Source organism: Chlorocebus sabaeus, chromosome 8 (genome assembly GCF_047675955.1).
Source record: "Chlorocebus sabaeus isolate Y175 chromosome 8, mChlSab1.0.hap1, whole genome shotgun sequence".
NCBI lineage: Eukaryota > Metazoa > Chordata > Mammalia > Primates > Cercopithecidae > Chlorocebus > Chlorocebus sabaeus.
Window position 1 is genome coordinate 104681737 of NC_132911.1, and position 72089 is coordinate 104753825.

The following is a 72089-nucleotide window of genomic DNA, read 5'->3' on the forward strand; positions in this document are numbered from 1 at the left end:
AAAGACTTAAGTTACAACAAAATCCTGGGACCATGAATATGCCTGTGAAGATAGATGTAACACTCTGATCATGGGCTGGAAAGAGTAAAACAAGCCCCTGTGGAGGTCAGAAAAGGCCAGATCCATGTGATGCCTATGAACAAGCGCCAGCCCAGCAGTTCTCAGAACAGGCATCCAGAAGAAAGCTGGCTGTGCACTGGGACTCTAGAAGCCAGGTACGTTTCTTCCTAAAGTCCCTTTCAAATTAACCAATAACTCCAAGTGATGCTTTTGTTTTTACTTTTATTTTTTGAGACAAGGTCTCGCTCTGTCGCCTAGGCTGGTGTGTAGTGGAGCAATCATGGCTCACTGCAGCCTCAACCTCCTGGGCTCAAGCTATCCTCCCACCTCGGCCCTCTGAGTAACTGTGACTACAAGCGAGTGCCACCATGCCTGGCTAATTTTTATTTTTTTTGTAGAGACAGGGTCTCTCTATGTTGCCCAAACTGGTCTCCAACTCCTGGTCTCAAGCAATCCTCCTGCCTCAGCCTCCCAAAGTGCTAGTATTACAAGCATGAGCCACTGTGCCCAGCTCAATTGGTACTATTATTGATACCCTGTGTCAGACATTGCTTCTTTAAAGAACAATCAGCTGTTAAATACAAAACAAAACTTTATTCTGGAAATAAGGTCTTAAAAGCAAATTTCCCAAGTCAGATCCATTCTCTCCAACCCAACAGTTTTTTGAGTACCTATTCTGTCATCCATTATCTTTGGTTTTTACAAAGGAAGAAAGGTAGACTTTCTGTTAGGAAACACAGGTGCCAGAAGGGGATTCAAGGTTTATTCACAAATGTTTGCTAAGTATCTGCCTTGTGCCAGGTTCTATGCTGAGTGCTGAGAACAGAATGGTAAAGAGGACAGTTTCTGCCCTTCCGAAGCTTAAATTGTGTCTCTGTTGGGTACAGCACTTGGCTGGAGTGTCTCTCCAGAATGCTTGCCCTGGGTAGAGCAGGGTATACTTCTTGCTGATATCCTCTTGTATATGCAGGTTCTAGCTGAGGACAGTTTTGAGTCAGTAAGAGTTCCTGCTGGAGGTCAGTCAGGTAATTGCTGCTGGTAGAAATGATCTCCTGCTAGCAATTATCAACAATGACAATGTTGATTAAATAATGGGTCCTCTAACTTCTTCATCTGAAAAGTGATTTTTCTTTAATGGCATCAGTAAAGGGATAAAGAGTTATCATGTGCCTTTCGTTAGGGTGCCTAAGGACCCAACTGATCTCAAATATCTTTAATGAAACTAACAAGAAAACATTAGAGGAAATAAAAAAAAGAGGGACACTGTAAAAACTTACTGGCTTCTACTCTCCAAAATTGTCAAGGCCATGAAGACAAAACCAAGAAATTGTTTCTGATTAAAGGAGACTAAAGACTAGAGACCTAACAACTAAATGTGATTGGAGATTCTGGATTGGATCCAAGACCTAGACAAAAAATTGTTTCTTTTACTACAAAGGACATTAATGGTACAACTGATAGATTTGAATAAGTTCTGTAGATTACAGTAACATAGCAATGTAAATTTCTGATTTTGATAATTATATAATTTTATATGAAACTAAATTTTCTGATTTTGATTATATAATTTTATATGAGACTAATTATTTTGTATGTCCTTAAGAAAAAAAGAAAACCGAGTCTATGGAAGTAAAGCAGCATCATATCTGCAACTTCCTTTTTTTTTTTTTTTTTTTCGGACAGAGTTTCACTCTTGCTGCCCAGGCTGGAGTGCAATGGCATGATCTTGGCTCACCGCAATCTCTGCCTACCGGGTTCAAGCGATTCTCTTGTTTCAGCTTCCCAAGTAGCTAGGATTACAGGCATGTGCCACCATGCCCTGCTAATTTTGCATTTTGAGTAGAGATAGGGTTTCTCCATGTTGGTCAGGCTGGTCTTGAACTCCTGACCTTAGGTGATCCGCCCACCTTGGCTGGGATTACAGGCATGAGCCACCAAGCCTGGCCATATCTGCAATTTTCAATTAATTTTTTTACAGAGAAAAAATAAATGGAAAAATGTTGACATTTGGGAAGTCTGTGTAAAATAAAAGGGTACCTAAAACTTTGTGTACTCTTTCTGTCACTTTTCTGTAAATTTGAAACTTTTTAAAAATAAAAAAAATGGCAGAATATCTAATGTTCACTCCTATAGTTAAGAATATGTGGCCAGGCATGGTGGCTCACGTCTGTAATCCCAGCACTTTGGGAGGCCAAGGCAGGTGGATGACCTGAGGTCAGCAGTTTGAGACCAGCCTGGCCAACGTGGTGAAGCCCCATCTCTACTAAAAATACAAAAATTAGCCAGGTGTGGCAGGCGCCTGTAATCCCAGCTACTAGGGAGGCTGAGGCAGAGGTTGCAATGAGCTGAGATCACACCATTGCACCCCAGCCTGGGCAACAAGAGCGAAATTCCGTCTCAAAAAAAAAAAAAAAAAAAAAAAAAAAAAAAAAAAAAAAAGCAACCAACAAAAAGATCTTTAACCCCAAATCACCAAAAATTATACAACACTGAACATATTTGAATGTGTAAATGATACAATCGAGATACTGGATTTAAAAAAAATAAGACTAAATAAGACTTTATTCTCAGGAAAAAATAAAGCTGCTGTTTTGTGTTAGAAAGTATTTTATTTCCTGGGAAAAATAAAACTCTTCATGGTTAGTGTTTTGCTTTAAAGGCCCTTGAAAGAAAACAAATCAAGCAGAGGGTGAGAATATGTGTTCTTAGTCTGAGCTGGGTTTTAGTTTTAAATTAGATTAACTGCCATACTGTCTGATTTTTTAAACTTTGGTTTCCATTCTTTCATCTTCTTAATCTTAATATTCATCAGCATATTTGTTTATAGTTTCAGATGGCTCTGTAGATCAAGTTTTGGTGCGCCAATGCTTCCATTCCGTTTGCAGATCCACCTTGTCATTTTTCTCTGTGAGCTGACTGTCTTACATGTGGGGATTAAAGTATCTAGTCCTATGTATTAGTCACAAAGCAGTAGTCCAAACCCCTAACTGCATTTCCCATTCAAGTTCTCCCTTTTGTGGTCCAGGGTATAAAGGATCTGTGGTCAGATTCATCTCTACATCTTTACCTAGCCCACTCCTCCTTCACCCCCTGGCTGCGCTGGCTCCACTGGGGTTGCAGTGAGGTGGAGGCAGAAAAGGTCTCACTTGTCTGGAACTGAGAAAAACTGGGCATTGGTCTCCTTAGACCCTGACAGACATTTAAGCCATCTTTCAAATTAGTCCCTTATGGATTATTTGGAGACCTGTCGCTGATTCTCTCTTGAGAGCCGTCTCCACCAGCTCCTGGTTGACTCTGGTTTCAGTCAGTCCATTCCACATAGACTGCTTCAAAAGCTCAGTTCCTTTTAAGATAGCTATGGACTGTCTTGATCCTGACCTGCCGGGAACACATCCACATTCTTGGCCTCCACAAACCTTGAGGGAATAGGCCATTTCTGACAGCAGTCACTTCTCTCTATTCTGCCATCAGCACAGCCAGCTAGCTAGTATCTCCTGACTTGACACTTCCCCAGAGCCTGGCATCACCCTCTGTGCCACATGGGCTACATTCCAGAAGTTTGTGAAGTGCTCCCAGTAGAGCACCCTCTCTCCCCTCCTCCACTAGGGGGGCACATGATGGGGAGAAATGCCTGGCCCGTGAAAGCTTTCTCCAAAGAAAATCTCTCATTTCCAATTATCTGGGCTCTTCAACTTTGACCCTTTATATAAAGACCCTCTAACAAGGGACTAAGGTCTCCAAAAAGGACTTTCTGGACTCCTCTCTTGCAAATCCTGAGAAAGAAAGAAAAAAAAAAGCCAACAACCATATTTATATTTGATATATACTGTTTATAGACCATAAGTAAATTCTGTACTTCCAATTCTGTTGTCAGTAGACTTTTCCTACAAACAAACCAATTCAGTTAAATACAGAGCCCTTGAAGAATCCCAAAGGAAGATGAGAAAAAATACTACAAAGCGTAAGAGTTGGCCATATATTGGGTGTAATTGGAGGGCCTCATCAATATGGACTGAATCAATATGGACTTAAATGTGACTCATTGTGGGGAAAAGAAAGAGAAATCAGCCTGTTACTGTGTCTATATAGAAAGAAGTAGACATAAGAGACTCCATTTTGTTCTGTATTTGAGATACTGTTAATCTGTGACCCTACCCCCAACCTTGTCCTTGCAAGAGACATGTGCTGAGGTGACTCAAGGTTTAATGGATTTTGGGCTGTGCAGGATGTGTCTTTGTTAAACAAGTGCCTGAAGGCAGCTTGCTGGTTAAAAGTTATCACCATTCTCTTAATTTCAACTATCCAGGGACACATACACGGCCAAAGGTCGCAGGGACCTCTGCCTAGGAAAGCTAGGTATTGTCCAAGGTTTCTCCCCATGTGATAGACTGAAACAATGCTGCTAAAAGGTTTATGGAGATGTTTGCATATGCATCTCAAGGCACAGCATTTTCCTTTAAACTTATTCATGTCACAGAGATTTTTGTTCATATGTCTTACTGCCGATTTCCTCCCTACAATGATCCTATTGTCCTGCCACTCCCTTGTCTTTAAGATGGTAAAGATAATTATCAATAAATACTAAGGGAACTCAGGGCGGGCACGGGTCCCCTGGGCCCGCTTTTTCTTTCTCTATACTTTGTCTCTGTGTCTTATTTCTTTTCTCAAGTCTCTTGTTCCACCTTACGAGAAACACCCACAGGTGTGGAGGGGCAGGCCACCCCTTCACTCATTTCCTCTAAAGCAGTCACCAACATTTTTGACACCAGAGACCAGTTTGGTGGAAGACATATTTTTCCATGGACAGGATGGGGGTTGGTTTCAGGATGATTCAAGCACATTTATTGTGTACTTTATTTCTATTATTATTACATTGTGATATATAATGAAATAACTATACAACTTAATAATTATCCCACTTAAATGGGAGCCCTGAGCTTGTTTTCCTGCAAACTAGATAGTCCCATCTGGAGGTGATGGGAGACAGGGACATATCAGGTATTAGATTCTGTTAAGGAGTGTGCAACTTAAATCCTTTGCATGCACAGTTCACAATAGCATTTGTGCTCCTATGAGAATCTAACGTTGCCACTGATCTGACAGGAGGTGCTCAGGCAGTAATGCAAACAATGGGAAGTGGCTGTAAATACAGACGAAGTTTTGCTCACTCTACTCATGGTAACAATCTTGTTATGTTTGTCTTGTCTCAGCCGTCTTTTCAACCTGTGTCAATTTTTACAGTCAGATTTGTAGCTTTAAGACTCAGAGTTTATATGTGTTTTTCTTTCTGGTTAGTGCTGCGTCCATTTTCAGAGAGCTTTCCTTACATTTAATGGTCAGCGAGTTACTCACTCTAAAGTTTGCTCATTCACCTCAAGTTGACTTCAATATATCGCCTAAGGTAAGAAAAATACAAGTAGCATTCACTAAAAAAATTGACAAAATCACATTTTATAGGTGTGTGGGCAACCTTTCCCTCAACACAGTAAAAGTTATAAATGGCATCTGTTCCTAAACTAAGTCAGGGTAATTAATGTGAAAAAAACTTGTTCTGATAAATAACCTCTATCTTTAATCTCTTATTTTGGGAAACATGATCTGCTAAGCAGATTCAAACTTTTTGTTTTACAAGTAGCCTTTTTGTTTTGGCCAGGTGTGGCACACACCTGTAATCCCAGCTACTTGGGAGATTGAGGCAGGACTGCATGAGGCCAAGGGTTTGAGACTAGACTGGGTAACGTAGTGAGATCCCTCTTAGAAAACAAACAAAAAGCCTTTTTTTGGCTTAAAATGTAGTCTTGCATTTTTCCCATCTGTATTCCTCCTCCCCCTACAGACATCAGCTGTATGGACAACTGTACATCATTAATAACCATGGGAGTCTTGGCTAAGAAAATGCATATTCCTGGGCTCCAACCAACCTAAAGATTCAGAATTTTTGAAACTGAGTGCTGAGAATAGGCAATAAAACAAGTTCCCCTCGGGAGTTTAGACATAGCCTATTTCTTTTTATATTCCCACATAGCCCCCAAACCTACGAGCAACATGTTAAGTTCTTAATTCCCCACATCTTGATCATGCTATATATCCATTTGGGTCCCATTCTGCAAGTCTTGACTCAAACATGAATCTCTAAGCCTTTGTAAGAAAACACACAGAACAGGAACTGGCCAAAGCAAACATCCAATGTTAGAAAATGTAAGCACCAACTGAAGATTCACAGGGTTTTAAATTCTAAAATTCAGAATACTAAGAATTAATCAATTAAGACCAGTTAGGCTTGGGCTTTCAAGGAATGAATTCAAATATGATCAAATATTCACATCTCTGTTATCACCTAGGATTGGTTAATAGTATGCTTAAATATATTAACTTGTAACTGCTTCTACATCCCAGAGACATGTATGCTTGCTTGTCTGGCAAGGTTGGACATCCTGTTAAAATCTATATTCAGGTCTCTCCACTTTGAAAAGGAGCTATAATCAATCGAGGAGATTGTGACTGCTACAAGTCACATAAAAGTATTTAATTAGTTTCACACTTAGCAAAGAATCCAAGTCTATTTTCCAAGTGCCAGTCTCAGCCACCACATTAATACTGTACGTATTTCAGTTCTACCATAGTATTTCCTATATGGTACATGACAGAATACAATAAAGCCAAATTTCTCTCTTGACCTTTCCCCTAGAGGAATGTGTAAGACCGTCACTGAGCATAGAGCACCAGATAGTTTTCAAAGTCACTCAAAGTTTCACTCTCCATTTGAAGTCTGACTACAAATTATCTAAGATAGCAGCTTCCAAATTGGCTTTGACTTATTTTAAAATATGCATTGAAGCATGACAAGACTGGTGACTATTTTGCAGGAAAAACAGAACAAATTGAGCCCTAAAATTAAGCCACTGGACATACTCTCTTACTCCCCCCATCCTCTATGACTTTAACAGCATGAAGTAACAGCTGTTAACTGGAAAAACAAAGACCGTAAGCCAGAGCTGCAGGAAAGCCCATCGTTTTTAATAATCACACTGCTGCTCCACTTTCTGAAGGACAACTCTCAAGTGGCCAATTTAAAAAAAACATACCAGGCTGGGTGCTGTGGCTCACGCCTGTAATCCCACCACTTTGGGAGGCCAAGGTGGGCAGATCATAAGGTCGGGAGATCAAGACCATCATGGTCAACACGGTGAAACCCTGTCTCTACTAGAAATACAAATAATTAGCCAGGCGTGGTGGCACACGCCTGTAGTCCCAGCTACCTGTGAGGCTGAGGCAGGAGAATCACTTGAGCCTGGAAGGCGAAGGTTGCAGTGAGCCGAGATCGCGCCACTGCACCCCAGCCTAAGCAAGAGTTGAGACTCTGTTTTAAACAAATTTCAATACTTTACACACAAAAAAAATCCTTGGATTTTCCAGTTTCCTGGCACTAGGATGTTAAATTGACAAAAGCAGACATAAAGCCTGGATTTGGGACAATCAAGGCGATAGTTACAAACACATTATTCAAATTCCGAGACAAAAAATCTTGGGTTGGAAATTTTCCTTAATCTATTGGGAGCTACTATGTAGAAAACATTAGTTAATACTAATGAAGTGTTTTCATTATTCCAAAATCAACCTAGTTCAGATGACTGATGCACATTAAATAGGCAAATGTGCCAAGTTTCAGGTTTTATTTACTTGAGTAATAGCGCATCTCTGCTGGGCACGGTATCTTATTCCTGTAATCCCAGCACTTTGGGAGGTTGAGGCGGGCCGATTGCCTGAAGCTGGGAAATCAAGACCAGCTGGGACAACATGGTGAAACCCCATCTCTACTAAAAACACAAAAATTAGCCGGGTACAGTGGTGGGCACCTGTATGCCCAGCTACTCAGGAGGCTGAGGCAGGAGAATCACTTGAACCCAGGAGGCGGAGGTTGCACCGAGCCGAGATTGCACCACTTCACTCAAGCCTGGGTGACAGAGCCAGACTGTCTCAAAAAAAAAAAAAAAAAAAACAAAACAAACAAAAAAAAAAACTCTCTTCAGTCTAGCTTGACATCCCTTAGCTATAAAATATGACTTAAAATACATGTATGATTATTTTACCTCCTTGGCTTGGGGGTCAGGAGAAATCAGTGAGTGAGGTAAAGAGCTGTGAGGGAAAAGGATTGTTGCCCTAGATGCAGAAGGTATCTTTTCTCTTGGAAATAAAGACCCCAAGGTCTCCATTGCACTTTTATTTGAATGTAATTTTTGGGACAATTATTCAAAAGGGCCAATATTTCCCAATTTAATCTGAGGTCATAATAAAACAAGCAACAAAACAGTGTTTAGGATTTCAGTTTCTCACCCTTATCATCAAGACTCACTGCCTCCCATCATCAATATTTATTGAGCATTTACAGTGTACTAGGCACAATAGAACATACAGAAAACATTGTCCCTGCTCTTGAGGAGCTTACATTCTAAAAGAAAAAATACACCTCTTTTAAAATGGCATTTTTGTTTGGTGTTTTCTGCAAAGTACTGAGGAAATATTTTGTTAAAGTGAGCTTTGGGTATAACTTAGCCCCATCATTATTTAGAGAAGAGAGGAAGAAGAAAAGAGGAAGGATTTTAAAGGCAGACAATGACAGACCATTCAGGATAGGTAGGGTTTTAAAGGGAGATAAACACAATCTCATCAACTAAGGAGAGATTTGCTGCAGTAAATAGGATGAGGGAAATAGTCTGTGGGGTGCAAGCAAAGGAAGCAGGGTGCCTTAGACATTGAGTGGAGCCAGAAAGATCATGCGGCCTTTTCCCAAGTACATGGCCACCAAGTAGGAATGGTTGGTGACAAGACAGAAGGCTAAAAAAGGAAGGTAATCTTGTGCACCTGACAAATAGAATAAAGGATCAAAATCGAAGGCAGGCTGTAAGAGTATCAAGAAATTCTTTAAAACCAAGTGATTTGGAAGCACAAAACTTAGTTAATGCTACCCAGTGTCATGATGGGCCAAGAACATTGTGGCTTCCTAAGTTAGAAAATGCCATATACCAAAATTTTAAATGGAATTCCAATCAATCTCCCCTTCTCTCAGAAAAAATAGGAACTCATTTTTTTCAGGGTGGAGAGGAAGAGAGGGGATCATGGGACATGGAAACAGCAGTTATATTAGTATTTTTGTTATGATAAATTTCGTGTTTAAACTTGGTAAAAGCCCATTAGCTGCCAAGAGGGAATAAGGAATAAATTTCAAAAAATGTACAATTTCCTTTAGAGAAGTTTCAGAACCAAAAGACTAATTTACATGAAAAGCTGTAGAGAAAGTAGTTGAAAAATCCATTCATAAAACTTTTATTCCACTTACATGAATTTAATACACGTGTTCTTAACAATTATGCTTGGATTGTTCATGAAAATTTCATAAGACATTAAACAAAGCTAGCCATCATCTCAAGTTATTTCCCTGTTAACTATTTTTACAGCACATGCATGTTAGGCAAGTATCAAAAAAAAAAAAAAAAAAATCACGAAAGCAAAAAACCTAAAAAAAAGTTAAATACATGGGTTTTTGTTTTACTGCTGTGCTTGATATACATGAAGTAATGAATACCAAGCAATTCATTTTTACTGCATCTTTACTTTTACATTTGTTCTTAGGTTGCCTAAAACATTTAAATACAAATAAAATGAGTGTAGCAAAAATAATGAAAGCTAACAGCAGGTAACTTTACAAATAATGGAATGTGAACCGTTTCTGCCCTTATCCAGAGTAAAATGGGTCACAACTTTGTCTAAAGGAACACTTCCGCAGCTGTAGTCAAAGATGTGCACGTTGAGACTGGAGTATTCCACAGATACACATGGTTTAACCTGTGGTGTCCATGGGGTATGTTTCTACTACAGCCTTCCAAGTGCTCCAGACCTTAAAGTACCCACAATTACTACACCTGTGACTGGAACCAATGATCCCTTTTATTCCCCACCAGGACAAACCAATATGTAGGCAGTTTTCTTCGCTTAGACATGGAAGCGGTTTTACACTGGCCCTTGTGAAGCCACAATGTACCAAAAGTACTATGCCAAACATTTATAACTTGTATAAAAATTCCACATCCCCATATTGGCCACCTCAAGATGAAAACAGATAACTCCCTAAATGTTAACTGGCTCTACTCCCCTAATATTAAACATAAAAACCACATGGGAAATATAGAAATTCAAATAGAAGTAACATAAACCTGTCATAAATCGTAAACAAAAAACTATTTGTGGGACAGCATGGATGACAAATGGTCTACTGTGTAAATTTTAGAATGAGGCAGACAAAAGTTGGAAGGCCGGTTAATTTTCCCCTCCTTCTCCTGCTTCAGCTTCGTCTCCTTGGGTATCCGATGTCCACAACTGGTAAAAGAAGGAAAGATTTTTCAGCAAGTTTCAGTGGGATTGGGGGGGTGGGGTGGGGGGGCAAAGTTTTCATATATGTATGTATGTTGCCAAGATACCCAAATGTTTTAGTTGGAAAGCATTCTTAAAAAAATAGCAGCATCACTTAGCTTCAAGATACAAAAACATCTCAATACACAAATTTACTTTCTCCGTAACCACTGTATAACCAGGGTAAGTATACCACAGAGTTGCCTTCAAATAATCTTCAGATACAGGAAGAGTTTTGGGTATCCATAGAAGGTGAAGAGAAAGTAGAAGAAATCTTTTTTTTTTTTTTTTTTTTGAGATGGAGTCTTGCTCTGTCACCAGGCTGGAAATGAACCCGTCACCTCCCAGGTTCAAGTGATTCTCCTGCCTCAGCCTCCTGAGTAGCTGGGACTACAGGTGTGTGCCACCATGCCCAGCTAATTTTTGTATTTTTAGGGGAGAGAGGGTTTCACCATGTTGGCCAGGATGGCCTTGATCTGACCTTGTGATCCACCCGCCTCGGCCTCCCAAAGTGGTGGGATTACAGGCGTGAGCCACCGCGCCCGGCCCCTAAATTATTTTTTAAAAACTAAGCATCAATAGGTGTCAGAACCTAAAGAGCCCCAATATGAAAGATGGACATCCAAGGTAAGTCCAACTATACCAGAAGCATCTAATTTGGCCCATGCTGAAGGAGCTAGGGTTGACTACTCTCCCCTGGTAGATCTTAGAATGACTCACACTCCAAACAGAATCCTATAGTCCATGAAATTCAAGGACCAGCCTCAACTCTGAGCTAAACTACAAATCTAGCTTTTCTAACACTTCAAGCTTAGAAAAACAAACCTTTGTATATTTATTAGGTTGGTGCAAAAGTAATTGTGGCTCTTGCCATTACGTTAAATGGCAAAACCCTCAATTACTTTTGCACTAACCTATCGTATGATTCAAAACAAATGCTGGACAAAAACCAGAACCAAATCTTTTAAGAGGTAAAAATGAAAGTTGTCCCATAGGTGGTAGGGTTATGAACTCTATTTATGCCAACTGCTCCGATGTTAAAAACGTTTAAGTCTTAACCACTCTCTAGGGATTTTCAGAGGTAATTACAAAAGGATTCAAGACAATCTTAAATTTTATATAACTTACACATGAATACTGAGGGGAAGGGGAAAAATCCACCTAATTATTATTTTTATATTCCCCAAATCATCCATTAGCTTCATTTATCTACTAAGCAAATATATCTCTGGCCTGGAAAAGAGACTACTACTTCAAGGTCACACAGATAGCCAAATGACCTCTTGGAAACTGTGTGTTCCTCCTGTTAATCAAGGGGTTTTGTAAATGCAAGATGAAATTGTTTCTAATGTCTCTCTTCCTGTTCCAACTTTCAAGGATTTTTGAATTTTCTGTATAAACATGCAAATTTGATACAAAATATTTCTCTTTTTCTAGAGTAATGTGTTGACAGTCTTGGTCAACCAAATTCAGACTGAAATGCTAAGTTTTGGGATAATTTCTTTTCTTGACAGATAAATGGTCTTATCAACCTATAATGGTGACAGCTAACACTAATAAGGCTCAGAGAAGACATATAAGTAATGACAGAATTAGAATCAAAACCCTGGTTTTCTTTTTGAGGGAGTCTCGCTCTTTTGCCCAGGCTGGAGTGTGGTGGCATGATCTCAGCTCACTGCACCTCCGCCTCCCGGGTTCAAGCAGTCCTCTTCCTCAGACTCCCGAGTAACTAGGATTACAGGCACCCGCCACCATGCCTAGCTAATTTTTGTATTTTTAGTAGAGATGGGGTTTCATCATCTTGGCCAGGCTATTCTTGAACCCCTAACCTCGTGATCCGCCTGTCTCGGCCTCCCAAAGTGCTGGGATTACAGGCGTGAGCCACCACACCCGGCCAACCCTGGTTTTCTTATTGCAATATATGCTCTTCATGCTATACTGATAGCAAAATTTAGTTGGAAGCAGATAGTAGATCAGGGCCTTTCAAAAAGTGATGAGAACAAAACACAGTATCTAGGTCTCAGGTCATCACTTGAAAAATGTCATCACTTCAACTAGAAAAGAAAAACTAGAAAAGAAAAATCCTTAATACCAAAGTTAGTTAACAAAGTGCTTCTTAACGTTTGATATAAAGATTCATTCATTCTTTACTATAGCTTATTATCTTGACTCAAGTATCAGAAAAGTTTATAGGTAGCTCCAAATTACGCTAATAAAGTAATTTTAGGTTTAATAAACAAGTATACAATGCTATTCAAAAAACTCAAGATTTTCAGCACTAGAATATATAACTAGTTCATAGAAAATGGCAGTGGACTAGAATAAAGTTGGAAGAGAAATGTATAAAATGAGGTTATATAATCCCCAAGAGAAATGGCCCTAAAAGTCTAACAAAAAAACAGTAATACTAGATTATCATCTGCAATTCCTACCTCTTTAACCTGACACAACACAGCAAATGCTTGATAATTTTTTCACCTAAGCCTCAAAATTTCAAATCTAATATTTATCTGAATGAGAAGACCTAAGAAACAAGACATACAAATCAACTGCACTGTGGGCTGAATTTGAATCCCAATTCAAATAACTTAAAGAGAGACAATTGGAATTCAAGTATTATTTAGATAGTCAAACATTATTAGGGAATTACTGTTGATGTTTCTAGTGTGATAGTGACACTGTTTCTTTTCATACATCTGCAGTATCCCAAGGACAATCACGACCTTTCATATTAAGTCATTTAAAAGAAGCAGCTAGGCAAAATAGACTTCCACTTGGATTCTGTAGACACCTGAGATTTTATAACTCAAGTTATTTATTCCCTACCATTATCTTTACAAATACAGAGGCAACTTGATGGGCAAAAAAATCATTCTTAAAGGAACTAAAACATGTAGAGCCTCAGTACACTTTTGATACTAACATTCAAATTTTAGTAACACAGGTAACATCAATGTGTATAATTTTTTAGTTCTTAGTCTAATATTTCAGTTTCTGTAGTTTTCTTTCATACGATTTTAACAGTAGCTACTTATGAGAGCCTATGAATTGTGTTGAGAAACAATTTTTAAAAGATGTACTTAATAAAAAAAAATATTCCTCAGAGTAAAACATAACCTCTTCAACCACATTCATCACAAATGATGCTGTTATATACTTACTGTCAAGTTGTCTCTCAGTAATTGCATTATTAGCGTGCTGTCTTTGTATGACTCTTCACTTAATGTATCAAGTTCAGCAATGGCTTCATCAAAAGCCTATGATTTAAAAATAGTACATTAGATTTCAGTGCTCAAGTAAAAAGACTGCTAAATTTCTATTTAACAGGTAAAATACATACTGTCTTTGCAAGAGAGCAGGCTTTCTCTGGGGAGTTCAGAATCTCATAATAGAACACAGAGAAGTTAAGGGCCAGACCCAGTCTGATAGGATGTGTTGGTTGCATTTCCTTTTTGCTGATTTCAAAAGCTTCTTGGTATGCTTGTTGTGACTGATCCACAATCCCTGGATAAGACACACCAAAATGTACTGAGATAAAGTGTGCATTGTGTCTTCACCCCTCAAACCAAACCTTTAATATCTCAGGTATCCTTTGAAATACTAACCTGTAACAGCTTAATACTGGTTAATTGAACAAGGCCCTTTAATTTTTTTTTAAAGCGAGTTTTCTCCTGGTACACACTAGTCATTGGTCAATGTCAAGATAAAACAACTTTATAATCTCATTACTGTTATATTTTTTAAAAATTAACTAGTTTGCACTGCTCCTCTGTGACCACTATTTCTTTTTTCTTGAGACAGGGTCTGGGTCTGTCACCCAGGGTAGAGTGCAGTGGCACAATCAGGGCTCACTGCAGCCTTGATCTCCCAGACCCAAGTGATCCTCCCACTTCGGCCTCTAGATTAGCGGGGAACAAAGGCTTGCACTTGCACCACCATGCCCAGCTAATTTTCAAAACATTTTTTGTAGAGAGATGTTGCTCAGGCTGGTCACTTTTCTTAAAATCTTGAAAAAACATCCCTGTGCACAAAATTGGCTGTTCAGTAAGCATATATATTAGAATACCAGTATTAGGCAGTAGATATATATTCTCAGAACACAAAAAAAGCACTGTTACTTCTTATTCGGCACTCTAAGCAATTAAAAGCAAGGAATTATTTACGCTTCAGAGACTCTTCCTCACTATGTTATCTTATACACGTTCAACCAACAGGTTTAAAAACAGCATACCTTTCTTGTCGTCACCAGCGGCAACCTCAGCCAAGTAACGATAGTAATCTCCTTTCATTTTCAAATAGAAGACTTTGCTCTCTGCTTGTGAAGCATTGGGGATCAAGAACTTTTCCAAAAGAGACTTAAGAAGAAAAGAAACAGACATAGTGAGAATAAAATATTTACAAAACTGAAAGAACTTGCATTTTTTAAAGGACAAACTATAGCCTTAAGTTATACAACTTTAACACCCAGTCACTATCAATACAATTGTGAATGCAGCCGGCACATGAATTTGTGGTTTAAAGCAGAATGCTTTGGGCAGCAATACTTTAAGTTTGAAGTTAGTGTTCAGTTTATTACTTGAGGACAACACAAGTGAGTATCAGTCCCTGACAATGTCATCTATTTACATGCTGATTTCAATGAATGTGAAGCATGACCGTTCATATTTAGGAACATTTTCTAATGAGCTGGCAAGCTTTCCATCTGAAGTTTCATGTGTTCATGACATGAAAATAGAACATACAGGATTAACCTTTTGGGACTCTGAAGAAATGACTAAAGCAGAAACCAATAATGTAAGACACTTAAGGAGTCCATGCCAGAGAGAGAGGAACAAAATAAACTTCATTTATAAGAACACAATTCAAGCAAACCTCACAACAGATTAAAAAAACTGTTCAAAACAGAAGTTTCATTTTTCCTAAATTAAGACAGTGGTAGGGGCCAGGCACGGTGGCTCATGCCTGTAATCCCAGCACTTTGGGAGCCCGAGGCAGGCAGATCACGGTCAGGAGATTGAGACCATCCTGGCTAACGCGGTGAAACCCCGTCTCTACTAAAAAATACAAAAACCTGTATTTTTGGTGGCAGGAGCCTGTGTAGTCCCAGCTACTCGGGAGACTGAGGCAGGAGAATGGCGTGAACCTGGGAGGCGGAGCTTGCAGTGAGCCAAGATCGCGCCACTGCACTCCAGCCTGGGCGACAGAGTGAGACTCCGTCTCAAAAAATAAATAAATAAAAATAAAAAAAAATTTAAAAAGACAGTGGTAGGAGACTTACAGATCTTAAAGAGCAGACCTTTAATAATCTCATTGACGTCATTTTCGGCTAGTAAGATACATGATTACAGATCATCCCAGACAACAGATAAAATTAAATCATCATCCTATAAAATTCTATCTAAAACTATTACTACAGTCTGAGTCATTTGATCAGGATTTTAAACATTACACTCTGTAATTGATTTTAAAGCAAAAAAAATTAATCATTGTGTTGGGGATGGGAAGACAATAAATGTGTAGTTTTTAAATTTTCAGTTAAGGGGGAGAAAAATAATTCTAGTAGTAGAATTAGGTAAACATTAAAACAAACAAAAAAAAAACCCCAACCACCCATTCTCACTACCCTGCTTCCTTTAAAGTTCAAGTACACTCTGGGAATCAAGGTGAAGTCAATTTTAGTTGAGCTAAATTCCAAATAAATCCATTCTTACAAAACAAAGTATGAGTATACATAGCACCTATTTATATGCAAAATATAAATTTGAAAAATGCTTTTAAATAGTAACTCTAACTTTGTGTTTACCCGTTATGTTCCAATAGTGGGTAGGTGAACAGTTTTAACCCAACTTCTTCCCCCATTTTTTTTTTTTTTTACAACTCAAGCTAGATAACCCAGATGAAGTGGCAGTAGGGCCAGATTGCACTGTGCTGTAAGAAAGGTTAAAGGTGAGAAAAGTCAACCTGAAATGATGTTTCCTACAATTATTAACTGATACTTAAAAATACTGGCCTGAGGCCGGGCGCAGTGGCTCATGCCAATAATCCCAGCACTTTGGGAGGCTAGGGTGGCAGGATCACTTGAGGTGAGCCTCATCAGTATGGTGAAACCCTGTCTCTACTAAAAATACAAAAATTAGCCAGGGCACCTGTAATCCCAGCTACTTGGGAGGCTGAGCCAGGAGAACTGCTTGAGCCTGAGGGGTAGAGGTTGCAGTGAGCCAAGGTTGCACCACTGCACTGCAGCCTGGATGACAGAGCAAGATTCCATCTCAAAATAAATAAAAAATAAAAATAAAACTACTGGCCTGAAATCAGAAGAACATTTTGGTTAGGACAGCAGCCTCTGTATTACACCACATTCATACTTTCATATTCAAAGTTCCCTTAGCTGCAAAAGTGTTTTGTCCTTTGTATACAATGCTTTTTACCACCTATGGTTGCTAGATCTGCCTCGAACACTGGAAAAGACTTGCATTTAAAATAGTCAGGTGAGTCTTTCCACTTAAAAACAGTATTTTAAGAAACAAATGACCAGGGTTTTCAAAAGTTTCATTGTTATACAAATTGTATTATTCATTCAACTATGGGAGATGGTATAAACATAGTGGCTCTGGGGTGAGTCTGGATTTGAATTACAGCACTCAACACTGTGAACTACTTAATCTCAATGATTCAGTTATCTCAACTGTAAGGCAGAGACCTCTAAGATTGTTGAGAAAAAATACAGGTAAGCACTTAGGAGTAAGCACTCAAATGTTTATTTCTATTATCACAATAACACCAGACACTATGCTAGAAGCTGGAAGCTGGAAGCACAATATTCTGGTACTTCATAATCTAGCTGTAGAAGCAAGGCTATCATTCCTTCCAGTACAATACACTTTAAAACAATTATTGCAGGGCACGGTAGCTCACTCCTGTAATCCCAACACTTTGGGAGGCTGAGGTGGGAGGATCACTTCTTGAGACCAGGAGTTTGAGACCACCCCAGTGAACATAAGATCCTGCCTCTACAAAAAAATTTAAAAGTTAACCAGGTGTGGTGGCACACTCCTATAGTCCCAGCTACTGGGGAGCTGAGACGGGAGGATCGTCTGAGTCCAGGAGTTTGAGGCTGCAGTGATTTATAACTGAATTGTACCACTGTACTCTAGGACAGGGTGACAGTGAGACTGTCTCAAAAAAAGCAATACTGCCTAATCACGTCCTTCACTTTTCAGTAACTTTAACCCCCTCTATGTATGTAGAGATGAAGGCCATAAACACGTGCAGTTACTTAAGAGTGAACCAATCACTGAAGATGTAAAATTTTAAAGCTATACTAAAAACTTAAGTTTTTAAGGAAAGGTGTTGATAAATGCTACTAAAATGAGTAATCTGTCTTTTGTAGGTAGTAACTTTGGAATCCCTACATGTTTTATTTTACACTGGGGTAATATGCTGAACTACTTTAAGTAGTTCCCTGGGAATTAAAATGGCAGTTAAGCACTTCTTTCTCCAAAGTTGAACACCGAATTAACCATAAAACAACTTGAAAGCTATTTGTTAGAACCCACAAGTAACAGGAGAGTTGGGTAAACAGCAGTCAGGCTGCTTATTGGCCCAATGATAGACCAAAAGAACCAAACAAGTGGCAAGTGTTTCTGGTGAGATGCTGACCATAAGAGCTGAGAAAGGTGGCTGGGCACGGTGGCTCACACCTATAATCCCAACACTTTGGGAGGCCAAGGTGGGTGGATCACGAGGTCAGGAGATCCAGGCCATCCTTGCTAACACGGTGAAACCCCGTCTCTACTAAAAATATAAAAAATTAGCCGGGCATGGTGGCGGGCACCTGTAGTCCCAGCTTCTTGGCAGGCTGAGGCAGGAGAATAGCGTGAACCCGGGAAGAGGAGCTTGCAGTGAGCCAAGATTGTGCCACTGCACTCCAGTCTGGGCGACAGAGTGAGACTCCGTCTCAAAAAAAAGGAGTTGAGAAACGCATAAATGGCGTACTTCTAATAAATCGTCCAATGATATAAGCTAATTAAGATTTAAAAACTAAAAACCAAGCAAGACTGGATTAAAGATTAAATTTAAAGGGGCTAACACTGTAGCTCAAAAAAAGCTAACTATAAAAGAACATTTTCTGCCAGGCGCGGTGGCTCACGCCTGTAATCCCAGCTCTTTGGCAGGCCGAGACGGGTGGATCACCTGAGGTCAGGAGTTCAAGACTAGCCTGGCCAACACAGTAAAACCCCGTCTCTACCAAAAATACAAAAAATTAGCCAGGCGTGGTGGTACATGCCTGTAATCCCAAGTACTCAGAAGGCTGAGGCAGGACAATCACTTGAACCCAGGAGGTGGAGGCTGTAGTGAGCCGAGATCGCACCATTGCACTCCAGTCTGGGCAACAAGAGTGAAACTCCAAAGGAAAAAAAAAAGGAACATATTCTCAGCCTCAACGGGATGATATGATTCCACAATCAGGAATCAAAGTTATGGCGAGTGTACTAGAAACTGTCAGGATAATGGAAAGAATAGGACATGAATGGCTCCAAGAGACAAGATCAATTAAATTTAGCAAGAGGGAAGATTTCTGTTCAGTATGAGAAAACTTATGAGTGATCCAGTACTGGAACAGGTCACCTGCTCAGTGAATGCCCTCTTTTCACATAAAGGTATAACAAGAAACTAAAGAGGATAACTTGGGTATTTTGTAGAGGGGATTCATAAATGTCATGTTTCTTTTAAAAAAATTTTAATTGACATAGTAGTTGTACATATTTTGGGGGTACATGTGATATTGATACATGCATACAATATATAATGATAAAATCAGAGTAACTGGGATATCCATCACCTCAAACACTGATTTTTTTTTTTTTTTTTTTTGAGACACAGTCTCGCTCTGGTGCCCAGGCTGAGGTGCAGTGGCATAATGTCAACTCCCTGCAACCTCCGCCTCCCAAGTTCAAGCGTTTCTCCTGCCTCGGCCTCCTGAGTAGCTGGGATTACAGGCATGTGCCACCACACCCGGCTAACTTTTGTATTTTTAGTACCGATGGGGTTTTGCCATGTTGGCCAGGCTGGTCTCGAACTTCTGACGTCAGGTTCGACTTCTGAACCCGCCTCAGCCTCCCAAAGTGCTGGGAATACAGGTGTAAAGCCACTGCACCCGGTCTCAAACATTGATCTTTTATTTGTGTTAGGAGCACTGCAATTTTTCTAGCTACTCTGGTAGAGGAAATAAATGTTAACTATAATTTCCCTGTTGTACTATCAAATACTAGAACTTATTTCTACTAACTGGATTTTTGTACACGTAGTCTTTTTCAATTCTAAGGGAAGACAGAGTTCACAGAATTAGGTTAATGGTAATATAAAAGAGGCAATTAAGTATGTTGCTTTGTCAAACTGACCAAAGAATAACAAATCCAAGTTTTCCAGATTTGGAAGCCAGAAGATAAAACCAAATGTAGGATAAAAGAATGAAAGAAAAAGGAAGCAGCACATATCAGAAAGCAGCAGTTACAACAAAGCAGAAAAAAAACATGGCTAGAGAATGGATGGGAGGAAAGGGCTGATAGCTACTTTCAAAGTATGCAGTAACTTCAGAGAATATCCTGCTCAACACAGAAATAAACCTCCTAAATTTCGTTCACCTACAATAGTACAATGAAAGCAATCATGACTGAAATAAGGTCTGAAGTGAAGAGGGGAGGGAGTGGGCACACCATAATACAAGGAAGTATACGAAGTGTCACAATTTCAACTGTATTTAGAACGAAGTCTCGCTCTGTCACCCAGGCTGGAGTTCAGTGGTGTGATCTTGGCTCACTGCAACCTCCATTTTCCAGGTTCAAGTGATTCTTCTGTCTCAGTCTCCCGAGTAGCTGGGACTACAGTCACACGCCACCACACCTAGCTAATTTTTGTATTTTTAGTAGACAGGGTTTCACCCGCGTTAGTCTTGAACTCCTGACCTCATGATCCACCTGCCTCAGCCTCCCAAAGTGCTGGGATTACAGGTGTGAGCCACCGTGCCCGGTCAACTTTTGTAAAACAAGGGCTAAGTTGACTGAAGGTATTCAACTTATAAAATTTTTCAATTATCACAGTACATTGTTTTTAAACCAAATCTAAAGAGTCTTCAGGTCAAACATTCTACACTCAAGCACTAAATCAAGGCTAAATGTTAATCTGTTGAATCTTCCTGAAATATAATCTCATTTAGAAATCCACAGTATTTCCTCAGTTTACTTCAAAATGTGTATAGTTTTACTTTTTTCCCTCCCATTAACTTTTTAAAAATTTTTATTTAGAGATGAGGTCTTGCTCTGTCACACAGGCTGGAATGCAGTGGCCCCAACATAGCTTTCCCGGCTCCTATTAACTTTTAAATGTTTTTTCATGACAGCCCCTGTCTTTTAAAGATATCATGGCCAACATTTTAAAAAATACCCAACATTAATTTGCTGAATTAGAGTTAATGCATTTATACAGCAGTCACCCTAATAATATTAAGTGGGATAAGAAATCATTTACTCAGCAGCAAAATGCCACAAGAAGCTGGTATATAATACTCTGGTAAATGGCTCCTAATCCAGAGTTAAATATGTGACATGGGCTCTGAAGAGAGGACACTAATCCTTAACCTAACCAACAGGTAAATTTGAGATTTTAGAAATGAAAGAGATTTTTCTCTCTATTGTACCATAGTACAATTAACCTCTTAGATTGTGAAAACACTTCCAAGAAATGGGGTTCAAATAACATTTTTCCTCCCAAGCCAGTTTCCAACAGATGCCTTAATCCAACCAAAGTCTCCATTCACACTGTTTTGTCTTTAAGTCTATTAAAATAAAGGAACCACATAAATTGACCACATAAATTGAACTAGACCACATAAATTGACAGGTGGTCTAGTTCTGATCCCTTCTTAGGATAGACTCAACCTGCCCCTACTAATACGAATTTTAAAAACACTCACTCCTGCCTGTGGTCAAATATTCCTAGTGAAAAGTTAATGAACTGAGAATCCATCTCTAGTGATATGCCTTTCTCACTGGTCTTTCAGTATGATTACCCCTAAACCACCAAAACTGCTGCCTGAGCTGGTGGCAAGACTTTAACCTTTTTGGCATTCAACAATTGTTAGAAGAACAGCTTGATGTTATGCAAATCATATAAACTCTAAAACCAGGCAGACTTGAAATTCCACCATAACCCATTAATTTTGAGAATTTACACAACAGCTAATCTTTATTTTCTCACCGATATGAAAATCCACATCAAAAGGCTATTATGAGGTCTAAATGAACGTACAGACAGGAAGGCACCATTCACACCTCCCAACCAAGAGTAGGCACTCTACTCACTGGTTGCTCAGTTACGTGAAAATAAAGTATGGAGATTCTGACATTCAAAAATCTGCTTTAGTGCTCTTGTACTCTTAAGTACATCATTTTAGCTTTGGTAATCTAAAATTTGTATAACTAGGAAAAATGGTGAAGTAAGATGCAAAAAAGTTTTCATTTAAAAACACAGGATTAAGACATATCAAAGAACAAAAGAGAAAAAGAAAACATTTCCTTTAGTACTTGGTTTCTCCTTTTAAACAACAGACTTGTTACGAACACACCCTATGGAGACAGTCTGCTTACTGCCTAAATTCAAACTTCATCACCTTGACAAAACTCTGAAATCTTCCTGGGTCTCAGATTCTCATTTGTAAAGGTGAATATTAGTAGTAGACATAATGCACAAGGTTGTTGTAAGGATTAAATGAATTAGCATATAATAAGCATTTAGCAGAGTCTGGCAAATAGTAAGCAACAAAGAAATGCTGCCATCTTTTTGGAAGTTAAGAGTCTAGTATGAACCACATTAGACTTCAAGTACTGTTTGTACTGCAGTAACTCATCTTAACCAACCCACTCACCCACCCAGAAGCCACCTTAGCTGGGACTCCCTCTTATGTGAAATAATTTCCTAATATTTAATATTACCTTATTTCTCCCAACCATGGTACATATATGGTACAAATCTCTATAAATAGGTACATTTTCTAGGAAAAAACCCTGAATGGTAACAATACTTCAAATTTATGGCTTAAAAGTTTGTCTCAAGACCCCTTTATAGCCATAGAAAAGTAGAAAACTAAGATCATGGTGGTGGTAATTATTTTCCAAAGTTTTCATTTTTGCTCCAAAGCTTCAATTTTATCTTTGTCAAAAATATCATTTTCCCTTAAAGAGAGAGGCTCAATTCATTTAAGATGTTTGTCGAATACCTAAGTCTGAATACCCACAGCTTATCTGCCTGCAGTTCTTTCAAGAAAAAAGTGTTCCATGAAAAAAAGAAAAGCAGCTAGTTTATCTCACAATTCAAATTACTATAAGTGTTTTTCTTAGAGACAACCATTGGACTTCCCATTTTGCCTCACTGAAAGATGTCTATTTAAGAGCTATTAATAAAATAATGTTTCAGATTCAAGGACATTAAGAAAAACCAGTTCTTTTTGTTTTTATAAGAAACAGTGAGTGCATAATGGTAAAGAAATACAATAATCACTAGTACAGTATAGTACCACTGCCTTGATTAGTGATAAGGAACCAGTAAGTTTGAGCTACCCTTGTGTTTGCACCAGTGCTAAATGGTACAACCAAAGTGATAAGAATCAGTAATAACAGTATTTGCTATGAAAATAGTTGTGACCTGGCTGGGCGCGGTGTAACCCCAGCACTTTGGGAGGCCAAGGAGGGTGGATCACGAGGTCAGGAGCTCAAGACCAGCCTGGCCAAGATGGTGAAAGCCCGTCTCTACTAAAAACACAAAAATTAGCTGAGCATAGTGGTGTGCGCCTATAATCCCAGCTACTCAGGAGGCTGAGGCAGAAAAATCGCTTGAACCTGGGAGGTGGATGTTGCAGTGAGCCGAGACTGTGCCACTGCACTCCAGCCTGGGTAACAGAGCGAGACTCTGTCTCAAAAAAAAAAAAAAAAAAAAAAAAGAAGAAAGAAAATAGTCGTGACTTGACACCTCCCCAGAGGACTCCCAGTGGTTGGCATATCACTTTAACAACTGTTGATTTAAAGTAACCTCTGCTATGTTGTACACTTTACTTAAACATTTGTTTTTTGCCAATCGTACCTCAATAAAGCTGGAAAAATAAAGAGAAGAATCTGTGCTAAATACCATTCCATACCTAGCTCTAATGCTACGTTCTCCCTAAAGCTGATTCTTCAAAGCTATTCAGCTTCATCTACATTGTCTATACAGATAGTGTGCAGTGTAGAGCTTTTTAACTGAAGAGAAAAAAGGGAAATATCCTAATTTCTGTCAAGAAAGGACTAACAGCCAGGTGTGGTGGCTTGTATCTTTAACCACAATCACTTTGGAAGGCTGAGCTGGGAGGATTGCTGGAGGCCAGGAGTTAGTGACCAGCCTAGCAATATAGCAAGACCCCGTCTCTACCAAAAATAATTCTAAAACTTAGCCTAGTGTGGCCAGACGCCTACAGGTAACGCCTGTAATCCCAGCACTTTGAGAGGCCGAGGTGGATAAGCACTTGAGGTCAGGAGTTCAAAACCAGCTTGGCCATCATGGTGAAACACCATCTCTACTAAAAACACAAAAAGTTAGCTGGGCATGGTGGTGCATGCCTGTAATCCCAGCTACTTGGGAGGCTTGAGGCAGGAGAATTACTTGAACCCAGGAGGCGGAAGTTGCAATGAGCCGAGATTATGCCAAAGCACTCCAGTCTGGCCAACAAAGCGAGACTCTGTCTCAAAAAAAAAACTTAGCCTAGTGTAGTGTGCACTTGCACTCCTAGCTACTCCAAAGGCTGAGGTGGGAGGATCACTTGAGCACAGGATGTCACGACTGCAGTGAGTGAACCACTGCACTCCAGCCTGAGTGACAGAGGGAGACTCTATCTTTTTTTTTTTCCTTTAAAAAAAAGGGGGGTCTGGCTAAGTAAGTTGCTACATACCCAAATAACAGAATACTACACAGACATTAAGAGGGAGGTACGGGCTGGCTACGGTGGCTCACGCCTGTAATCCCAATACTTTGGGAGGCCGAGGTGGGTGGATCACCTAAGGTCAGGAGTTCGAGACCAGCCTGGCTAACATGGCGAAACCCCATCTCTACTAAAAATACAAAAAATTAAGCTGGGTGTGGTGGCAGGCACCTGTAATCCCAGCTACTCGGGAGGCTGAGACAGGAGAATCTCTTGAACCCAGGAGGAGGAGGTTGCGCCATTTGCACTCCAGCATGGGCAATAGGGCAAGACTCTGTCTCCAAAAAAAATTAAATAAATAAAGAGTAAGGAGGTACCTGTCAATATGAATCATAAGATATACATCAAAGTGTGTGGGGGGGTACAATTTACAAAACTAAGTATATGATCTATGATCCTTATTCTTCAAGGACAGAATTGTTTGCTTTGTGCATAAATTCCCAGGATACACAAAGGACTAACAGAGATTACCTCCAAGAAGGCATGATGATTATAGCAGTTTTATTTTTTCCCTCTACATGCTATGCTCTTACCACCTAAATTCTTATGTGGAGCAAGTACAATTTAAAATAAAGATTACCAGCCTGGGTGACACCCCGTCTCTACTGAAAAAAAAAAAAAAATACAAAAATAAGTTGGGTGTAGTGGCACACAACTGTAATCCCAGCTACTCCAGAGACGGAGGCAAAAGAATTGCTTGAACAGACCCAGGAGGTGGAGGCTGCAGTGAGCCGAGATCACACCACTGCACTGCAATGAGTGAGACTCCATCTCAAATAAAACAAACAACTGCACCTTTAACTTTTCACACACACACATACTCTTAACCTACTTAGAGGCTCTATTAAAGGCATGTTCTACACATTTTAAGCACTCAAAAATATTAAATTCCCTGACTGAATAATATATGCATAACTTTAATAGCTTCATCATTTAAATAAAACAAAGTTTAAAACTATCTTGGAGGATATTTTAATAGCTCAGCATCCTAAAAACTATTTTTCAGAAAGTCTTCATCATCAAGAGTGTATTACCTTACCAAATTCCTAAATAGTTAAGACGAAACCTGACAGAAATTATTGAGGTTGACACTACATTTGATAATAAATATTCTGCTGTAAGACATAAAATAATGTTCTACTTTTCTGAAAACCTAAGAAATGGCTCATTTAAAAATAACAAGTGAGTGCTGAACTATACACATATTTTCAGAAACAGCAGCATAGGGTCAGGCTAAGCACCTCCTAATGGATAAGCTCCAGGTGTCTATGTAATGAACAAAGAAGAACCTAAGAAAAATCCTGCAGAGAGAGCTGGAAGAGAGTGTGAGGCTGCAAGGCAGAGTAAACTTGTTAAAAGGCCAAGGGTCCTAGATTCTGGTACTAATTCTGCTAACTAAAAGGCATGACAGGCATTTCAAATACAAAACTGTGACCAGCCTCCTCCTCCTCACCTTAATCTTCTTATTTCACTACAGCATTAATTTCAAAATCTCCCCTCCAAAGCCAGGAAATCTTCTCTAACATAATGAATTTCCCACCCCACCACTATCCCTTACATTTCTTTAAATTCAAGATCACTTTTTTTTCTTAAAAGGGAATCAGAGAATTTATACACTAAGGGTCCTTAGACCAACCGCCAAAATTATGAACAAGAACTCAATCATGAAGTATTTGTACATTTACCTCAGCCCTGAAGAATAGCCACCCTGCCACTATACACTCAAACCACCGTGCTATGTGCTGCGATTTGGGCTTGCCAACTAGAACACAAGAAGCCAACTAATGAAAATATATTCCAAAGAAAATTACAAGTTATGGAGCTGGGATCATATTTTCCCCTTTGAAGAAGCAACCTATTCAGTATAAATAGACACAGCTTATTTAAAAAGCACTTGGGCAAAATAATTTAGTTTTTAACCTTTGACAAAGTAATAATAATCAAAGTAATAATAATCGTAAGGCATATATCTTAAAAAAAAATTCAATGGGTATTTTGCACCACGGGGTGTGTCTTCAGAAGTCCTAACAGCATAATGCACTATCTAAATATAACTGGTTAATTAATAGGACACCACCATGCGCCTCCTAATATAATGCACTGAGGAGGACACTGTATCACTTCAAGGGATTCTCACCAAAAACTCGCAACCTAAATTTAATCATGAAAAATCACCAGACAGGCTGGGCACAGTGGCTCACTCCTTGGGAGGTTAAGGCGGCCAGATCACTTGAGTTCAGGAGTTTGAGATCAGTCTGGCCGGGCCAACATGGTGAAACCCTGTCTCTACTAAAAATACAAAAATTAGCTGGGCATGGTGGCGGGTGCCTGTAATTCCAGCTACTGGGGAGGCTGAGGCAGGTGAATCGCTTGAATCTGAGAGGCAGAGGTTGCAAAGTGAGCTGGGATAGCGCGCCACTACAGTCCAGCCTGGGGGACAGAGTGAGACTCCATCTCAAAAAAACAAACAAACAAAAAAAACAAAAAAAAGAATCACCAAACTGAAACTGAGAGACATTCTACAAAATAACCAGCCAGTACTCTTGAAAATCAAGTGCCAAAATCATTAGCGGCAAAGACTAAAAAAAGACTGATCCACGTTAAAGGAGAGTAAGGAGACATGTAAGCAAAATGCAAAGTGTGATTCTGGATGGAATTCTGGAGCAAAAATAGCAAATTACAATACAACAATTTGCTAAATTTAATTAAGATCTACAGGTTACATAATAGTTTATCATTTATTTTTATCAATTTCCTGATTTTAATATACTGTAATTAGTAACATCTGGACAATCTGGCAAAATATATGAAAAACTCTTCATATTTTTCCAACCTCTTTCTAAATCTGAAATTATTTCAAAATTAAAAGTTAATACATTTTAAAGAAGTCCCTTTTAATTGTCTTTATTTCTGAAAGATACCCTTTTTACGCTCTTTTTTTTTTTTTTTCAAATTTCCTTATGTGGCTGATACTACTTTTGTATTTAGGAGAGTAGTAGTACAAAAACAATGATACATTTGTAAAGAAAAATATGTGGGGTGGAGAGAAAGTTCTCATCTAGTCTTAAAAGAGTATTTGACCTACTGGTCCTAATATTAAATTTAATTTGCACAAAGGTAATTAGACATTAAGTGTCGTTAGCAAATAGCAAATACCCCCAGAATATCAAAGCAAAACAATCAACCTCTAATGAGACATTTATGAACTGAAATTTGCGAACACAGCTGGGCTAACTTTGACATGATCTCACCAAATATGTGAGTGGGAGAAAGATCCATCAAGCCTCCATAACCCATTCCTCTGTTTCAGATTGTACTGTCATGGCTGTCTTCCAAAACAACAAACAAAGAGAGAGACATTAGGACATAGACATGCCTGCTTTCATACAAAGCATACAGACATCAAAAGTTAAAAGGTTGAGGTAGCAAGTAACTGAGACACAAGAGCCCTCAAAAGTGATTCTCAGTAAGTACAGCACCCTAAATATAGTCTAAAACAAAAATCGGCCGGGTGCAGTGACTCACACCGGTAATCCCAGCACTCTGGGAGGCCAAGGCGGGCGGATGATCTGAAGTCAGATGATCTGATGTCCAGAGTTCGAGACCAGCCCGACCAACATGGAGAAACCCCATCTCTACTAAAAATACAAAATTAGCTGGGTGTGGTGGCACATGCCTATAATCCCAGGAAGCTGAGGCAGGAGAATCCTTTAAACCCGGGAGGCAGTGAGCCAAGATTGTGCCTTTGCACTCCAGCCTGCGCAACAAGAGTCAAACTCCATCTCAAACAACAAGAACACTCCACTGTTTTTAATGAAATTAAAGTCATTAATTTTGTTACTCTGACAACTCCTCATCCTCCCCTACAGACCAAGTATCTTGATGGCGGATTAAATGTTATGTTTCAATCTACAATAAGGTGATACTATATTAAGGGACTACAAATATTAATGCTTACTGTATGACCTCATGAACCCCTGAGCTGCAGTGTCTTGATCTGTTAAAATGAAAAGGCTAGATCAGATGTCCCTTCAAACCCTAAATTCAGTAAGTCTATGAATTTTTTGCATATTTAAACACATTCTACAAATCTATAAATATAAAACTCCCAGTTTGTATCATTCAATTTAAAAACTCACAAAAATACCCCACAAATGTCATTTTAATAACATCCTCATTAACAGGAAATTTAATTCCAACTCTTCAGCATAGTGTAGTTCAAATTTCTAGTCTTGTACAATTCTCTTGTGCAGAGATAATTTTCCTATAATTTTTATTCTGTAGAGCCACTAGGCCTTGTATAATTGCTAGATCTCTTAAAATTTTAAAAAGAAATCATGCAAGAAGCCAGTAATCTGTCACACATTACGGGCCCAGAGATTTGGAAATTAATCTCTTACTCCCCCTTGTGGCCAGAGTGGCTTCCATTCTTTGATTTGTAATTTCCTCACTTGCTTTCAACCAACCAATTAGAAAAGTGCTCCACCAAAAATGCTAATGATTAGGAGGTGTTAATAAAGTAAGTCTTTGTAGACATTTTGACTTGAAATTCTTACCTTTCTATGCAATGTGGCCTAACAGAATAAGATTTTAGACTGTGAACTTATGTTCTATGAATAAGGTCATCTATAAGCAGGCTTGTGCCCAATCACTTAACGCATTTTCCATTAATAGATGGCAAATCTGCATTTTTAATCAACAAGAAATCTGGCAAACCAAAAGTATATTATCCCTGATGTTTAAGAACTGTTAAAGCCAGTCTAAAACTTTATTATTCAATTAATTCCTGTAAGAGAGTAGCTGCTCCCTGATATTCACCCCAAAACAAAAGATACCTGCACTAAACAATGCTGATAGAAAGCCCGGACTGTTCTAAAACTTTTTTTTTTTTTTTTTTTTAAATCAACTGGGTGAAAGGGCTAGCAAGAAGCAGGAATAAAAACTGCTTAACTGGCCAGGCGCCATGGCTCACGCCTGTAATCCCAGCACTTTGGGAGGCCGAGGCGGGCGGATCACGAGTTCAGGAGATCGAGATCATCCTGGCTAACACGGTGAAACCCCGTCTCTACTAAAAATACAAAAAATTAGCCGGGCATGGTGGCGGGCGCCTGTAGTCCCAGCTTCTTGGGAGGCTGAGGCAGGAGAGAATAGCATGAACCCGGGAGGTGGAGCTTGCAGTGAGCCGAGATTGTGCCACTGCACTCCAGTCTGGGCGACTGAGCGAGACTCCGTCTCAAAAAAAAAAAACCCTGCTAAATTAAATCAGGTTCAGAGAACTGTCTCCCTCCAAATCATGAATGCTAGCAAAATAATCCTAGAAGGAATCAGCGTTTTAAGAACATCTGAGGTTGGGTGTGGTGGCTCACACCTGTAATCCCGCTTTGGAAGGCTGAGGTGGATCATCTGATGTCAGGAGTTCAAGACCAGCCTTACCAACATGCAGAAACCCTGTCTCTACTAAAAATACAAAAATTAGCTGGGTGTGGTGGTGCATGCCTGTAATCCCAGCTACTTGGGAGGCTGAGGCAGGAGAATCGCTTGACCCAGGAGGCGGAGGCTGTGGTGAGCCAAGATCACACCATTGTACTCTAGACTGGGCAACAAGAGTGAAAACTCCATCTCAAAAAGAAAAAAAAAGAACATCTGAACATCTGAAAACAAATTTTGAAATGTTGCTCCTAAAGATTCAAAGTGAAATACTAGGCTGGGTGCAGTGGCTCATGCCTGCAATCCCAGCACTTTGGGAGGCCAAGGTAGGCGGATCATGAGGTGAGGAGATCAAGATCATCCTGGCTAACACAGTGAAATCCTGTCTCTAGTAAAAATACAAAAAAATTGGCCAGATGTGGTGGCGGGCGCCTGTAGTTCCAGCTACTTGGGAAGCTGAGGCAGGAGAATGGCGTGAACCTGGGAGGTGGAGCTTGCAGTGAGCCAAGATCACGCCACTGCACTCCAGCCTCAGCAACAGAGTAAGACTACGTCTCAAAAAAAAAAAAAAAAAAAGTGAAACACTAACAAGTATCAAAAAGAACTTAGGTATAAACTTAAAAATTATTGACACTGAAGGCTTTCCTCTTCTCCCCTCCCCCAGGATCTAGGCCTGGGCTGAAGTTTCTCACAAACCAAGGTCCAATTTACCATTATTTCCCTCACAATGCTTTTTGTTGGTGGTGGTTGTGGTAGTTAAAACGCCTCATTTTTCATAGGGCTTTTTAGCTTGTATGTGCACACTATGTATTATGGATAAACTACACAGGGGGACTATATTTTATCAGCCCCTTTTTAAAAACGGCTAAAGACCAGCTTTTCCATGTTCAATGAATTTGCAGTACTTTTCCCTCTTTGACTTGTATTATTTGTGCACGTCTATTTCCCTCTCCAGACTGAATAGCAGGGCTTTTACATTGATTTTTGTAATAGCACAGGGCTTATAAAATAACAAGTTGTCAAATACCAAATAAAAATTTTCAGCTTTCTAAAGTTCTCTTAAATTTAATCCAAAATTTATAAATCAAACCACAATAAAGTGATATCAGAGGTACAAAAGGTAAAGCAGTGTATTTGCTATTTACCACCACCACAGGGGTGTGTTAATTCAACAATCTTCCCAAAACATCCTAGAGATAGATAGTATTATTCCCATTTTGAAGATGTGGAAACAGTAAGAGAAATGCAGTAAAACTTACCCCAAATCATACGAATCAAAAATTCAAAGTCTGCATGGCCCATGCTAACTTTTATCACCTCTCTTTAAGTAAGGCAGTATACACTTTAGTATCCTTTATTTTTCGAAATGTTACACAGGAATATGTTTAAAGTTTTATCTCTGCTCCAATTAAAGAAAAAGAGCCCGATGATAGTCCTCCATTAGATGGCAACAATCAAAGAGCAACTGTGAAGGAAAAGTCGTTACTCTTACAAAAAAGCAGGTTGCTTGAGTTGTGTTATTTCCAAACATCTTCCAAACACAATGCTAAAGGACTCATCAAATTGATGAACTGAGAACTTGCCTGTTCTAGGCAAGAACTACAGCTTGCCTATATAACACTACCCTCAACTGCCAATTCCACAGAATCACATTTTAAGTAGGTATTTTGCATAATATTTTCATTAAGTTTCTCTTGGTTGAATGTGGTCCAAATGTCATTCTAAACTCTGGACAATGTTTATTATGTTTTAAGGAGCAAAAAAATTATAAGCTGAGTGTTCGTTAAGCCTTGGATCAACAAATAGGTCTTTCTCAGAAAAGCATTTGTAATTAATCACTTAGATGAGAAACATTCTGCATACCACTAGGTTCCTTGATAGAACGCCAATTTCTAAAAAACTCTAGATCCCTAAAATTGTTTGCAAGTTAGAAATTAACTGCCACTAAAAAACATTTCTAGGCCGGGTATGGTGGCTCACGCCTGTAATCCCAGCACTTCGGGAGGTTGAGGTGGGTGGATCACCTGAGGTCAGGAGTTCAAGAGCAGCCTGGCCAACATGGTGAAACCCTGTCTCTACTAAAAATACAAAAATTAGCCGGGCATCATGGTGGATGCCTGTAGTCCCAAGTACCTGGGAGGCTGAGGAAGGAGAATCGCTTGAACCCGGAAGGTGGAGGCTGCAGTGAGGCAAAATCAGGCCACTGCACTCCAGCCTGGGCGACAGGGTGAGACTCTTGTCTCAGAAAACAACAATGACAAAAAACAAAAATCAAAAACAACTTCCCAACTCATTAAACAATTCAAATAAAATACTAATACAACAAAAATTGGGCAGTCCCTGCAAATTTAATGCAATAATCTTTCTTAGATTTTAAAATTCAACACATGCATACAGGCCAACCCATTAAGCAAATCTTATGCTGGTCTGCTTAACTTTATAGATTAACACTTGGCTGAAACTATCTTTACATTCTTTTACCTGTTGTTACCACTGTAAGCACATTTTTATTTGGGGGAGAAAGGAACTTTCACAACAAATCCTGTCAAAAGAAATCCATGAGAATTTACATGCTGAAACGTTTTAATAACCTATCCAATGTAAACAAAAGGGCAGGTGTCACACAAGATGATCTTACTGATACCACGTCAGCTATATTCATCCACATGGCTTTGGTGCCTGAAGATCCACGTTATTAGAAAAGAATGGCAATAGAAAAACAACTAGTGAAATCTGCCAATATGTAAAACTCTATCCTGCACTACACTACTACTTCTATCACATTATACCTTACCAGAAAACAAAACTAAATCAATAACAACTGCTATTGCACAGTAAATTTCACAGATACAAGCTTTTCATAATTACAGTGAATTACTGACTAGAGAACAAGTGAATGATCGGTTACATAGAAATACACATAATAAAAAAGAGAGAACTGCTAATATGGTGGCCAAGCACACCATTCTTCCCACACCAAAATTTAAATTTGTGCCATCTAAATATATCAAAGCATATATACTGCGATATGTACTTTACAAATACACAAATGTTTTCAAGGAGAATAGAGCCAATTTTCTGATGCTGAAAGATATTCTTTTATGGCAGAAACCCTCAGGCCATAAAGATGGTAATTAGCAATGGTTTGTATCAGGGACAGTGAGAAGACCAAACTAAAGCTAGAAGCCTCTTGCAGGGAATTCTGGCAAGGATCAAGCAAATAGATGGAATGAAATCAGCGTTTCAGAAAGATGAGAATAAGAAATATATGCAATAGAGAACTGAAAAGGAAAGTAAGAGTAACAAGTCCAAGTGAATGACCACAAGCAGCAGTAAAAAGTTGTTTATACTTTAGCTTTTGTCCATTAAAAGCACATCAAGTTTATCCTTACAGTACCATTTTCCTATTTGGCAATGTACACTTTTCCAAGTATAACCCTGGGAACTATACAATTCAGCATGAATGTAAAAGATAGGGAACCAATGATATGGGAAACATCAACAGCTTGTAATCTGAAAATTAAGTCAAAGTTGAGTCCAGCATGTCATGTGATTAAGTCTAGAAAACATGCTAAAATTGGGTAGTTATGAAGGACAGGCAGTTTCAAAAGGAAGAGGAACACTGGCTTTGAGTATACAGAAAGTGACAGCAGTTCTAAGGCCCCTAAAACCTTGAGCAGTGTTTATTCTCTGTGTAAAACTGTCAGAGTAAAGCAAAAGCTATGGGAACTAGGATGAAATCACAATAGGGAACCAGAATTCTACAAAAAATTCTAAGAAACTTATTAGAATTTCAATAAACTGTATGCTAAGTTTTAAAACTTACTTGATACCAGAACACCCATCATTTTGACTTAAAAATTCTCTCTCACACACACTTCAATATAAATATGCCAAGAGTAACTTATTTTGGAATCAAAAATTTGTGAAATTAATCCATAAGTCCAATGACATTTAATTCAGTATTATAAAGGCAGAGCTAGTTTCCCTTCCCATCAAACAACAAAGGCCTCTCTACCTTTCCATTTCCTTTATTTTCATCATTTCCACTTCATATACCTCAGACTTTTTGTATTTGTACAAATATGTCACTGGGTGTGGCACTTCACATTTTAAAAAAATGAACTTTATTACCAAACACACTGTACAGGCCAGGTGCAGTCGCTCACGCCTGTAATCCCAGCACTTTGGGAGCCCGAGGTGGGCGGATCACAGGGTCAGGAGACCAAGACCATCCTGGCTAACACGGTGAAACCCCACCTCTACTAAAAATACAATACAATTAGCAGGTGTGGTGGCAGGCACCTGTAGTCCCAGCTACTCGGGAGGCTGAGGCAGGAGAATGGCGTGAGCCCAGGAGGCGGAGCTTGCCGTGAGCCGAGATCACGCCACTACACTCCAGACTGGGCGACAAAGTGAGACTCCGTCTCAAAAAAAAAAAAAAAAAAAAAACACTGTCCTATTTCTTCCTTCCTGGGACCACAGAACTTGAATTCTTTATACTTCGAAAAATACCAAAACCACGAAGACATGTAAATATACCATATATCTTAATAAAATAAAATAGTAACAATAGATATAACACTACAGAGTTCTTTGGAGAAGGCCTTATTTTCCAATGAGCTGCCTAGTGATTTTCATCTTAAAAACTACATAGCAGTTTTTAAAGCCCAGGCATGTAATAATATATTCAGACTACAAGGGACCCAAAAACTACTTGCTTTCTTATTTCTGTTTAATGGTAGTTCTGTGGGCTGCAGATAAAAATCGGTGCCCCATAACCACAACTTAAAATTGCTCTGAGCAAATAAAAACGTAGAGCAGCAATAAAATAGAACTCAGTCAAATTAACTGAATCACTATTAAGATTACTGAACTGCAGTTGCCAACTGTTATGAATGTTAGACACACAATTTTACACTGCTTCCTGTCGTAGACTTCCTAAAAAGTCATTCTTTGTCTATAGCAGTGGATTTTAAATTTTAAAATGAAATCTTTGAAAATCTGATGGTTGGCATGGACCTTCTGCCCCAGAAAAATGCACAATCTTAAAGGCTTCGTCCATCTTCTAAATTCCATTCATGGACTATGAGTTAAGAGACCCCTGCACTATTACAGGCAGGCTCACACTTTTAAATAGAACTGAAAAGCTAAGATAAAACAGGACACAAAAGGTAGTCAAGGTGCTTTACCTCTCATTCCCCACAACCCTGGGGGATGAGAATTATTCCTATTTAATTGAGCTTAGTTTTCTCAGAGGGACTGAGTGATTTCCTCAGGCCATGCATCTATTAAATGGTGAAACTAGTTTGATTCAGTATCTTGAGCTCCATTATTCACCTCGACATACTTCTTTGAGTTTGAAATAGTCTTCCTAGACTGTATTTCCTTGGTATTCATTTCATCAAGTGCAAGATAAAAACTACCCAATTTTTGGCTGCCATCTTTCAGGTTTAAAGAGGTACTAGTGTTGAGTCCCTCCCCAACTACCAAGAGAGTTTCTGTCTAAGCATCTGGCAGGAAAGGCAGATTGCATTAGTTCACATATTGCAGTTTCAAATTAACACGTGGAAGAGAAGAACCCGAAGTTCTTTTACATAATGAAAAGTCCACATTGTGAAGAACATGCCAGTGACCACTTCCCACGGTAATGCTCTATTAACTCTTGTAATAAGCAACATGGTCCAAGCTCTTTGCTTATTAAATGGTTAAACAATTGATAAATACATGTAACCAGAATGGGTTACTAAAAAGTTCTTCAGAAAAACTCAGAATGTTGGAGATTAGCTGCTTTTTGTAGGAAGAGTGTATTTTCATAGCTATTATAAAATAGGTGCTCAATATAAAAAATCTGGTTATCACTAATGCCACCAGCCAATACCATTAATTCTGCAAAGGGATTACCTGCTTATTTTTCTCAAATTAAAATATATATATATGTATATGTGTATATACATATATATAGCTCAAAGCCCAGAAAAGGCTGGAGTAATAAAAAATTATAATTGATTTTTTTAACATGTAAGATCTCAAAAATATAATTTAAAATATTTTTAATAATCATTAAGTAACAATGATTCAAAAACTTTCTCTAGTAGAAATACCAGTTCTGCTACACTTTATTCTTCCATTTCACTAAAAAGGGGAAAAGGAATTTTATGCAATGTTTCCAGAGTCGATGTGACCTATTTGAAATAGATGGTAGGAAAAAGAAGCCTATTATCTGTAAATATCAAATTTTCCCAAGCAGAAAAAGCAAAAGCCAGGGAAATTTTGCAGTGCTGCTGACCTAATTCTGTCCTTTCTCAAAAGAAGCCTTTCTGCTTGTTTAACAAATATTTGAGCATCTACTACACGTTCTGAGTATGCAAAGATCACTAAGTCTTACTCTTAAAAAGACTAAGGCTGGAAGCCAAAGCTTGTTTAGAATTCTCTTCGAACCCACTTGTATAGTAAAGAAAACTCTCATTCATCCAAACTTTCAAAGTGTAAATACCATTTAGACTTTTTAAGAAGCCAGTGCTATTCTAGAGGGTAACGATGTGGGTAGGGACCAGAATCAAACTCCTTAATAATCGTAACAACAAGAAGCTATTAATATTAAGAGATTATCTTGTCATCCTCATCTACTGGTTCTATGCAAAAAATTTTTCTTGATAAGGAAACCAAAGGGAAGCATAGTCAAAACTGCTACAAGTTGGGCCAGACGTGGTGGCTCACCCCTGTAATCCCAGCTCTTTGGGAGGCTGAGGTGAGTGGATCACCTGAGGTTGGGAGTTAGACCTGACCTGGTTACCAGCCTGGCGGACAAGGTGAAACCATCTCTCTACTAAAAATACAAAAATTAGCTGGGCGTGGTGGCGCATGCCCTGTAATTCCAACTACTAGGCAGAAGAATTGCTTGAACATGGGAGGCTGAGGTTGCAGTGAGCTAAGATCATGCCATTGCACTCAAGCCTGGGCAACAAGAGCACAACTCAGTCTCAAAAGAAACACGAAAAAACAAACCTGCTACAAGTCTTTTCCCAGGAGAAGACTCACAATGACAGGAACTTTTATACTTTGTATATGGAAAACATGCACATACCTACCTGGTATTGCAAATAAGCGTGTTATTAAAAGGTAAATGTCACATTCCTTTTTATTCCTAAAATTGACTTTTGTCTTAAGGGAAATGTTAACTTGTAACACATCCTTTGAAGCCCAAATAAAAACTTTTTGATCAAGTGTAACACCAGACTGAACAAAACTGAGTTACACTTACACAGATATTAGTAAGGAGAGCAAGGGAAAAAAAAAAAAAACCCAATGCATTTTTTATTATAGAAAAAAATCACATTTTCAAAATTTAAATATTCTTATTACCTTAGCAAAATCACAAGATAGGTATTTGTCACTTGGCCTCAATAAAAGCAAGATATTCCTTTTTTCAACTTAGATACAAATAACAGCTATCATTTTAAAGGTTTCAATAAGAACAACAACAACAAAAAGCCCCAAGACAGATGTCTCATTGAGTTTGTGATTGTGAACCCAAATAAGCATGTTTAAAAAAATCACTATTATTTTAAAAGACAGTGTCAAGTATCATTGAAAAATACAGTTTAGGAACTGATGCTATTCCATTAGTAAATACAAGTGTAAAGAAATGATAGCATCATCACAACTGTAACAAAAACCCCAAACCCACAACCACATCAGACATTATCCTATTGCTCATGACAGTACTTCTTCCATATAAATAAGGTTCATATAGTAAGTAACACACCTGGATTTCCATACTGAGTCCCACATTCAGTAACCTGTCCAGAAAAATCGCGATGCTGCTGCCCCTCTCTGTACATCAGAGTCCTGCCATACTGGTTAAGTGTAACCATTTAGCAAAATCACTTTAAGTATTATTCCAAAAACTGCCAGCTTGGATTTTCTACTAGTTTATCCTCAAATTTAAACTATTCTTGATCAAAAAGCCCTACTTTGTATGACAGATTAAAATTAACCAAAATGTAGTTTAATCATTTTAAGTGCAGTGCTTCAACACAGTAGGTACTGAATACTTAAAATACTCGATTCAAACTGGAAAAATCAAGCTTGAGTTATTCATAACCTTTCATCATGGTTGCGAGTGTTCAAAATTTATTTTCAAGAATTCAATGCAGGAAAGAGGTTTCAGAGTCGTGACGCCAGAGTTTTCTGCATGGCTGACTCATTACATTAACAGTATAGCGGCTAATCCTGAGAAGAGTACTATTTCTACAATCAGTATCCTATTACATCTCTCTTACATAAAATATGTAAAATTCCTTTATCCATAGATGTGCATTTAAGATAACCAGCTATAGAGCTACCACAAATGTTCTAACCATAAGTAAAGCAGTAATACTATTAATCTTTTCAATTAATACACAATACTAAAGTCTGTTATTTTAAAAACTGAACTGTTTCATCATCATTATTACAATTACTTTACATACACTTATTTATAATTGTCTTAACATCTTTTTAGTTATGACACCATGAAGACTTTTAAATTTGAACACACAATGTTTAGAAGGAAAAGATAAACCGAGGAAAACGTTGAGAGTAATGTAACTGATACTCATAGGAACCTTACAGTATAATGAAGCCAGACTCAATTGATTCTCACCAGTACATCATTGCAGATATCTCTTAGCTCCGTCTCAATTTTCTCTCTGTATTCTCGAGCCATCTGCTGTTTTTTCTCAGCACCTTCCGTCTTTTGTTCAATACTTGAGACGACCCTCCAAGATGACCTACGGGCTCCTACAACATTTTTATAAGCAACTGAGAGAAGATTCCTCTCCTCATTGGATAATTCAGCTCCTTGCTCAGTTACAGACTTCATGCAGGCTGCCATGTCATCATATCGCTCAGCCTGCTCGGCCAGTTTGGCCTTCTGAACCAGCTCATTTTTATCCATGACTGGATGTTCTGCAGGGGGGAAAAAAGGAGTATTTAAAATTTTTCCCATCAAAATAAACAGACTCAAAATTATACCTGTGGTAAATGAGTTTTTTAAACCTGAAATCTAACTGCCTGTGGAAGACTGTTCACATGAGGAACTAAAATGCAGCTTCACAAAAGGATACTCAGAAAAGGAAAAAAAATTCAGCATACTCAGCATCAGAGGTAAACTTTCAGCCGTTAACACATCAGTGTAGCAAAACTAAAATTTGTTCAGAAGATACAGATTTCACGTAAGGTCAAAATTACTTCCAAAAGCTGCCTCAAAAACTTACCTCTAATCTTACTTGACCAAAATCTCAACTCATTTCCAATACCACTAAGTGATCTGAAATTAAGCAGCTTTTCTTCCATAGTAAAAGCATTGTTTACAGAGAACATCTGGATTTCTATCATATTTCCAGAATCATAATTCTTGTCAGTTTAACTCATGTCTTTTTACTTTCATAATTTCGTCAGGAGTGATTAAATTTTAGTTTTAGTGTTACCCCCACCCCAAACCTACTAGATCTCTGCAACATTTGCCAGCCAATAATAGCATAACAATTTGGGGGGAGGAACGACCAAACTGTTTGTTTTCAGATATTTTGAGTATAAATCCACCACAAAGGATCAATATCTGACCCTAATGCCTCAACTCCTTATCTTGTTATATGTCCACATGCTTTAAAAATATCCACAAGTCATGGCACTTCAACTCTTAACTGTGAGTACTAGAATATATCACGTTGGAAGTACTTGATTTACAAGTGTTTCCAATGTCATTGCCCCAGTTGAAATGTAGAAGTGCTGCATTTTGCGTCTAGCTGTCATATTGTAATTGGATGTTATCACTCAAGCTGTTCTTCACCATGACTATCCACCTGATTCTCTTTCCCTCGCGTTTTAGTTTCCTAGACCTTTTCTATTTACCTCAGCTACATTTTTCTGGAAAGATATCCTTTGGCAAGTTGGCAAACAGCACAAAGATACTAATCCACACAGCGATACCACACCAAAAAAAAACGACTTTAGAGAAAAACATACACCCTGAATGAAGTGCACTTTTAAATTAGGTGAACGGAAGAGTTCACCTTGGAAGCTGACTCCCGAATATTAATCATCTTTTGCCTTCCCTGGGAAATCTCACAGTATTTTTTTAACTAAATGAGAACAGGTCCCCACATTTTAAATTATTTAGCCACTTTGGATACAAGATACTGGCTCAATACGTAAACTATTTAACCTTTATGACGGCATTATTTTCCTCAGGTGTCTAAATTACTAATTTTTCCCTTAGGATCTCAGAAACAGTCTCTGGTTAATTCTGCTTCTAATGAAAAATGATTTAAACCAGTACAAAGGATTCTCTACCCAATCACTTCGGTACAAGAGGAAGTGGATAAGGTTTCTCACACAGTAATGAGTGCTCCAAGGCCTCGCCTCTACACTGCGGGCAGGACTCACCGCACCCATTTAACCCTTACCTGACTTGAGACGTCGACTACGGCGAAAAGAAAACCGGCAGACCCGGACTTTAAAGTGAAAATCCTCCGGTCCACTTATCCGCAACCACCCCCCTCCAGGCTCCGCCCAAGTCGGAGCCTCCCCTCAAGTCCCCGACTCTCCTTTGTCATGGCGGATCTGTGTCAGGGAGCCCAACCTACTGCAGAGTGTTAATTCCCCCCTCCTCCGACCGGAGCCAGAGGGAGGAGCAGCCCGCGCCCCCGCCCAAGCCGTGGCGCGGGGGGGGGGTGGGGGAGCGAAGCCGCCCGACCCCGGGGCAGAGACGCCACAGCCGCCCGCAGAAGCGGAACCACTACCAGCCCCGCCACGGACACACCCCGCTCTCCCAGCGCCTTCCCCGCTACCGATCAGCGCCGACGCCCGTGTACAGCGTCTCTAAGGGACCGACAGCTGCAGGTGGGGGAGGGGACGAGAGCCACACCCAGCAGAGCGGGCCACCAGCGGCTATGCTCAGGGTCACCCGCCCCCAAAGCAGGATATGCGTCCCCAAACCGAGCGCAGGGAACCTCCAGTTCTAGTCCATCACGCACGGAAGCCGACGGCGGGCTCCCCACTCCGCTCTCTACCCCCACCTGGACTCGCAGCCCCCGTCCGCACCTCCTCCGCCCGTTCGAAAGGAGCAAAAAAAGTCAGACCCATCCCCCACCCCCACCAGGAAAATTCAAGTCCTTCCTCCCACCGCGGAGCCCACGAAATTCAGCTCTAGGTCCCAGGCGAGCCCCACCCCAAAACCTCACCCCGCAGTGTGCTCCCCCTCGCGCCGGCGCGTGGCCTCGCCCCGGTCTACCTGGCGGGCGCCGCCGTGCCGGGCCTGGGCTCCGGCCCGCTCTCGACCAGGCCTTTCCCTCGCTCCTGGATCCCCGAGGCCCCCGGCCCCTCCCCGCCGCGCCGCCGTCTCCCGGGGTGGGGGAGGGCCGGGTCCCGCCGCCGCAGCGCCCAGCGCAGAGGCTGCGCGAGGGGGAGGGAGAGCGGGGGAGGGGAAGGAGGGGGCGGCCGAAGGAGAGAAGAGGGGGCGGCCTCACCTGCGCCACTGCGATGCCCGCCGCCGCCGCCGAGTCATTATCTCGGGCGGAAGCGAGAAGGGCGACGAGGGAGGGAGTGGGAGCCCGCAGAGACAAGGGTGGGGACGGATCGCGGCCGGCGGCGCCCCAGCCATGCCTCGTCCACCTTTGGGAGCCGGCGACAGGGGGATCCCCGGGGACCTCGCGTGTGGGCGCCCTCCCCACCCCCGGGAGCAGGACGGGGGAGCGAGCACCGATCGGCGCCGGGGCGTCGATGCGGAAGCAAGGAGTCGGAGGCGGCCGCTAGCCGCCCGCCCGAGCTCAGCGGAAGAGGAGCCGCCGCCCGTGTCCGCTGAGGAGACTCCGCCTCAGCCCGGCGCCGCCACTGCGGGGCTAGTGGGGATGAGGGGACGGAGCGAGGACGGCTCCCACGCGTTCGGAAGGCTAGCCTGGGACAGGAAGGAGCGGGGCGCGGCGGCGGCCAGGTTCCTCACCTGTGTCCGGAGTGGGTGGTGGCGGCGGACGGACAGAGGCTCAGCAGTCTCTGGGCGGCGGCGGCAGCAGCGGCGAGGCTGAGACTCTGTCCCTGGATCTCGCTGCTCACAGGCTACAGCCGCTCCGCAGACACGGGGTTTCCTCCAATCACCAGCCCCGGCAGCAGGGGCACCACACGCACGATGACGTCAAACGCTGCTATGGCAACCGTTGATTGGTGCCCACAGCGATCTGGGCCCCGCGCAACCGCCGCTCCCCGGCGCGCGTCTTGCCCGCCCGCGCTGGAGGGCGAGCGGAGGCGCGTGCGTCCTCGCCCGCAGCCGCCACTTCTCCCACCCCGCTCGGCTCCCAGCTCCTCTACGCTTGTCCCGAGTGCACCTAGGCAGGAAGCTTTTTTTTCTTTTCCCGCAAACCCCCCCACTCCTCGCCTTCCCCTTGGGTCCCCGACGCCCTCTCTCTCCCTCTCCCCTGCAGCCTCCGCCGGTCCACTCTTCCTCTCAGCCTGTGGGAAGGCGCTCTCCCCCTACCCCCACCTTAGCTTTCGCTCAGGCCGTCTGCGCTTGCCCCAGTCACTCCCTCTGGAAGGGGCTCCCGTTCAGCAACATCCGGGACCTTTCACATCCCCCCACCTCTCCCCGAGGCCCGGCCCGGCCCGCCCCGCCCTCCGTGCTTCGCGGTAGTAACTGCCCCAGGGCCGTCCCCGGGCAGGATGACGAGGGTGGTTCGGCGGCTCCGGCATTGTGATGAGGACTTGCGGTGCAGGGGCCCTGGGGCGGGGGCAGGGCGCGGTCGCACGGCAAGGGAGGGTAGTGTGTGGTGCGCTCCCCCCGCCCCCCCCGCCGCTCCCCTTGCCCGGTGGGGCCGACCCGGGCGCGCGGCCCCTCCCGGCCTCCCTCCAGCCGCCGCGGCTTTACCTGCTGGCTTGGGGGAAGCGGCCCTAGACCTTTTATGGCTCGGAAACGGGAGTGAGGCGTCCAGCCCCTGAGTGTGGCTGAGTGATGGGGAGGCGTTCCAATCGAGAGCTCGGGATCTGCGCTCGGTGACTGCCCGAGGGGACAATGGGTGGGCGCCGAGGTGGGGACGAGATGGGCCGGGCCGGGCGGAGCCGGCGGGAGGTGAGGCCTGGAAGGAGGCGCGTCCGCTTTAGGGAAGCCAGAGTTCCGAAGGGAAAGGACAACCTTCTCTGGCGGAGGGCTGGAGCTGGTCCTGGCAGCCTTGACCCGGAGACAGGCAGTCAGGCGTGACCGTTTCTCGTAGGCTAGGTTTTCCTACCCAAATAAAGCTTTCACGTGAAGACCTCATACTGCAGTGACTTAACACATGACGATCATTACCTTTTTGTCTCCTAGAAGCAAGGTTTGAGGGACGTCGTAGTCCCCAGGGTTCCAGCTGGCGGTGGGAGTGGACCACAGGCCGGGTGATGAGCGGGGATGGTAGCCCGGAAGAAGGGGAAGGAGAAGGGCGGAAATTGCAGGTGCCTGAACGGGTAGGGCCTCCGCCCAGTTGACTTAAGGAAGTTCAGAGAGAAACATTCACAGTGCGCTGCCCCTTCACTCTTTAAATGTGTTCGGGCTAAGAAAAGGTTAGTCCTGGATGACCTGCAAAACCACTTGCAACAGCCATAGAGACTGTACGGTTAGCAATGAGAGCGCTTGGAACTCTTTATTTTACCCTTGTGTAAACTCCTCATTGATTCTTCCAACGTATCTTCATTGAGCTTCATTTAGCCCCATGTTCTCTACAGAATTTAATTTCTCAGTAGTAGACACGAAATGACTGAGTCCTCGCTCTTCCAGTACATTGTCTTTCCTGCATAATACAGTGGACCACAAAGCTGCTCTACAAATTACTTTTTGCCTGACATGACAGCTGGCATTTAGATAGTACAGACCAGAAAGAGAGTTTCCAGTGACCAGTTCCATTTCAGTGGGTTTTTTGTTGTTGTTTTTCACAAGCTGCCAAATCACAAACTCATGGTAGGTTAAATGGATGAACAAATTGGAGTTTTATTTCTGAGATGTTAGGGTCAACAGCTTTGACTCCCAAGTAAATTCTTTTTAGGGCGTGACTCACTTAAAATGACTAATATTTCAAAAGCTATTTTTTTTTTTTTTACAGTTTTTTCCAGTTTTGTAGTAGGCACCAGAAATTTGACAGATATAAGTTAAACGTTTTTTAAAATGGAAATTCATGTTTCTTTAATGTCTCAAATATATGCCTATGTAGCGTGTATGCCTTTTGTTTCAGAGGAGGTTAGGGGGTTTCTCTATAAATTGTGAGTTTACTTTAGGAAAGAAAGAGCTAAGTTAGGCTTTTGCCTTATGCTTTAATAGAAAGGCATTTTTTAGCGCAACAATAGGCACTGTTAGGTTTTACATACTCAAGTCAACGTGTCTACACAATAAAGATACAATGAAGCTGCAAGAAAGGAACAGGGGATGTTATGAAAGTCCTGAGGAAAAGATATTTTAAGAAATAAGGAATAACCTATGGCATACAGAGCAGAATAAATAGAACCTATGAACCCTGGGAACATTGCTGGAGACTTTCACTAATACCCTGACCTGTTTTATTTTCTTCAATGCGCAACTCTTACCTCACTCAAGTTGGTTAACCTCTATGTGCTTTGATAGCCACGGCAATACAATACTGGCAACAAAAACACTTAATTCATTAGGTGATGCTGAGGATTAAACGAATATACACATACGTATATTTCTTACACAGAGTAACCTAGCTATTATTCATTTGTAAATGGATATATCTGATTGATATCTCTAGTGTTCAAAGGATTGTAAAGATAAAATGAAACTATTTTCTTGTTTTTGATTTTTAGGAAACTTCAGTAACAGAAAGAAACCACATTTTTAAAGTATCTTTTAGAAGTAGAAATGCCTATTTGTGTTTCTCAGTGCTAATGAGACATGAGTGATGAGAGTAAATATTGATTCATTCCTCTATAGGGGACTGCAATGATCTCGTCGGAGCTATACATCAATATATAATGCTATACATTAAAATGAGAAAAAGGCCAGGCACAGTGGTTCACTCTTGTTATCTCAGCACTTTGGGAGGCTGAGGGAGGCAGATGGCTTGAGTCCAGGGATTCAAGACCAGTCTGGGCAACATGGCAAAACCCCTTCTCTACAAAAAGTAGCTGGGCATGGTGGCGTGGGCCTGCGGTCCCAGCTACTGGGGAGGCTGAGGTGGGAGGATCATTTGAGCCTGGAAGGTAGAGGCTGCAGTTAGCTGTGATTGTGCCACTGCACTACAGCCTGGGCAACAAAGTGAGACCCTATCTCAAAAATAAAATACTAAAATGGGACACGAGTTCCAGTAAATCAGCACAAGTCCATCACTCCAATTGGGAAAACATCTCCACGGATGGACACTATTGATGTAGCAGTTATATGATATTTTAAGTGTAATCACAATGCTATCAGACTATAATTTCACTTCACCGTGTTTTATTTGGAGAAATGCAGCATAATGCAGAAGGTTTTGCAGCAGAACAGGGACTAAATCTTGGTTTGTCATTCGGAACTGTGTGACCTTAGGTTTCTGAATTGGACATACTAATTTCCAATCCCATTAGGTTGTTGCAGTGATTTCATGAGAAAGTAAGGAAAGGGCTACCTACATGTAGTACACCAGATCATGCATATCTGTTGTTGAAATAATCTGCAGTTAGTGGCAGAGACAAGCTAGCTATTCACCAAACCCATTTTTCTCCTCCTGCAGCCACAGTTAGACTCCATTGCCCATTCCCCTTTGCAATTACATGTGGCCATGTTACTGAGTGCTAGCTAATGGGGTATGACCGCAGGCATGTGCTCCATTGCAGGCTTGGCCCATAAAAGTCTCCCTGTTTGAATGTTCATTCCATCCCTGTTTTTCTGGCTGAATGAAGAGGATTCCCAGGCCTTAGAGGCGGGTAAGGTCATAAAATGAAGACAGCCTGGGTCCCTGGAAGCCTATGAAAGCCTTCCCCAATCATTTTGGAGTTTACTGAGGGATAACTTCTATTTTTAGGCCACCGCAATTGAGAGTTTATCTGTTAAAACAGCACTGTAATGTCTGTGAAAGTAATTGGCAAATCTAAAATATGGGAAGGTTTTTGTTTTTAATGAAAGAAAAGGGGAGGAAAAATGAGAGTAAGAAAAGGGAAACTGATCTTTCGATAAAAGGCAGTTGAAAGAAATACAGGGCAAGTGCAGTGGCTCACACTTATAATCCCAGGTCTTTGGGAGGCTGAGGCGGATGGATCGCTTGAGCCCAGGAGTAGGAGACCAGCCTGGGCAACGTCGTGAAACCCTGTCAATACAAAAAATACGCAAAATTAGCCGGGTGTGTGTGCCTGTAAATCCAGCTACTTGGGTGGCTGAGGCGGGAGGATCGATCACTTGAGCCTGGGTGACAGACTGACACCCTGTCTCAAAAAGAAAAAAAAAAAAAAGAAAAATGTAAGTATTCTTAACTATTCTGTTGACTTCTAGGATGACCCTAGAGAAGTAATATTTCCTCACTTAATTCTAAATCAATTTAATAGTCTCACTACTTACTTTTTACTTTATTTGATACCATCTTCTACTATATTAGCCTTGTTTTTGTTAAAAAAAAAAAAAAAAAAAGTATTTTAAACCCATACCTATTAACTCAATTCCTACACTGCAGACTCTAGCCTTGTGTTCTATGGTACTTTGGTGACAGACTGGGTTTTTTTTGCATCCTGCTTTTAAAAAACAAGAAGGCCATGCTGTTGGAGGATCACTTGGGCCCTGGAGTTCTGGGCTGTAGTGTGCTTTGCCAACGTTTAGCATCAACATAATGACCCCCTGGGAGTGGAAGAACCCCAGGTTGCCTAAGGAGGAGTAAACTTCTGCAAGTCAGAAATGGGACAGATCCAAACTCCTGTGCTAATTCTTAGTGGGATTGTGCCTATATATAGCCACACTGCACTCTGGCCTGGGCAACATAGTGAGACCCTGTCTGTCTCTTTTTTTTTTTTTTTTTTTCTCCAGATTGGAGTCTCGCTCTGTCACCCAGGCTGGAGTGCAGTGGCGCGTTCTCAGCTCACTGCTACCTGCGCCTCCCGAGTTCAGGCGATTCTCCTGCCTCAGCCTGCGGAGTAGCTAGGATTACAGGTGTGTCCCACCACACCTGGCTAATTTTTTGTATTTTTAGTAGAGACTGGGTTTTACCGTGTTAGCCAGGATGATCTCAATCTCCTGACCTCGTGATCCGCCCGCCTCGGCCTCCCAAAGTGCTGGAATTACAGGCGTGAGCCACCGCGCCTGGCCAAGACCTTGTCTCTTTAGAAAAAAAAAGAAAAGAAAAAGCCATGCTGACTGTGAGGTCTCACTTCATACATGTCATGAAGCACTTAATGTGGACTTACTGGTCGGAGATCATGCTAGTCGCTAGTGATAAAGTTGGATAAGTCGTGGATCTTCCCTAAAGGAGCTCACAGTCTAGGGGCAGGGACACACTAAATACAGTTACAGTGCAGCACGGTGAGGTAAGGGCTAATGGAGGTAAGCAAATTATGCTTTAAGAAATCTGAGCTGGCAGGGCACGGTGGCTCACGCCTGTAATCCCAGCACTTTGGGAGGCTGAGGCGGGCGGATCACGAGGTCAGGAGATCCAGACCATTCAGGCTAACACGGTGAAACCCTGTCTCTACCAAAAATACAAAAAAATTAGCCGGGCATGGTGGCGGGCGCCTGTAGTCCCAGCTACTCAGGAGGCTGAGGCAGGAGAGTGGCGTGAGCCCAGGAGGCGGAGCTTGCAGTGAGCCGAGATCCGGCCACTGCACTCCAGCCTGGGCAACAGAGCGAGACTCCGCCTCAGAAAAAAAAAAAAAGAAATTGAGCTATGAGCACCAACTATCCATGAGAGTTTAAGGTTCCCTACAAAAACTCACTCATCTTACAGATTACTGATGTGGTTATCACCAGAGGCAATTTTGCTTTCTTCATTGCATGTTAAATTTTGCAGTTAAATTTTTAGTTTCCTTACATCCTTACCATATAGGTCACTCTTTGATAGATACCATATGTTCTCACACCTATTAAGATCACAAACAGACATTTTCTAAAGTTTTCTTATTTTCCTATAATCATTTTCAGATACCCGCTTTTCCTTTGACTCTTCAGATGGTGTCCTATTTCCTTGTACTCCAAAATTTTTGGTAGCTGTTATGTTGTGGTGGTGATTATTTTTCTGTTATATGTCAATGAGGGAAATTTCCAGTCTCCAAGTTGGCCAACCAACAGATAAAATTTCCTCTGCTTCTCTTTACTGTTCTCTTGAAAACTGTTCTAAAGTTGTAGGAGGGTACAAGTACATACTTTCTTGCCCAAATTCTGGAATCCAGCTGACATTTACATTCATCGCGTGTTTAGCGGACGCCATGACAAGATCTTCCCCTGACCCAATTGTCCAGTTGTCTGCAGTGAGGGGAATTTATGTTGTCAAGAATCAGAGGCTATCTATGGTTCTTTAATCAGCTGTGATTATAAATGGAAAAACTACACATTTGAACATTGTCAGCTGTCAGTGTGTTTCAGAGTCTCACTCTTATCGTCCAAGCTGGAGTACAGCGGCACTATTATAGCTCACTGTGGTCTTGATCTCCTGGGCTCAAGTGATACTCCTGTCTTAGTCTCCTGAGTAGCTGGGACTACAGGCGCACACTACAATGCCTGGCTAATTTTTAAATTGTTTTGTAGAGATGCAGGTCTTGCTGTGTTGCCCAGGCTGGTCTCAAATTCCTGGGCTCAAGTGATCCTCCCGCCTCAGCCTCTCAAAGTGCTGGGATTACAGGTGTGAGCCACTGTGCCCAGCCCACCACAGTTTTTAACCAGCCACCTGCCAGGCCTTTGTATTTCTGTTGTGCGTTCTCTGGGATTTGTAAATTCTGATTGAATAGTAATTTGAAGGCTTAAATTCTTTCCTATCAACTTTGCTTTTCTTTTTCAGAGGATAAAGTATCCATGGTAGAGTTTCTGAGTTTGGCCTCCTCTATGCTGTAGTCAATGGAAATTCCACCCAGACTCTTGCAAATGGTTGACTCTTATTTTTCAAAAACTCATGATATTTTAATGGAAAGATGGGAAATGTTATAGCAAGAACCTTAGCTTGACACCGTTTTAACATCTTAACCCTTAAGTCTTCAGTCAATTGTATTTTGTACTGTATTATATTTTTACATGTTGTAAGCACAGGTCAATAATTTGATGTTAAGCATTAGGAATAGCTTTTGGAAGTTACTGTTGAGATTAGTGGTACAGAAATAAAGGTTCTGGGTTTTTTTGTTTTTTTGAGACACAGTCTTGCTCTGTCGTCCAGGCTGGAGTGCAGTGGTGCGGTCTGGGCTCACTGCAACCTCCGCCTCCTGGGTTCAACGAATTATCCTACCTCCACCTCCCAAGTAGCTGGGATGACAGGTGTGTGCCATGACACACAGCTAATTTTTGTATTTTTAGTAGAGATGGGGTTTCACCATGTTGGCCAGGCTGGTCTCGAACTCCTGACCTCAGGCGATCCGCCCACGTCAGCCTCTCAAAGTGCTGGGATTACAAGCGTGAGCCACCGTGCCGGCAGTGCTCGTGTATATACTTACCAGAAATTCTGTTTCAATTCAGAAATCACTTCTGTAGAGGTACTCATACATTTTAAGAAAAATAAAAAAAGGTACGGGTATTACGTGTCTGTTCAACCAGTGAGGCTTGCCACCACGTGACACCTCCTTGAGGTGGGTAGAGGCAGGGGGAGCTCACAGTTTCAAAAGTGTGCTTATTTACAATTCAAAAATGATGAGTTTACAATTCAAAAAGCCATCACCTCATGAAAAGGTCAGAAGAATTTGTCCCTTTCTAGCCTGTATTTGAGTCCCAAATACTCAAGAATAAGCACAGTGAACCCTGGAATTCATTAAAGGTTTAAAATGCAGTAAAGATGCATATATATCGGTAGAAAAAAATTGTTCCCCACCCTCCAACCCCCAGCAAAACAGGCATCTGGAAAAGGAATAAAGGCAATGTGAATTTCTGGCAGTTTTCTTGGGGCCTGATACACAACTTTTCCTGGACCTAAGAGCAGAATTTCTGTATTCTAGCTTCCTTGGTCTTTATTTGGGACAATTGCTTTCAACTTAAAACTATTTTTAGTTTTTGGTTTTGTTTTTTTTGTTTTTTTAATTATATGGGGTCTTGCTATGTTACCCAGACTGGTCTGGAACTACTGGGCTTAACTTATCCTCCCCTCTCGGCCTCCCATAGTGCTGGGATTACAGGCATGAGCCACATTGCCTGGCCTAAAACTGTTTTTTAGGAGGACTCACCACACTTTCTTAGCCATTAAATCGTCAGGAATCCCTGAAATATTTCAATATTCCAGTGATTGATATGAAACATAATCCAAACTCACTCTGTAAGAAGTGAGACGGTTATTCTGGGTAAATCAAATCCATGTTTTTGACATGATTACTTTTTACACAGTTAATGCCTCACTTATTGTTAAACATGGATTTTTCAGTCAGGCTAATACATTTGGTAGGCTTCAGGCTAGGACAATTAAAAAACTGATTGAGTAAAAACGGTAGGACCATCCTAATTGATAACTAACAGGAAAAAAACAGGGCACATGCTGAATTTTCTCTAAACAAAGCACTATTTGTCAAAAGTTCTAAGCAATCTACAAGATGAGGTCACCTTTCTTTTGTGACTTTTCTGTCACAGCAGTAGCACCTAGCAATAGCTTATGCATGCAAACAGCATAAATAAGTTAAAATATATCAGGTAGGCAGCATCTGTAGATACGAGAGAGCAGGGATTGGAGACAGTATGAAGGTCAAGCTTTAGAAAGAACAGTTAACCCCAAGCTGCTGACGAAGAAGGTTTGATTGTTTTATTGCAGTTATTTGAGCGTCAGAGGTCAGGGAGAAGTGGCTGTTGGACTTGACCTGAGAATAAAGGGAATACCAAATCCAGGGAAAGCACCTAATTATACCTACTGGAAAGAGACAGAATAGAGAGCACATTTCCTGATGAGGTTTTGGTTATGACATTCTACTGTTCTTTGCTGAAACATCTCATGGGCCTTTCTAGAAGAACCAATAAATAGTGTCAGGACCAGGGGATGCAAGAATGTCAGTAAAATGTTTGATGACACCTTGGAATCTTATGTCTTTTAAAAACAACACCATCATTGGATTTGGGTTCTGGAAAAACCACATGCATGCTTTCATTCACATGGTCATTGAATAGATGTTCATTGAATAGCTGTTTAAATGCCAGAAGTTACAGGTATTGAGTTTGAAAAGATGAAAGCAAAAAAAAAGACACTTCTGGGCTACCTTAGAGTGACATTTGCAGTGAGAGGACAAGTATACAGTCATCCCTCAGTATCCATGGGGATTGATTTCAGGACTCCTCTGTGATACCAAAATCCATGGATGCTCAAGTCCCCTATGTAAAATGGTGTAGTATTTGTATATAATCTATGCATATGTTCCCATATACTTGAAATCATCTCGATATTACTGATAGTAATGAATACAATGTAAATACTATGTAAATAGTAGTTATACTGTATTGTTTAGGGAATAATGACAAGAAAGAAGTCTGTCTATATTCAGTACAGATGCAATTTTGTTTTTGAATATTTTTGATTCTTGGTTGGTTGAATCCATGGGTGCAGAACTGGTGGATATGGAGGGCCAATTGTATTAGCCACCTCTTTATAGGTAATTGGTGAAGATTGGGTAAATGGAAGAATAATGAATAAGTAAATGTATTTTTTTAAAAAGAAAACAGCATTTTGGAGATTATTAATAATGCTACATATAATAACATGAATAAATGAAATTCACTGATAAACACATTCTAAATATTTAAAACCAGAAATTTCCAAGTATTTAAGCCCAAGAAGTATTTATTTCTCTTAAAAAAATTTTTTTTAAGACTAGGTGCAGTAGTGAGAGGAAGAAAGAGTAGAACAAGGAAGTTTGACCTGTAACTGACTGTGAACAATTGAGATAACTCACTAACTTCAGACCAGCCAAGAAAATGTTTCTTATTAAGAAAAACAGTACATTTTCTTTTCCTTTTTTTTTCTTTTTTTGAGGCAGTGTCTCACTTTGTTGCCCAGGCTGGAGTGCAGTGGTGCAATCACTGTTCACTGTAACCTAGACCTCCTAAGCTCAGGTGATCCTCCCACCTCAGCCTACCAGGTCGCTGGGACTGCATGCGTGTGCCAGTAAATTTTCTTTATGTTCATTTCTGTACCAAAGACCCTGGATAGATTTGCTTAGGAATGAAATAAGATAGGGTGTAAAAGGAGACTTGCATAATCCAATTATTTTATACTGAAAATAAATGAGACATGATTTTCTTTTGAAGTATTTACATGATTCAGGGCACAGACTCAATACATACATTTTAAAGGCTATGAAAATTCAAATATTGACCAGGCCCGGTGGTTCACACCTGTAAACCCAACAATTTGGAGGGTGTGTTAGGAAGACTGCTTGAGCTCAGGAGTTCAAGACCAACCTGGACAACATAGGGAGACCTCATATCTACTAAAAATTAAAAAAAAAAAATGAGCCAGGCATGGTGGCACGGGTCTGTAGTCCTAGCTACTTGGTAGGCTGAATTGGGAGGATTGCTTGAGCTCAGGAGATCAAGGCTGCAGTCAGCTATGATCTCACTACTGTACTCCAGCCTGGGTGACAGAGTGAGACCCTGTCTCAAAAAACAAATAAAATACAAATATCACTTTCAAGTGTATTTCTCTCTTTTTTTTTTTTTTTTGAGACAGAGTTTCACTTTTGTTGCCCAGGCTGGAGTGCAGTGGCATGATCTGGGCTCACTGCAACCTCTGCCTCCCAGGTTCAAGCGATTCTCCTACCTCGGCCTTCCGAGTATCTGGGATTACAGGCAAGCACCACCATGCCTGGCTAATTTTGTATTTTTAGTAGAGATGGGGTTTCTCCATGTTAGTCAGGCTGGTCTCAAACTCCTGACCTCAGGTGATCCGCCAGCCTCAGCCTCCCAAAGTGCTGGCATTACAGGCATGAGCCACCGCACCTGGCCTCAAGGGTTTTCTGAAAAATGTCCAAATAACCAAAAACTTGTATAAACAATAAAACCCAGTATTAACCTCAAAATTTCATGTCTTGCTGCACAGATCATTTTTACAGAAGTTTAAAATTACAGATAAATAATAAGGGTTTTTTTTTTTCTTTTTCTTCTTTTTTTCCACTATGAAGTATCTGTAGCATGGAGTATTTTTTTATTTCTACTAATAATGAAGGGATTTTTCCCCTCCACAGCATCCTTGTCTTAATAATTTGACACCTAGTACAGTTTCTTGCAAAAATAAAGTGTTTATTACATGAATGATGAATCAATTAGTGAGCATTGAGTATTTTAGACTTTTATAAAAAAGTCATATTTCTCATTCAGAGGTTACAAGAAGATAGAAGTTTGAGAAAATTTGAAGAAGAAAATATAAATATGGCCTGTGGAAGAGTCTACAAGTTTTTTTTTTCCAATATACTTATTATTATTAATAGAATTTCTAATACTCAGCTGGGCACGTAGCTACCTAAAATGAAGACCACATTTCTCAGCCTCCTGCACAGCTAGGTGTGCCATGCAATTAAGTGATGGCCAAAGAGATGTAAGGAGACGTTTCATATGAAACTTCAAAGAAGTGTCCTCAAAGGGAAGCAAAGCACCCTGCTTTGTCCCTTTCCCTTCCTGCTGGCCAGAATGTGAACACGGTAAAGGGCCGGGACAGCCAACCGGGGCCAAAGCAGTACAGGAAGGAGAGGGGAGCAGCAAAGTTGAAGGAGTCTGAGGCTCTCACCACTTGGAAATGCCAGATTAGCCCTAAACGGTTGACCTCTGCATAGTTATTTTTAATGAATAGAACCTTATGTAATTAAGCTCTAGCTTATTTGGGATTTCTGTCCTTGGCAGTCAAACCTAATCTTAGTAGTGACCTAAGTAGCTCTAAAATTGTTACTTAATTTGTATACTTTTTGTGGATTCTATGACTCTAGGGCATCTCCTAAGTGATCTGGTATAATGTATCTTTTTTCAGTAGGCCAATGTATTAGTCCATTTTCACACTGCTATAAAGAAATACCCAAGACTGGGTAATTTATAAAGGAAAGAGTTTTAATTGACTCACAGTTCCACATGGCTGGGGAGGCCTCAGGAAACTTACAATTATGGTGGAAGGGGAAGCACGCACCTTCTTCACAAGGCAGCAGGAGAGAAAGAAGTGGTGCTAAGGAGGAACTTCTAAACACTTATAAAACCATCAGATCTCGTGAGAACGCCCTCACTATCACTGCCCCGATGATCCAATCACCTCCTTCCCTCTGCATGTGGGGATTACAATTCAAGATGAGATTTGGGTGGGAACACAGAGCCATACCATATCAGCATGCTACATTTTTGCCTGGCTAGGATAACTGCTGAAGTGATACATCATCAAATTTTATCATATTTATTGAGTATACCTACTATGTAGAGTAATTCCCATGTCTTGTTTTCTGAATTCGTTAAAGTAAGAATTAGGTTTCTGAGAGTTGCTTTGTACTTTAGTTTTTAAAAAATTTATTCCTGATATTTTCCTCCAGCTACTTGGGAGGCTGAGGCAGGAGAATCGGTTGAACCCGGGAGGTGGAGGTTGCAGTGAGCTGAGATTGCACCACTGCACTCCAGCCTGAGTGACAGAGTGAGACTCCATCTCAAAAAAAAAAAAAAAAGAAAACCACCACATTAAATCATAGAGTATGTAGTATTCACCGTCTGACTTTTTTCACTTAGCACAATAATACAGAGAGATCCCATGTACACTCTTCCCAGTTTCCCCTGACGGTAATGTCGTACAGAACTATAGTATAAAATTGCAGCTAGTATATTGACATTGACAACACTTAAGATACAGAATATTTCCATGGGAATTTCTCATATTGCCCTTTTAAAGCTACAGCCCTTCCTTTCCACCCCATCCTCTCTATAATCCATGGTAACCACTAATCTGTTCTCCATTCCTATGATTTTGTCATTTTAAGAATGTTATGTGAATGGAATCACAGTATGTAACCTTTTGGGGGTTGGCTTTTTCACTTTGCATAATTCTCCGGAGATTCATCCAGGTTTCTGCAAGTATCAGTAGTTGGTTCCTTTGTATTCTGAATAATATTTCACGATATAAATATATCTAAGTTTAACCATTCATCGGTTGAAGGACACTGGGGTTGTTTCCAGTTTAGGGCTATTACAAACAAAGGTGCTATAGGAGTTTGAGACCAGCCTGGCCAACATGGTGAAACCCCATCTCTATTAAAAATACAAAAATTAGCCAGGTGTGGTGGCGTGCTCCTGTAATTTCAGCTACTCGGGAGTCTGAGGCAGGAGAGTTGCTTGAACTTGGGAGCTGAAAGCTGCAGTGAGCTGAGATCGCAGCACTGGACTCCAGCCTGGCAACAGAGTGAGACTCCATCTGTAAATAAATAAATAAATAAATAAAGCTGCTATAAACATTTTTTTGGTGTGTGAACATAGGTTTTTGTGTGAATATAGGTTTTATTTTTTTGGAATAAATGTCCAAGAGTGAAATTAATGGGTCATATGGTAATTGGATGTTTAGGTTTTAGTTTTTAGGTTTTTTTTTTTTTTTTTTTTTTGAGACAGAGTCTTGCTCTGTTGCCCAGGCTGGAGTGCAGTGATCATAATCTCGGCTCACTGCAAGCTCCCAGGCTCTCAAGCGATCCTACCACCTCAGCTTCCCTAGGAGCTGGGACTACAAACATGCGCCTCCACGCCCAGCTAATTTTTGTATTTTTAGTAGTGACAAGGTTTCACTATGTTGGCCAGACTGATCTGGAACTCCTGGCCTCAAGTGATCTGCCCGCCTCGGCCACCCAGAGTGCTGGGATTACAGGCGTGAGCCACTGTGCCTGGCCTACAATATTTAGTTTTGTAAGAATTTGTCAAACGGTTTTCCAGAGTGGCTGTATCGTTTTACATCCTCAGCAATGTATGAGTGATCCAGTTTCTCTGCATCCTCACCAGCATTAGATTTTGTCATTATTTTTATTTTAGCCAATCTGATAGCTGTGAAGTGATAGCTCATTGTGGTTTTAATTTGCATCTCCTGCTGGTTAATGATGTTAAATATCTTTTCAGTGCTTATTCACCATCTGTTAATCCTGTCTGGTGAAATGTCTGTTTACATCTTTTTGCCCATTTTTCTAACTGGAATTTTTAAAATTTATTTATTTTTCTTACTGTTGAGTTTTGGGAATCCTTTATATATTATAGATACTAAACCTTTGTCAGATATGTTTTGCAAATATTTTCCTCCAGTCTCTAGCTTGTCTTTTTATCATCTTCACAGGGTCTTCAATGGAGCAAAAGTTTTAAATTTTGATTATATCCAGCTTGTCAGCCCTTCCTTTTGTGAATTGTCCTTTTGATATCAAGTCTAAGAACTCTTTGTCTTCCCCTACATCCTAAAGATTTTCCCGGATATTTCTTTTAAGTTTTGTAGTTTTACATTTAAGTTCATAATTCATTTTGAGTAAATTTTAATGTAAGGCATAAGAATTAGGTCGAGGTTCAGTTTTCTTTTTTTTTTTTTTTTTTTTTTTTGCTTATAGGTGTCCAGTTGCTCCAGCACCATTTGCTAAAAAAGCAATCCTTCCTTTATTGAATTGCCTTTGCACCTGTGTCAGAAATAAGTGGGACATGGTGAGCAAGGTGGGACTCACCTAAGTCCCAGCTACTCAAGAGGCTGAGGTGGAAGGATTGCTTAAGCCCAGGAGTTTGAGGTTGTAGTGTGCTATTATTCTGCCCGTGAATAGCCACTGCACTCTAGCCTGGGCAATATAGCAAGATCCCATCACTAAAAATAAAACAAACTAAAACATTAAGACAAAAAAATTCTGAAAACGCTCTGGTTGAATTAAAAAAAAATCAGTGGGGCATATTTGTGTGAGTCTATTTAATTCATTCCTTTTTATTACTGAGTAGTATTCCATTGTATGACTATACCACAATGTGTTTATACCTTCATCCATTCTTGGACATCTGGTTGTTTCTAGCTTTGAGTTATTGTGAATAAAACTACTGTGAACATTCATGCCAGCTATTGTGTGGACACATGTCTTTCCTTCTTTCCTTTCTTTCCTTTCTTTCTTTCTTTCTTTCTTTCTTTTTTGAGACGGAGTCTTGCTCTGTCACCCAGGCTGGAGTGCAGTGGCACAGTCTCAGCTCACTGCAAGCTCCACCTCCTGGGCTCACACCATTCTCCTGCCTCAGCCTCCTGAGCAACTGGGACTACAGGCGCCCACCCTCATGCTCGGCTAATTTTTTGTATTTTTAGTAGAGACGGGGTTTCACCATGTTAGCCAGGATGGTCTCCATCTCCTGACCTCATGATCTGTCCATCTCAGCCTCCCAAAGTGCTGGGATTACAGGCATAAGCCACTGCACCTGGCCAACACATGTTTTTATTTCTTTTGGGTAAAGCCTAGGAGTGAGATTGAGGGACTATATGGTAACTGTATGTTTAACTTTACAAGAAACTTGATAAAAAATTGCCAAACTGGTTTGCTGGTGACAACGCTGTGGCCGAAGGGTTACCTAGGTGCCGAGGCAAGAGGCTGAAGGCACAAACTGTTTCAGTATAATAAAGAAAATAGTTAGAATAAGAACAGTTATAATACAAGTTAGATATAGAGATGATCATGAACAATTATCAATCATTAGTATAAACATTATTAATCATTAGTTTTTAATATATGTTGTATTACTAATATAACCAAGGAATAACCGGTGGGTATAGGGTAGGTGCTGAAGGGACATTGTGAGAAGTGACCTAGAAGGCAAGAGGTGAGCCCTCTGTCACACGCGCATAAGGGCCGCTTGAGGGCTCCTTGGTCAAGTGGTAACACCAGTGCCTGGGAAGGCACTCGTTACTTAGCAGACCGCAAAAGGGAGTCTCCTCTCCTTGAAGGAGGCAGGGAACACTCTGCTCCACCAGCTTCTTGTGGGAGGCTGGATATTATCCAGGCCTGCCTGCAGTCATCGGAGACCTAACCCCCTCCCTGTGATGTTGTACTTCAGTGGTCATGCTCCTTGTCCACTTTCATGTTCCTCCCGTACTCCTGGTTCCTCTTTGAAATTCTTAGAAGATAATGGTAGAAGAAATAGTGAAAGTCTTAAAGTCTGTGATTTTTCTGATAAGTGCATAGAAGAAAACACTGACATATGCTGCCTTCCCTCTCTGCTTCAGCTGCCTAAAAGGGAAGGGCCCCTGTCCTACGATCACGTGACTTACTTGGCCTTATCAATCACTTGAATGACTCACCCTCCTTACTCTGCCCCCTTGTCTTGTATACAATAAATATCAGTGCGCCCAGCCATTTCGGGCCACTACCGGTCTCCATGTCTTGGTGGTAGTGGTCCCCCAGGCCCAGCTGTTTTATCTTTATCTCTTTGTCTTGTGTCTTTATTTCTTATGATCTCTCATCTCTGCACACGGGGAGAACACCTGCAAAGCCCCATAGGGCTGAACCCTACAGAATGCAAAAACCATTTTGCATTCTCACCAGCAGTAACTAAGAGTTCCAGTTGTTCTACATCTTCATCAACACTTTTTATTGTCAGACTCTAATTCTAGCCACTCTAGTGGGTGTGATCTAATATCTCATATTGATTTTAAAATGCATTTTCCTAATGACTAATGATATATTGGGCATTTCTTCATGTTCTTACTTGACATTTGTGTATCTTCTCATCTTTTCCTCATTTTTCATTGGGTTCTTTTTCTTATTAGTTGTGTGTTTTTAAAATACCATGTAAGTATTTTGAGGAAGATTATCTCAAAGGAACCCTGAAGTGTTTTTTTTCCAGCCTCAAGGAATCTTAGGTCTTTAAGAAAATAAAACTTGCTCCTCATTTTTAAAAAAGAGGGAGAAAAATAAATCTCCTAATTTATTTGGTGTGTCTATTTGAATGTCCATGTATAGCACTAAGTTGTTTAAAGAAGATATATGACAAAGTATCTAAAAAACATGGCTGGACATGGTGGCTCACACCTGTAATCCCAGCACTTTGGGAAGCTGAGGTAGATGGATTGCTTGAGCGCAGGAGTTTAAGACCAGCATTGGCAACATGGCAAGACCCCATCTCAAAAATAAATAAATAAATGAAAATAAAAAGCATAATGCTTACTATTCATCATTTGGTGAATTAAAGTGAGCGCAATATTTTGGTGATTCATTTTGCTAATCCGATGTGAATGACAACTCTTTCAAGCCACATATTACCATTTATTGAATAACTCTTCTTAATAACTTTTCTGACCCCTTGCAATGGTAATAATTCATTTCTCTACCTTTGAAAACCCTCTCTGTATCTTGTGGTATGCCTCCTCTAGAAATGGCAGTAAGTTCTTGACTGGGCGCGGTGACTCATGCCTGTAATCCCAGCATTTCACGCCTGTAATCCCAGCACTTTTGGGAGGCCGAGGTGGGCAGATCACGAGGTCAGCAGATCGAGACCATCCTGGCTAACACAGTGAAACCACGTCTCTACAAATATTACAAAAAAATACAAAATATTAGCCGGACGTTGTGGCGGGTACTTGTAGTCCCAGCTGCTGGGGAGGCTGAGGCAGAAGAATGGCATAAACCTGGGAGGCGGAGCTTGCAGTGAGCCGACATTGTGCCACTGTACTCCAGCCTGGGCGAAAATCAGTTTTATTTACAGCTTAATGTGATTGTATCACAACTCTTTAGAGGCAGTACAACATAGTGAACAGGGATTGGGTTTTAGAGTCACTTGCAACCTCTCTGACTTGATCCTCAGTTTCTTCATCTATAAAATAGAGATTATGATACTAGATGTAATATGAAAATTAGGACTAGGTAAACAAAGTGCTTGCTGCTATGTTTGGCTCAATAAATAATAACTATTATTCTCATGTTTTGGTCTTCCTAGTCTACAACTTAACCACTTAAAAATTAGAAATTGTGAGGCCAGCCACAGTGGCTCACGCCTATAATTCCAGCACTTTGGGAGGCTAAGGTGGCCACATGGATCACCTGAGGTCAGGAGTTCCGGACCAGCCTGGCCAACATGGTGAAACCCCATTTCTTCTAAAAATACAAAAATAAGCCAGGCGTGATGGTGGGCACCTGTAATCCCAGCTATTCGGGAGGCTGAGGCAGGAGAATTGCTTGAACCCAGGAGGTGGAGGTTGCAGTGAGTGGAGACTATGCCACTGCACTCCAGCCTGGGTAACAGAGTGAGACTCTATCTCAAAAAAAAAAAAATTAGAAATTGTGATAAATTTTAACTTTAAAGTTATATTTTGTTATAGATCATTTTCTGTAATTGGACATTTACTATGTGCCAGGCTATAATTGGACATTTACTTGTGCCAAGTGCTTTATATTTGAAATCTCACAAGGCAGGTAGGTTCCCTTATTCTTATTTTACAGACAACAGAGACACACAGGGATGAAGTAACTTGCTCAGGATTCTTCAGGAAGAGGCAGAGTCTGAATTCAAACTGAAGCCAGATTCTGACCCTGGCATTTTAGCCACTATGGTTTCCTGCTTCCCACTTTTGTTTTTATTTGCATTCCAAGCTTTACCTAATCATGTTACTTTAAATCTAGCCTCGTCCATGTTTGCATGTATCCTTGCAGATGTTATCCATCTACATTACTGGAATTGTTATGTGTATAAACTTGAACAGTATGTGATCTGTTTAGCACATCCAGGTTTTCTCTCCTACAGGACCTAAGATTTAGAAGTTGACTTCATCAAATTCCATTCCATTTCATTCTATTTATTTATTTTTTTGAGACGGAGTCTCACGCTGTTGCCTAGGTTGGAGTGCAGTGGCACAATCTCGGCTCACTGCAACCTCTGCCTCCTGGGTTCAAGCGATTCTCCTGCCTCAGCTTCCCGAGTAGCTGGGATTACAGGCGCCCGCCACCACACCTGGCAAATTTTTGTATTTTTAGTAGTTTCACCATGCTGGCCAGGCTGGTCTTGAACTCCCAACCTCAGGTGATCTTCCTGCTTCGGCCTCCCAAAGTCCTTGGATTACAGGCATGAGCCACTGCACCTGGCCCATTCTATTTATTTTAATTAAAAAATATCAAAAAATTCCTAAGGATGGTGTATTAGCCATGGTCAAAGAAAAAAAATTCTTTTTTTTTTTTTTTTTTGAGACAGAGTCTCACTCTGTCAGCCAGGCTAGAGTGCAGTGGTGTGATCTCGGCTCACTGCAAGCTCTGCCTCCCGGGTTCACGCCATTCTCCTGCCTTAGCCTCCCAAGTAGCTGGGACTACAGGCACCCACCACCATGCCCGGCCAATTTTTTGTATTTTTAGTAGAGATGGGGTTTCACCATGTTAGCCAGGATGGTCTGGATCTCCTGACCTCATGATCTGCCTGCCTCAGCCTGCCAAAGTACTCGGACTACAGGCATGAGCCATCGAGCCCGGCCAGCTCAATTCTAGTTTTTAAGTTTGTTTTAAATAATTCACACATTGAGAAAGTACATAGACATTTGACATTGGTAAAGTATTGAGATAGTTTTATAAACAGTTTTATTTATATAATACAACTTTAAATCAGATCTGTTTGAGACAAGGTCTTGCTAACTAGATTGTGAACTATTAAAATGAAAGACAGTTTTCTTATTTGTGTTACCCACAGCAAGTAAAGAATGGAATTCTCTTTTTTTTTTTTTTTTTTTTTTTTTTTTTTTTTTTTTTTGAGATGGAGTCTCCGTCTGTCACCCAGGCTGGAGTCTAGAGTGCAGTGGCACTATCTAGGCTCACTGCAACCTCCGCCTCCTGGGTTCAAGTAATTCTCCTGCCTCAGCCTCCCGAATAACTGGGATTACAGGTGCCTGCCACCACACTCGGCTAATTTTTGTATTTTTAGTAGAGATGACGTTTCACCATATTGGCCAGGCTGTTCTCCAACTCCTGACCTTGTGATCCACCCGCCTCGGCCTCCCAAAGTGCTGGGATTACAGGCATGAGCCACTGCAACCGGCCTGGAATTCTCAATAGAATCATAGAACATGGACTTTACCATTCATGTGCTCCCATTTGGCATTTCAAATAGCCCAGTGACAAGAGTTCCCAATGCAGACGGCAAGTATTTCTACTGTTGAATTCTTCTAATTTTTTTTTTTTTAATGAATGAAAGAAAGGACAGAAGATAGAAAAGAAAAAAATTACAAATTTTAACCCAAATCTGGTAATTTGCACACGTTTTTCATTTTATTCACATAATGGTTATGGAAGTTCTAAACACCTAATTTGGGTTTCCCTTCAGACCTCTCCTCTCCAGGTGAAAAGTCAGGGTACTTTCCACTGTTCCTCAAGCACTGGGGAACATGCCAGCATCAGTGGGATAGGTGCAGGGTCTTGGGAGACCTTTTCAAACTACACAGCTCTCTCGAACAGTGGAAGCTGACATACCCTCAGAGTTAGGGCAAGGGAGCCCCAGTTACAGGTTAGGTTCTCCCAGAAGCAGGTGCTGAGAAGGAGCTGGGAAAACAAAAGGTTTATTGGGGAGTAAATCCTTTAAAGGGAAAGGGAAGGAGAAGAATTGGACAAATGAAGCCATCAGAAAGTGCTGCAGACCTGACAGAGTCCGCCATTTCCATGAGGAGCCCCAGTGCAGAGATTGCCTGTTACAGGAGTCTGGCACTAAGCGGAAATGGCTGGGCGTTTGCATCATCCTGTTCAGTCATTGGCTGGGGGTCCCCCAAGAAGAGCAAGCTCTTGGCCTAAAAGCTGATGCAGATTCTAAAGGAGTTGACGGCTGGAGGCTGTTGGGAAACCACACTCTGTGTAGCTGGGCAGAGAGTCATTTCTTTTTTGGTAGAGATGAGATCTCACTATGTTGCCCAAGCTGGTCTCAAATTCCTAGCCTCAAGCAATCCTCCGACCTTGGCCTCCTAAATGCTGGGATTACAGGTGTGTGCTACTGTGCCTGGCTGCGAGTTATTTCTTGAAGATGGCTGTGAGCAACACGCATGTCTGTGTCTTCCCTAAAAGGGCAGGAAGGGAAGAATCTGAGAGATATTTTAGAGAAGTCTTGACAAGTGTTGGTGATTGGTCAGATGTATAGAGGGAGAGGTCAAAGATAACCCTGATGACTAGGATAGCATTAACTTCAACAAATGTGGTTTGGCTGGATTATAACCTCTTCACACCATGCCTACAGCTGCCTTTTACTGGAAGCAGCCTGCTTATTTATTACATAGGTTGCCATGGCTTGTGCCATCTGTGTTGAATGACCAACCACACTCCTTACCTGCAATTGATAGTGCTGGCCAGGGGATTGATCTGCAGGCAAAGGCAGCAAAGAGGCTGGAGGTGGCTTAATGTGAAACTGTCCCATTTTGAATGGGGACAAACCAACTCAATACTCTTTTTGGAAGACTCAAGTGGTAAGTGAACAAGGAGAGATTGAAGCATGTGCCCAGGCTGTGTCCTCAAGAACACTGAGCTGTTGTTCTCATTCTCTCCTGCTGCACTGAGCTGTCTAGACAGCAGTGAGTCCTAGAAGCCCTGTTGTTGCTTGAAGAGGCAACATATCCTTTGCTGCCTGATATATCCTTGCGGCAAACCCCAGTAATCATAGGTGATCGGGCATATTGCTTCCTTAAGGAGAGTATCCTCTGAATTTGAAACTGATAATGCTGATGATTATTGTTTCTTCGTATAACGAAAGTGGGTAAAAGATGAGACTTGACCCTGAACCTCTAAGAACTGTCCCTTGAGTCTCAGTTTTGGCCAACTTGTATAAACCTTGAACATGTCCAGCTTGCCTCTGCACCTCTGTGATTATTTTTCCCACAGCAGGAGCTATCATCTCTCTCTCTCTCTCTTTTTTTTTTTTTTGAGATGGAGACTCACTCATGTTGCCCAGGCTGGAGTGCAATGGCCTGATCTCGGCTCACTGTAACCTCTGCCTCCCGGGTTCAAGCGATTCTCGTGCCTCAACCTCCTGAGTAGCTGGGATTACAGCCACCTGCCACCACACCTGAGTAATCTTTGTATTTTTAGTAGAGATGGAGTTTTACCATGTTGGCCAAGCTGGTCTCAAACTCCTGACCTCAGGTGATTCGCCTGCCTCGGCCTCCCAAATTGCTGGGCGTAAGCCACTGCGCCCAACCACATCTCTCATTTTTGAATGCCAGGCTGATCTGTCTGCTTCACTTTCATGGTCTTCCAAAAAACTGTCAGGCTACCCAAAGTAGCCTGAAGTGATTATTATCTATATGTGTTTCTGCATCATTTTGCTCCCTTTGAACTCAGTTCCAAAAAGATGGAATGGTTCGTGAAGTGAACTTCTACTTTTGCTTTGCCATAAAGTAGTCCTACTATCTGTTCTTTCACTCATTCATTCATATGTTCATCTAGTTTCCTCCCCCTCTCCACTCCCATCGCCGTTGCATGTATCCTGCCCAACACAGTTCAAATGTAGTGAGAAGGTAGGTGCACTTTAGGACCTTTGTGATTCAGCCTGCCCTTTACTGTTAATTATAACTTCATATTTTTAATCATGTCACTCAAGAAACCAGATGTGACACTTAGACGTGGCTTGGATAGGATAAGGATAAGACAGGATAGAATAAGGGATAATTACTGGCTTTGCAGAGGAATATTTTTAATTTTTAATTTTTTAAAAATAAAACTATTGGCCAGTTTCAATGGCTCATGCCTGTAATCCCAGCACTTTAAGGGGGCCAAGGTGGGTGGATTGCTTGAGCCCAGGAATTCAAGACCAGCCTGGGCAACATGATAAAACAACATCTCTATGAAAAATACAAAAAATTATCCAGGTGTGGTGGTGCATGCCTATAGTCCCAGCTACTGGGGGCACTGAGGTGGGAAGATCACCTGAGCCTGCGAGGTTGAGGCTGCAGTGAGCTATGATTGTACCACTGCACTCCAGCCTGGGTGATGGAGTGAGACCCTGTCTCAAAATAAATGAATAAATAAATAAATAAATAAATGAAATAAAAATTAAAACTATTCACCACAGGGTCATCTCAGAATGTGTCCATGATGCATTTAAACTCTGTGATTTACAATACTTTAATTTATACTTCATTTTCTCAAAAGCTAGCTATCAAGTTAAGTAGACATATGTCCTGAAATAATTGTTATTTATAATTATAGATTACACATCATGATAGCTTTACTTTTTTGCATAAATATGACTGAAAATACATGAAAAAAATGAAGAAACACTGAAGTACAACTTAAAAGAAGCCAAAAGACTCTCAAAATAAGGAATGATCATTGAAAACAATCTGTCACTTTACTTTGCACAAATAACAACAGAACTCAATTTTACACTAAGGGTAAATAAGATGTAGTGAACATGACTTTTGAGTATGATACTTATGTAAAGTAATGGTGGAGCAGACATTATATATCTCCATTTGGGGGAAGGAGGGAACTGGCCATGTCTTTCTTCTTTTCTTTCTTTTCTTCCTTTCCTTCCCTTTCCTTCTTTCTTTCTCTCTCTTTCTTTCTTTCTTTCTTTCTTTCTTTCTTTCTTTTTCTTTCTTTCTTTCTTTCTTTCTTTCTTTCTTTCTTTCTCTCTTTCTTTCTCTTTCTTTCCTTCCTTCCTTCCTTCCTTCTTTTCTTTCTTTCTTTTCTTTTTCTTCCCTTCCTTCCTTCCTTCCTTCCTTCCTTCCTTCCTTCCTTCCTTCCTTCCCTCCTTCCTTCCTTTCTTTCTTTCTTTCGTTCATTCTTTCTCAGGGTCTCAATCTGTTCCCCTGGCTGAGTGTAGTGTCAAGATCATGGCTCACTGCAGCCTCAAGCTCCCAGGCTCAAGTGATCCTCTCACCTCAGTCTCCCGAGCAACGGGGACTACAAGTGGAAGTCACCATGCCCAGCTAACTTTTTACTTTTTGTAGAGATGGGGTCTCACTACATTGTCCAGATTTGTCTCAAACTCCAGGACCCAAGCAATCCTCCCACCTCAGCCTTCCAAAGTGCTGGCATAAGCCCCCGCACCTGACCAATTTTTATATTTATTTATTTATTTTTCGAAATGGAGTTTCCCTCTTGTTGCCCAGGATGGAGTGCAATGGTGCGATCTCAGCTCACCACAACCTCTGCCTCCGGGGTTCGAGCAATTCTCCTGCCTCAGCCTCCCGAGTAACTAGGATTACAGGCGTGCGCCACTACGCCCAGCTAATTTTGTATTTTTAGTAGAGACAGAGTTTCTCCACGTTGGTCAGACTGATCTTGAACTCCTGACCTGAGGTGATCCGCCCGCCTCAGCCTCTCAAAGTGCTGGGATTACAGGTGTGAACCACTGCGCCCAGTTTACCTGGCCAATTTTTAAATGTTTTAAGTAGCTATTATTTTCACAAAATTCAAAATTCAAAAGGTACAATACAATATGCAGTTAAAAGTCTCCCTTTAAGAAATAGATCCACATAAAAGCAGTCACCCGATTTTTTTTTTTTTTTTGAGATGAAGTCTCATTCTGTCGCCTAGGCTGGAGTGCAGTGGTACAATCTTGGCTCACTGCAACCTCTGCCTCCTGGGTTCAAGCGATTTTCCTGCCTCAGTCTCCTGAGTAGCTGGGATTATGGGTGTGCGCTACCATGCAAGGCTAATTTTTGTACTTTTAGTAGAGACCAGGTTTTGCCATGTTGACCAGGCTTGTCTTGAACCTGACCTCAAGTGATTGCCTGCTGTGGCCTCCCAAAGTGCTGGGATTATAAGCTTGAGCCACTGCACCCAGCAAGTCAACTGATTTTTAACAAAGGAACAAACACAATACAGCTGAGAAAAGAGGGTATTTTCAATAAGAGTATTGGAACGGGGCATCCGTGTTCAAAAAAAAAAAAAAAAAAAAAAAAAAAAAATCTAGACACAGACTTTATACCTTTTACAAAAATTAGTTCAAAGTGAATCACACACCTAAATGTAAACTAAAATAGTATAAAATAATATAATATAAGAATATAAGAAAGGAAGAAATCTAGATGACCTTGGGTTTGGCAATTACCTTTTAGATATGACATCAAAGGCATGATCCAGGAAGAAAAAATTGATAAGCTGGATGTTATTAAAAATCTCTGCCCTGTGAAAAGCACTGTCAAGAGAATAAAAAGCCACAGATTTGGAAAAAAGTTGCAAAAGACATTATCTAATAAAGAACTGTTATCCAAAATGTGCTCTTAAAGCTCAGCCGTAAAAAAACAAACAACTGGCCAGGTGCTGTGGCTCACGCCTGTAATCTCAGCACTTTGGGAAGCTGAAGCGGGTGGCTCACCTGAGGTCAGGAGTTCAAGACCAGCCTGGCCAATATGGCGAAACCCTGTCTCTACTAAAAACACAAAAATTAGCTGAGCATGGTGGAGGGCGCCTGTAATCCCAGCTACTCTACTTGGGAGGCTGAGGCAGGAGAATCTCCTGAACCCAGAAGGTGGAGGTTACAGCGAGCTGAGATCATGCCACTGCACTCCAGCCTGGGCAAAAAGAGTGAGACTCTGTCAAAAAACAAAACAAAACAAAACAAAACAAAACCTGATTATAAAATGGACTAAAGGCCTTAACAGAAACTTCACCAAAGAAGATATGCAGATGGCAAATAAGCATTATGAAAGGATACTCCACATCATCACCAGGGAAAGGCCAATTAAAGTAACAATGCAATCTCACTATAGGCCTATTAGAATGGCCAAAGTCCAGAACCTTGACAAAACTAAGAGACCAAGATGTCCTTTGATGGGTGAAATTGATTGATAGATAAACTGTGGTCCATTGAGACAATGGAATATTATACAGTATTAAAGATAAATGAGCTATCAGCTGTGAAGAGAAATGGAAGAAACTTAAATGTGGACTTCTCTTTAGGGAAGACATTTTGTTTTATTCTCTCTTGTATCCTTGCACCTGGGAATGGTGCCTAGTGCTAGGTAGGTGCTTAATAAATATTTGTCAAGTAGGGCACGCTGGTTCATGCCTGTAATCTAAGTACTTTGGGAGGACAAGGTGGGAGAATCGCTGAAGCCCAGGAGTTCTATACCAGCCTGGGCAACAGAGGGAGACATCTGTGTACAGGTTGTTGTGTAAACATAAATGTTCAACTCTTTTGGGTAAATACCAAGGAGTGTGATTGCTGGATTGTATAGGAGTATGTTTAGTTTTTAGCTGGATGTGGTGGCACATGCCTGCAGTCCTAGCTACTTGGGAGGCCAGGGTGGGAGGATTATTTGAGCCCAAGAGTTTTCCTGAACGAAGTAGAAACCATATGACTCTCTTGAGAAAGCTTTTGGGCCAGAGGGAACAGGAAGTGTAAAGGCATGTTCTAGGAAGACTTGTTTCTTTGACTGATCTACTGTCAGGGTAACTTCTGTTCCTTTTCCAAAGAAAGACTCAAAGGAGAAATCACCTTCTCGGTGTTGTATTTAATAAGAGGTTAAATGTGAGTTGGTCATGGTGCCATCTTTTTTCATACCTAGCAACAATCTGTATTAATTGGACCATTTACTTTTAAGAAAGGATTATTTTGGCCAGGCGCGGTGGCTCATGCCTGTAATCCCAGCACTTTAAGGGGCCGGGGTGGGTGGATCACAAGGTCAGGGGTTCAAGACCAGCTTGGCTAAAATAGTGAAACCCTGCCTCTACTAAAAATATAAAAATTAGCCGAGTGTGGTGGAGGGTGCCTGTAATCCCAGCTACTCTACTCAGGAGGCTGAGGCAGGAGAATCGCTTGAACCCGGGAGGCAGAGTTTGCGGTGAGCCAATATCGTGCCACTGCACTTCAGCCTGGGTGACAGAGTGAGATGCCATCTCAAAAAAAAAAAGAAAGAAAGGATTATTTTATGTATAAATTAAATATATTTTGCTTAACTAAGTACTTTTTTGAAAAAAAAAATAATGTACATGTTGATTGGGTTTTTGTAAGCCAAATATTTTGAAAACGTTGTATCATTTTTTACCATCTCTGGACCCACATAGTATTGTGAGTACTTCTACTCTCTCCTCAATGACAACCTTAGAGCAGTGGCTCTTAAGTGGGGCAATATTGTACCCTAGGGGACATTTGGCAAGTTTGGTGACATTTTTGGTTGTGATAACTTTGTTGGAGGAAGGGGTTGCTACTGGCAGCTCGTGGGTAGAGAGAGACCAGGGATGCTGCTAAACATCCTCCTACAATGAACAGGGCCACCCACCCTCCCCCCAAAAACATTACGTGACCTCAGAGAAAAATAGTGCTGAGGTGGAGAAGTATTGCTCTAGGATCTAAAACTTACAGAACAGAGGAGAGGACTGTGGCACACGCATCCTCTCAGGTTAAAATCGAGGGTGTCAGCCAGGCATGGTGACCCATGCCTGTAATCCCAGCATGTTGGAAGGCTGAGGCGGGAGGATCACTTGAGTCCAGGAGCTCAAGACCCGCCTGGGCAACATAGCAAGACCCCTTCTCTACAAAAAATAAAAAATTAGCTGGGCACAGTGGTGAGCACCTGTAGTCCCAGCTACTCAGGAGGCTGACACTGCAGGATTGCTTGAGTCCAGGAGTTTGAGGCTGCAGTGAGCGATGACCATGCCACTGCACCACTCCAGCCTGGTCAACAGAGCAAGACCCTGTCTCTAAAAACAAAAAAATAAATAATAAAAAATAGAGGTTGTGAGGCCATGTCTTCTATTGCTTTTAGTCTAATTCACTCAATCATTTATTCATTAATTTGTTCAATAAATATTTACTGAGTGCTGAGTATTTTAAAAAAAATTACTGTGGACAAATTACTTCAGAACTTAGCGATTTAAAACCACAAAAGCCAGGAGCTTTTTCACAGTTTCTTTGGCTCAGGAATTTGGAAGAGATTTGGCTGGGTGTTTTCATTCAGGGTCTCCCATGAAGTTGCAGTCCAAATGCCGGCCAGATGCAGTCATCTGAAGACTGGGCTGGGGATGGAGCCTGCTTCCTGGGCGCCTACCCACAGGGCTGGAGAATGGATGCAGGCTGCTGGCCAAAGGCCTCTGTTCCTTGCCACACGGAGTTTTCCAAGCCTGCTTGAATGTCCTTACCACACGGCTTCCCTCACAGCAGGTGATCAGACAGAGAGCAGTGCTGAAGCCACATATTTTATTACCTAATCTTGACTGTTACACACTGTCATATCTGCAACATTTTACTGGTTTTACAGAACAGCTCTAGTCCATTTGGAAGGGGACTGCACAAGGGTATGAATACCAAAAAGTGACAATCACTGGACAGTATATTTCAAGCTGGCTGCCACAGTGCCTGGACATTGAAGGACTATGGTCCAGGCTCTGGTCCAGGGCCGTGAACCAGGCTTCATTCCTGGTGAGGAGAGATAAGTAGTTGATAAACTAATGAATGAACGGGGTAAGTGCTGGAAAGGAAATAAATAAAGCAGAATGGTGCAATAGAGAGCAATGGGCTAGGGAGGCAGGAGTGCAAATGTAGATGGGGCAGTCAGGGAAGGCCTCACTGAGACCTGAATGACAAAGAACTGGCCCTGGGAATACCCAGTGACAGAGTGTTCCAGGGAGAGGGACCAACACCTACAAAATATTATGAATTGTCCCTGGTGGAGGCCAGGTACAGTGGCTCATACCTGTAATTCCAGCATTTTGGAAGGCTGAGTTGGGAGGATTGCTTGAGCTCAAGAAATTGAGACCAGGCTGGGCAACATAGTGAGACCTCACCTTTACAGAAAAATTTAAAAATTAGCTGGGCATGGTGGCACATGCTTGTAGTCCCAGCCTTGGGAGGCTGAGGTGGGAGGATCACTTGAGCCTGGGAGGTTGAGGCTGGAGTGAGCTGTGATTGTACCGTCGCACTCCAGCCTGAGTGACAGAGCAAGAACCTGTCTCAAAAAAAAAAAAAAAAAAAAAAGTAACTAGTAGAACCTTGATATGTACATGAGGGCTGAGAATGTAGGCTGACCAAAAGAATGTGCTTTGTTTCACACCTGTAAGTTATGTCTTACCCACTGAAGGCAGAAAGTAGTACGAAGTAGTGATATGAGCATAAAATGGTACAAACACTTTGAAAAAGTGTCCAGTAGTTTCCACTACAAGCTGAAGGAATGTTTCTTTTATGACTGAGGAATTCCTCTTATCCCAAGAGAAATGAATGCATAAGTTCACCTAAAGGCATTTGGATATATGTTCAAAGCAGCTTTACTCATCATAGTCAAAAACTGAAAACAACCCAAATGTCAACAACTGAGAATAAATTGTGATGCATTCCCATAATGGAATATTACACAGTAATTTTTACAAGCCATACTACTACTCTACACAGCAACTTTCATGAATCTCATAGACATAATATTGAGCGCAACATCCAGGCACAAGTGAGCACCTACTGTGTAATTCTATTTAAACGACGTTCAAGGATAGGCAAATCTAACTGATGGTGACAAATGTCAGAACAATAGTTTCCTGGTGCGGGGAAGAGGGTTTTGACTTGGGAGGGCTAGAAGGAGACTTTCTGGGGAATTAAAATTGTTCTGTATCTTGATCTGGGTTGATTATGGCTGTATCCCATATGTAAAAATTCCTAAACCCAAGTGGCAAGGCACATATGTAATTCTTTTTTTTTTTTTTTTTTTTTTTTGAGACAGAGTCTCGCTCTGTCGCCCGGGCTAGAGTGCAGTGGCCGGATCTCAGCTCACTGCAAGCTCCGCCTCCCGGGTTTACGCCATTCTCCTGCCTCAGCCTCCCGAATAGCTGGGACTACAGGCGCCCGCCACCTCGCCCGGCTAGTTTTTTGTATTTTTTTTTTTTTAGTATAGACGGGGTTTCACCGTGTTAGCCAGGATGGTCTCGATCTCCTGACCTCGTGATCCGCCCGCCTCGGCCTCCCAGAGTGCTGGGATTACAGGCTTGAGCCACCGCGCCCGGCCTGTAATTCTTATTAAAATCAGAAGCAACCAGGTCAAGGTTTATATAGGACAACGTCAAGGACTCCAGTGAAACAAACACAGAGTACCTGGGTGGAGTTCCAGGTTTGCCCTAAGGGTCCAAAATTTCATCTAATGCTCAAGTTGGCCAAGCAAGGGCCCAGAGACTACATCTGGCCTTGGAACCTCTTTCTTTTCTTTCTCCCTTCCCTCTC

At 41.2% G+C, this 72089-nt stretch overlaps 1 protein-coding gene across 5 annotated transcripts; it reads right to left on the minus strand.

The window, feature by feature from the left end:
• Positions 1–8266: 8266 nt before the first annotated feature.
• Positions 8267–43340, minus strand: YWHAZ (tyrosine 3-monooxygenase/tryptophan 5-monooxygenase activation protein zeta). 5 transcript variants are annotated; one of them, XM_008001232.3, is made up of 6 exons: positions 43221–43340; positions 38547–38851; positions 14699–14822; positions 13808–13971; positions 13629–13724; positions 8267–10434 (listed from the first exon to the last, which is right to left on the minus strand). In XM_008001232.3, exons 2-6 carry the CDS (start codon positions 38838–38840, stop codon positions 10375–10377), a joined length of 738 nt encoding a protein of 245 aa, XP_007999423.2. In that variant the 5' UTR covers positions 38841–38851; positions 43221–43340; the 3' UTR covers positions 8267–10374. The 5 variants fall into 5 exon arrangements, with proteins under 5 accessions (XP_007999423.2, XP_072874360.1, XP_072874359.1 ...); XM_073018259.1 differs by lacking the exon at positions 43221–43340 and adding an exon at positions 42801–43100; XM_073018258.1 differs by lacking the exon at positions 43221–43340 and adding an exon at positions 41886–41995.
• Positions 43341–72089: the final 28749 nt, after the last annotated feature.

Excerpts from the sequence above, each read along its gene's own strand:
- YWHAZ (XM_008001232.3), bottom strand. The coding sequence starts at position 38,840 with ATGGATAAAAATGAGCTGGTTCAGAAGGCCAAACTGGCCGAGCAGGCT. Across the intron at positions 13,725-13,807 it reads CCTGCTCTCTTGCAAAGACA|GCTTTTGATGAAGCCATTGC; the intron begins GTATGTATTTTA and ends TTTAAATCATAG. Across the intron at positions 10,435-13,628 it reads TACTGAGAGACAACTTGACA|TTGTGGACATCGGATACCCA; the intron begins GTAAGTATATAA and ends TTCTTTTACCAG.